The 72089-nt window shown below is 40.3% G+C and overlaps 5 protein-coding genes and 1 pseudogene across 5 annotated transcripts; 5 read left to right on the top strand and 1 right to left on the bottom strand.

Moving 5' to 3' along the window:
- The first annotated feature begins 4343 nt into the window (after window positions 1–4343).
- Window positions 4344–6067, top strand: LOC139442685 (uncharacterized). Its single transcript, XM_071223560.1, has 3 exons — window positions 4344–4593; window positions 4880–5029; window positions 5526–6067. Exons 1-3 carry the CDS (start codon window positions 4347–4349, stop codon window positions 5729–5731), a joined length of 603 nt encoding a protein of 200 aa, XP_071079661.1. The 5' UTR covers window positions 4344–4346; the 3' UTR covers window positions 5732–6067.
- A 3000-nt stretch (window positions 6068–9067) lies between these two features.
- On the top strand, window positions 9068–11450 carry LOC139442686 (uncharacterized). The gene is made up of 3 exons (XM_071223561.1): window positions 9068–9499; window positions 9805–9954; window positions 10553–11450. Exons 1-3 carry the CDS (start codon window positions 9253–9255, stop codon window positions 10750–10752), a joined length of 597 nt encoding a protein of 198 aa, XP_071079662.1. The 5' UTR covers window positions 9068–9252; the 3' UTR covers window positions 10753–11450.
- Window positions 11451–14915: 3465 nt separating this feature from the next.
- On the top strand, window positions 14916–25179 carry LOC139442831 (uncharacterized). The gene is made up of 4 exons (XM_071223725.1): window positions 14916–14937; window positions 22013–22246; window positions 23772–23921; window positions 24977–25179. Exons 2-4 carry the CDS (start codon window positions 22021–22023, stop codon window positions 25177–25179), a joined length of 579 nt encoding a protein of 192 aa, XP_071079826.1. The 5' UTR covers window positions 14916–14937; window positions 22013–22020.
- Window positions 15419–20161, top strand: LOC139442829 (uncharacterized). The gene is made up of 3 exons (XM_071223723.1): window positions 15419–15702; window positions 17828–17977; window positions 19172–20161. The coding sequence occupies exons 1-3, from the start codon at window positions 15456–15458 to the stop codon at window positions 19483–19485; spliced, it is 711 nt and encodes a 236-aa protein (XP_071079824.1). The 5' UTR covers window positions 15419–15455; the 3' UTR covers window positions 19486–20161.
- Window positions 25180–26367: 1188 nt separating the features above from the next.
- On the top strand, window positions 26368–30516 carry LOC139442830 (epithelial membrane protein 1-like). Its single transcript, XM_071223724.1, has 3 exons — window positions 26368–26617; window positions 29313–29462; window positions 30308–30516. The coding sequence occupies exons 1-3, from the start codon at window positions 26368–26370 to the stop codon at window positions 30514–30516; spliced, it is 609 nt and encodes a 202-aa protein (XP_071079825.1).
- Window positions 30517–39301: 8785 nt separating this feature from the next.
- Window positions 39302–50030, bottom strand: LOC139443791 (uncharacterized; annotated as a pseudogene).
- Window positions 50031–72089: the final 22059 nt, after the last annotated feature.

Below are 72089 nucleotides of genomic sequence, written 5' to 3'. Positions count from 1 at the left end.
TTCCAAATAAAATGAAGCTTCAAGAATTTTCGGGGACACTTTATTTTTTCGATGAAATTCCAGCTGTCTGAGTTTAGTATTTATGTAATACTGCGGTATGGTATCTCAATGGGCAAGCTCTATACATCCGTAGTTAGTCTGGAGTACTACAATCAGACACACACACACACACACACACACACACACACACACACACACACACACTCACACTCACTCACTCACTCACTCACTCACTCACTCACTCACTCACACACTCACTCACTCACTCACTCACTCACTCACTCACACACTCACTCACACACTCACTCACTCACTCACTCACACACTCACTCACACACTCACTCACACACTCACTCACACACTCACACACTCACTCACACACTCACACTTGTGTGTGGCTGCTTGTAGTACTCCGGACTAATGACCTTACCTTTATTTGAAATCAATATCAATGCGATCGTAAAGACCATTTTCTAATCTATTTGTTATGTTTATTCATAAATCCATTCACACAGTATGAAAATAAGTTAGCTTGTGACAAGATTTAGAGACATCTCTTTGTGTCCAGTTCAATGCAGCAGGCATGTGAAGGCTCTACAAAGCAGTATTGCAGATGTTTCTTGACGTAATCAATTACACTTCCGTTTTAAACAATCACATATACATTGTACACGATGTTGGTATGTGGAAACATATCAAAATGCTGGAATAGAAACATTCCATTCCACTCGTTATGTGAAACATGTGTTGTCAGTAACATGATGACAAATATACTAGAATAACTTGACGGTTTATGTATGATTCGCTATGTATGAGATCATTCTTTGTTATAATCTTTTCTGCAACCTGAGTTTTATATAACTGTACTCAGAGACAAACGATTTGTTAGAGCAATGTGTAAACTTCGAAACACTCTGAACAACTTTCGACATTATTATGTGAAAAATATACATTAAATATACCTTATAGAAATTCTGAATGTAAAGACAGTAACCTTCGTTTAGTAGAGGATGAATGCGTTGTCCTTTTTGTATGTAAGCGCTATTAATGTTGTAAGTTTTATAGGTCTAAATTTATGTAATATATTTAAAATGAGATGGCGAGAGTGTAACACGCTGGGCATGTGACTTTAATATGATTCTTCTTTCATCTGCACTATGTGCAGTGTGGCCTGTATGCCTGTGTGCTTGTCTCATTACAGAAATATCATAAAGTTAGTATTACGTTTGCAATTGTCTTTTCTTAAGTTCTATTAATGTTCTAAGTTGGATGGGTCTATATTTAGGTAACATATCCAAAATAGGATGGGTATGTGGCACGCTGGGCATGTGACTTTAATATATGATTCATCTTTCATCTGCAGTATGGGCAATGTGGCCTGAACCCTGAAATATAAAGTTCATCGACTAGTACATATGATACATGTTATCCAACAGCTAAAACTGACGAGCAAATGAACGGTTCCCAAACTGACAGCTTGACACGTTGGGTCCAAACCCCGAACAGTGTAAGAAAATGGTTGAGAATCAATCGCCAATCAATGTTTGTTTGTTAAGTCATTAGTGCGCAAACATTCATTTGTATCTATGGCTCATACAATTACCGTATACATGATAACTATAACAAATCACATTATATTATTCAGCACAATATTTGACTGCAAGCTGTGTTTCCGAAATAACATCATTGTCTGTGATGTTGCAGTGTGAATACCATAGGTATTTGGTTGAGAATAGCCATCTTGACAACAAGAAGTATTTATATTTTATATACTTCCACATTGCACATTATTCATGACAGGAACACTAACATGGGAGACAAGACAACAATATGTGTCAATCAAGCGTTCACCAGTTGTGAAGGTATACGAGGTCGCGAGAGAGTGTATTGCGTCTACTATATATGTTATGGTTATTAGGATCTCAGAACATTGAAAGAGCACAACTGGGTTTAATGTCGCGTGTGGTGTTTGTTTGTTTGTTTGTTTGTTTGTTGTTTAACGCCGCACTCACCAATGCCGTTTGTCTCCTTTTTACGACAATCATAGTCGCCTTTTACGGCAAGCATGGGTTGCTGAAGACCAAATGTAACCAGGTGTGGTGTGGTGTGGTTTTGTGTGGCATGGCGTGGTGTGGTGTGGTTTCGCGTGGTGTGGTGTGGTGTGGTGTGGTGTGGTGTGGTGTGGTGTGGTGTGGTGTGGTGTGGTGTGGTGTGGTGTGGTGTGGTGTGGTGTGGTGTGGTTTCGTGTGCTGTGATGTGGTGTGGCGTGGTGTGGTGTCGCGTGGTGTGGTGTGGTGTGGCGCGGTGTGGTGTGGTGTGGTGTGGTGTGGTGTGGTGTGGTGTGGTGTGGTGTGGTGTGTCATGGCGTGGTGTGGTGTGGTGTAGTGTGGTGTAGTGTGGTGTGGTGTTTTTCTGTGGTGTGGTCATTTATCAATTGATCTTGATACTAACGTCAAAGGAATAGAAGCTACTATTTGTAAAACTGTAAAACTATTCTCCCATTCCCCCTGACTGCATACAGTGGTTACTATTTGGCGGCCACAGATCCGCCCCTTAGGCAAGCCAAAAGCAGAACAACGCCGACAAAAAATCCCAAGCAACATGGCGAACACAGCCAAGACGAATGAGTAGCACGACAGTGATACTGAAGGGAGTACGTAGTTTGTCTCCATTACCTTATTCTGCACCGAATATAATGATGCCCACCAAGTAAAAAACACCTGGAAATGATATAGTTTAAACATATCTAATTCAACATTTTACTTGAAAGGGATCGGTAAACAGACCTTACTGGCTTATTCAAATTACGCTCACTGTTACATAAATTCATTTGTGTAGATATAAAAACTTCAAGTTTTTAAATAACTTAGGCTATGGTAAGACACGTGAATATATTAGTGTTGGAGACTAAACTAGAATCAGGCATTATACTCTTTTCAAATAAAGTGATGGATACTCGTGTCGCCTGAATATCAGAAATGTCAAATACCCAATCGTATTGCATTAAAGTTATTATCAACAAAAACACACCTGAAAGTAACAGTGTTCATACGATAGGGTCGAATATATGTTGAAAAACAAACGTAACTTCAGTCTGGATTTCCACATTGTCAACTTTTTAGGGTGCTTAATACAAGTTTTCATAAGGTGTGACAAAAAATGCATTAATGCAACAGCTTGAAACACATAACAAACTGGCAGAACATGAATGTTTTAAGAAAGAGGGAAACACTATTTTATTCATGGAGCTTTTACTCCTTGTTCCGGTCAAACTGATCTGATTCAATTATGTCAGTGTGAGTTCTTTGGATGTCGTTGACTTTATTGATGTCGGAGACAGAGCATCTCAGAGACAATTGGTGGTGTAGCATTGTGGACAATTGTCCAGTGGAAGTATGCGTGGCTCTCCATAAAAAGCATGGAATTGAGTTAGTTTGCTGTCTCCTGGCATGTACGCCCCCCATCCCAGACAATCCAGAGACTGTAGAGAACTTTACAAAAGCTGCAGTCAAAGGTATCTTCCAGGTGAAGAAATATATAGACATTGTGAAGAGACATTATATGTTCTGACATGTGAGTAGGGATAAACTTAACATAAAAATGCCCCTTTTCGTACACTTACAAATACTGTATTTATATGTCTGTAACTCTCTCCCCGCGCTAGGCCCCTGTTTTTAACTTAGGTTACCTACATTATCCATTATCTTTTCCCTTAATAAATTAATACGTTTATTAGTAGTAGTCATACATCAGCTTAACTGATTACTTCTATCACTCTATCTATCCTAGTTATCATACCCCAAATAAACCTGGCTAACGTAGAACTTTTATACCTCTTCGGCTCTCTACGGCCACTAAAACCCCAACCGCTCTTCTCATTACTTTATCCCCCTTCACTTACAGTTTTTTGGGCTAGACGTTTACATTTATTCCCACTATTCCATATTTTATAAGAACCGTCAGCCCCGAGTGCGAAATAGCCAGAGGCTGAAGCGCTCGTAAAATCTCCAAATATCTCTCTCTCTCTCTATTGAGGAATCAAGAATATATGTATATATCAAAGCCTGAACAGCGCCATACTACGCTGAAACCCAAACCATAAACTCTTATTTACTGTTCGTCAACGTGACAGGCGAACAATTTCACCTTTTATCAGCCCAAAGGAGCTAATGGTTGTTGATCATATTGAAGCAGCTATGGGCTTGGTTACACTGTTGTAGCAACAGCCATTCAAATGACAAGGTGAGAAATTGCTTAGGAAACAGAATTAAAACAGTCGAAGAACTGGTCGGTTGTATTTTCATGTCAACTTATAACGACAGAACCATCGTCTAGTTATATATAACATGGCAGGAGTGTTTGAGAGTCTGAAGGGTGCCGGTGCCATTGGCATCGTTGTTCTTGTTCTTGCTCTTTTAGGGAACATGTGTAACTGGATAGCCTTTACTACTGCAGCATGGGCTCGTCAATTTACAAATACAAATAAGGAGACTTTCACTGGCAACGGGCTGTGGAGAATATGTGGAACAGGCACGGATACCGGCTTCGGTAAAGTTGTATCTGTATGCACCCAGATTGACGGGACAAATCTCGGTAAAGTATATTATCCTTTTATTAAACAACATTATATTATAGATATATATTATATATATTATTAGATTAGAGTGTTTTCTATTTATGGGGTGATTTATGGGGGAATATGTTCGGACAATGACAATAGCTATGCTATAATAGTAAAACCCGGGAAACAAAGATGCACCAAGACCATAACTGCTTCAATATATTCAAAAACCATTGGCTCTTTGGACACATTAATGATAACGTCTTTCGCCTCTCATGCCGAAGATCAGTAAGTAAGGGTGTATGGTTTGGGTGTCAGCGTATTATGGCGCTGTTCAGGCTTTGGTATCAATTGGATTTCTGGGACTCAACGCAATGTGCCTCATCATCATCCTCAAGATATTCACAAGCAAGTGTGCCGACGTCTCCGACATCGATAAAGTTAACGGCATTCAAGCTATTGTTACAGGTATGGCGTCAAACAACTCACACTAACATTATTGATTCAGTTTAGTGTGACTTGAACAAGAAGTAAACAATACATGAAGAAATTTGTGCTGTCCTCTTTCCCATATCATTCATGCTTGCAATGTTCATCAATATTTTGCATTAATGCATTTTTTGTGTTACCTTATGATTAAACGTTGGCCTAATTATGTGGAAACATCGTATGAACACTGTAACTTCACAGGTCTGTTTTTGTTGATAATAATTTTAAAACAATACGATTTGATAACTGACAATTGCCGATATTTAAGTGACACGAGTAGACATCACTATATTTGAAATGAGTATAATGCATGTTTCTAGTTAAGCCTCCTACACTAACGTATTTATCTTTCATACCATAGCCTAAATTATTTAAAACCTTGGAGTTTTTATGTCTACACAAATGTAATTATGTAACAACGAGAGAAATTTGAATAAGCCAGTAAGGGCTGTTTACCGATCCATTTCATTTCCAGGTGTTCTTTACTTGATCGGCATCATAATATTCGGTGCGGAATACGGCAATGGAGACAAACTACGTGTTGCCCTCGGTGCCACTATCGTGGACGGCGACCTGGGCTACTCATTCATCTTGGCTGTGTTCGCCATGGTGTTGGAGATCGTTGTCGGCGTTGTTCTGCTTGTGACCGGCCTCAAAGGTGGATCTGTGGCCGCCAAATAGTAACCACTATATAAAGTCAAGGGGAATGGGAGCATGTTATGTTGTGTCGTGGAAGGATGAAGTCGACACAACCAATGTTGTCAAGTCAAGTTCCCCTGCAGGAAGTACTCCCATCCTGTGACGTGGCTTCACTTTGAACTTCTTATCTTGCCTTCTTTACAATACCATTGTGATGGCGATTTCCTTACATCCCCTTGAACAATGCTTGTCATATACAATATCCCTGTCGAATGTCTTGTATGAGATATCAGCTACTATGACTGGAACTATACAAACCAGGCTTAAACTATTTTTCACCAGAAGTCTCACTTCAATGAAGATGGGTATTATGCAAACGGTTTATTTACGGAAAATTAAAGAAATGAATCAAAGTGTTTTTTTACAATTTTACAACAGTTTTGTCGCTTCTATTCCTTAGACGTTAATATTAACAATATCACTAAATGACTATACCACACCACACCACACCACACCACACCACACCACACCACACCACACCAAACCAAACCACACCACACCACACCACACCTACGCTACACCTACGCTACACCATACACACCACACCACACCACACCACACCACACCACACCGCGAAGAGGGTTAGAATTTGTCTCTAGCAAACCATGCTTGCCGTAAAAGGCGATCATGCCATAAAAGGCGACCAACGGCATCGGGTGGACAGGTTCGCACACTTGGTTGATGCATGTCATCGTATCCCAATAGCGTGGATGGATGCTCGTGATGTTAATCACTGGATTGTCTGGTCCAAACTCGATTATTTACAGAACACCGTCATGTTACTGAAATATTGCTGAGTGCGGCGTTACACAATAAACAAACAAACACCACACAAAAGCGATATAAACCCAGTTGTGCTCTTTCAATGCTCTGAGATTGTAATAACCATAACATAGCAGACACAATACACTCTCTCTCTTCGACCTCGAACACCTTCACGACTGGTAACGTATACGTAAACACAGAGTATACTATGTCCCATAGCGTGAACGTTTGATTGAGATGTATTGTTGTCTAGTCTCCCATGTAAGTGTTCCTGTCATGAATAATGTGCAATGTGGAAGTATATAAACTATAAATACTTCTTGTTGTCAAGATGGTTATTCTCAACCAAATACCTAAAGTATCCATACTGCCACATCACAGACAATGATGTAATTTCAAAACACAGCTTGCTGTCAAATATTGTGCTGAATAATGTGATTTGTTTTTGTTATCATGTATACGGTAGTCGTATGAGCCATAGATACAAATGAATGTTTGCGCACTAATAACCTAACAAAACATTGATTGGCGATTGATTCTCAACCATTTTCTTACATTATTCGGGTTTTCACCCAACGTGTCAAGCTTTCAGTTTGGTAGCGTTTTATTGCTCGCCAGTTTTAGCTGTTTGATAATATGTATCATATGTACTAGTCGATCAACCACATTGCCCATACTGCAGATGAAAGATGAATCATATATTAAAGTCACATGCCCAGCATGCCACATACCCATCCTATTTTGGATATGTTACCTAAATATAGACCTATCCAACTTAGAACATTAATAGAACTTAAGAAAAGACAATTGCAAACGTGATACTAACTTTATGATATTTCTGTAATGAGACAAGCAAGCTATTTTTCAACAGAGTCTATTTCTTACGTACAAAAAGTGCATTGCATTCATCCACTACTAAATGAAGGTCACTGTCTTCACATGCAGAGTCTGTACACGGTGTTAAATGTTGGTTTTTCACAAAATAATGTTGACTCGAAAGTTGTTTAGAGACTTTCGAAGTTTACACATTGCTCCAACAAATCGTTTATCTCTGAGTACAGTTATATAAAACTCAGGTTGCAGAAAAGATTATATATTCGCTACAAAGGTAGAAACCTCCAAACTTTGGTACTATGTTTGGAAATAAATATCTGTTAAACGTCATCTTCCTGCAATGGCCTATCCTCTTATAATTTAAGCAGAACGCAACTTTGGAGGGGGTATCGACTTGCATTCAATCGAAGAAGCTTAATCCAGTACTTCTTTGCCCTTATTGGCGTGTTGATAAACATACAATGACCATCAGTTTCACCCAGAACATCTTTTTGCTGAAGATTGCTGAATCATTACCCACTCCCCAAAATAGTTTACATTAGGATACTTGTATCTTTTCAAATGGGGCATGATATTTAATACCCCACACTTCAAAACCATACATCAATATTCGAGAGATTTTAGTACTGTCTACAATTTCCTTTTCCAATAATATGAAGAGTAATTAAACCTTTTCAAGAATTTCGGGGACACTATAATTTATTCGAAAACATCCAAGCTGTCTGAGTGTAGTATTCATGTATAGTATGGTATCTCAATGGGCTAGGACTATAAATGCGTCAGTAGTCGAAACAGCTAGTTTCACGCCTGCATCACCGCGGTAGCCTATATTCATAGAATAGTACTTTTTTCAGTCATTGTCCGTAGGTATATTTAGATACTTATATCTACTATTGCAGGTTGCAAAGTTGTGCTTACTACAATATTCAAAGGATGTTAGGCGATACATTTCGTGCAAAAAACACAATAGAAATCTACAAAGAGAATATGTTTTAAACATTTGGGACTACAGAGAGCATGGAATTTGGCGTTTTTCTATATACGACTGTGACGTCATATCCCTTGCGTCACAGTGAGTGATATGACGTCATACTGGTGACGTGCGGTGTAGAACGAAAGCTTTGCAAAGCTTGCTTAGCTATCTTTATGGGTAGCCTATGTTAGCTGACCAAGTTTGCGTGCTCATATGCTTTCAATGCCTGGTATATGTTCGAGTGAAGTATTACATAATGCATTGGCACGTCGTACTATAGGCAAACTGCTTGCGCATATACAGCGCGATATTTTGTTCACAGGCTGTTGTCGGTAATTCCGTAATTTAACCAACTCAAAACTTTGGACTCAAACCATGCCGCTTCTCTAAATATATTTGCTAACACCAAAGCGTTTTTTTTGGTCATGGTAGCATGGAGATAAACGCCTAAATATCTTGAAGATGTATGTATGCGTTGCTGTGTACGGGATCATTTCATGAATGTTCCTATATAAGTACAATAATAGGGAACGCGACGTTTAATCCCATTTCACTGCACCTTACCTTTTTTTAAATCAATATCAATGCGATCGTAAAGACCATTATTAATCTTTTTGTAATGTTTATTTATAAATCCATTCACATAGTATGAAAACAAGTTGGCAGGTTGAGACAAGATTTAGAGACATCTCCATTTGAAATATGTATTGTCAGTCACATGATGACAAATATGCTCGAATAACTTGAAGGTTTATGTATGCGTCGCTGTGTTCAAGATCATTTTTTGTTTCGTTATCGACCAATCAGGTTACAATGTTGTAGCAACAGACATTTTTGCTTAGACAACAGACTTAAAAACAGTCGAAGAACTGGTCGGTTGTCATTTCATGTAAACTTATAACGGCAGAACCTTCGTCTCCTTACACATAATATGGCCGGAGTGTTTGAGAGTCTGAAGGGTGCCGGTGCCATTGGCATCGTTGTTCTTGTTCTTGCTCTTTTGGGGAACATGTGTAACTGGATAGCCTTTACTACTGCAGCATGGGCTCGTCTATTTACAAATACAAATAAGGAGACTTTCATTGGCTTCGGGCTGTGGAGAATATGTGGAACAGGCTCGGATACCGGCTCCGGTAGAATTGTATCTGTATGCACCCAGATAGACGGAACAAATCTCGGTAAATATTGTCCTTTTATCAAACAACATTCTATTATAGAAATATATTATATTTGATTAGAGGTTTTTTTATTTATGGGGTACTTTATGGGGGGTGGGGGGGGGGGGGGAGATGTTCGGACAATGACAATAGCTATGCTATAATAGTAAAACCCGGGAAAAAAAGATACATGTATCGTGAAACCAAGCCCATAGATGCTTCAATATGTTCAAAAACCATTGTCCCCTTTGGGCAGATTAATGATAAAGTCGTGTCGCCTGTCACGCCGAAGATCAGTAAGTAAGGGTGTATGGTTTGGGTTTCAGTGTATTATGGCGCTGTTCAGGCTTTGGTATCAATCGGATTTCTTGGACTCAACGCAATGTGCCTCATTATCATCCTCAAGATGTTCACAAGCAAGTGTGCCGACGTCTCTGACATCGATAAAGTCAACGGCATCCAAGCTATCGTTACAGGTATGGCGTCAAACAACTCACACTAACATTATTGATTCAGTTCAGTTTAACCTGAACAAGAAGTAAAAGAAACATGAAGAAAATTGTGTTTCCCTCTTTCCCATATCATTTATGTTTTTACCGTTGGTAATATTTATCAATAAATTGCATTGCTGCATTTTTGTCAGCTTATAACAATTTGTATTTAGTACCAAAACATATTGACTTAATTATGTGGAAACTCAGACTGAAGTTACGTTTGTGTTTCAATATATATATATTCGTCCCGGTCGTATGAACACTGTAACAGGTATATTTATGTTAATAATAATTTTAAAACTATAAGAATGGTTAACTGACAATTGCTGATAATTAGGTGGCACGTGTACACATCACTTAATTTGAAATGAGTATAATGTCTGTTTCTAGTTTAGACTCCTAAACTAACGTGTTATTGTTTCATACCATAGCTTAAATTTTTTAAAACCTTGAAGTTTTTATGTCTACACAAATGTATTTATGTAACAGGGAGTGTAATTTGAATAAGACAGTAAGGCCTGTTTACCGATCCCTTTCAGGTAAAATTGAATAAAATATGTTTAAACTATATAATTTCCAGGTGTTCTCTACTTGATCGGCATCATTATATTCGGTGCGGAATACGGCAATGGAGACAAACTTCACAGTGCAGTCATTGCCGTGGATGGCGACCTGGGCTACTCATTCGTCTTTGCTGTGTTCGCCATGGTGTTGGAGATCGTTGTCGGCGTTGTTCTGCTTGTGATCGGCCTCAAAGGTGGATCTGTGGCCGCCAAATAGTAACCTCTGCATAAAGTCACGGTAATGGGAGAATATTCTGTTGTGTCGAGGAAGGATGAAGTCGACACAACCAATGTTGTCAAGTCAAGTTCCCCTGCAGGAAGTACTCCCACCCTGTGACGTGGCTTCACTTTGAACTTCTTATCTTGCCTTCTTTACAATACCATTGTGATGGTGATTTCCTTACATCCCCTTGAACAATGCTTGTCATATACAATATCCCTGTCGAATGTCTTGTATGAGATGTCAGCTACTAGGACTGGAACTATACAAACCAGGCTTAAACTATTTCTCATAACAAATCTCAGCTTAATGTAGATGAATATTATGCAAACTTAACTATTTATCTAAAAATAATTGAAACCATCAAAATATTTAAAAGGGGGTCAATATTTTGAAATGAAAGTCATTTTAATTTATTTTTAATTGTTTAGACCTTTGGCTGTCATTAAATGTGTAATGATATTTGTACTATGTTGTGTTCGTATAGCTGACAAATGATCCTTGCTCTCTTTATCAGCTCATGGCAAAACATACACCTGGTGTCCTCACTATTTGATATTTGGTTCATAAATATATGTTTTGGATATAGTCGGAATCGTATATTGATTCTATATTTCTTATGATTATGGAAATAGTTTTGTCTCTTCTGTTTCTTAGACGTAATATTAATTTGTACCTCCGTGAATATAGTTCATATAAAGAAATTTATTTCACAGACTCTTTTAGTGTTTGTCATAATTTGAAAGTAAATACAAGCTGAAGGTATGAACATGTATTGGTTTTGTGCTGCACTGCACTACATTACACTAAACCTCCACTCCACTACCCGCCACGCCACGCCCCGCCACGCCCCGCCACGCCCCACCCCACTGCACTGCACTGCACTTCACCCCCCTCCATACCGCTCCGCTCCGTCGCGCCCCGCCCCGCCACGCCACGCCACGCCACGCCACGCCACTCCTCTCCAGTTATCTTACGTTGTATTATCTGTCTCGACTCCTTACCCCCATCCCCCCCTCTCTCTCTCTATATATATATATATGTGTGTATATATATATATATATATATATATATATATATATATATATATATATATATATATACACATATATATATATATATATATATCATATTTCATTACACCTTATTACGGAAAGTGTATATGGTCGTTATTTGTATATGTTTTTAACGACATGTGTTATGACAACACAGCAATGCTTAACACATGGCAGCCGAAACAAGCCCCACCTTCAACCTGTGTATTACACCTGGTCTACCTCATACTGGGTCTGTGCGTCTGGCAATGAAACTAGGCAGGGCGTGAAGACTGGGTAGAATTTAATAGCCTCCTCCACTGAGAAAAGCCGTCAGTGATATGCAGTTATATTGTGAATGGCATACGAATGTCTGTGTCAGGATTGTGCGTTCAGTCACCACGGTATGGGTCGTCAAAACACGCCACATAACCTTGTCCTATCTCGCGGGGAGCGGTCTGTCCGATCATATCATATCAAACATCCTCTCGTGGTGGTGGGGGCAGGGGGGGGGGGGGGGGGGGGGGGGCAGTTGATTCTGCACGCGATTGTGCATTTAACTTTCCTTGTCATCGATCGACTTCACGTCCAGTTACATATGTGCAGACCTCAAAAGACTGGAATCTACTGTGGCATGGTGTCAGTGTGATCAAGGACACCCCTCAAACTTATATTAGTACCCTCTTTTTACCAAGATGTCAAAGACCGCCATACGTGAGTGAGTGAGTTGGTTTAACGCCGCTTTTAACAGTATACCAGTTATCTCTCTAAGCGTGTCAGCTTAATGTGGGAGGAAAGCCCGAAATGATGCAGGTCTCAGACCTTTACCACTTCGGTGAAACCCACGAACACGGGTATGGTGCTGACAAACCTAGAAACATAATCGGGGCGAACCGGGATTCGAACCCACAATCATAGGTTTCTGGCGTGCCCAAGGGACGCAACTCTGCACAGCGAATCGCGGCGCCTTAGACGACTGGGCCACCCGTGCCCCCAAGACCGTCATACGACTCGTGCTCAAAAGTTATTTGATCGTGGTTGCAATATCCATGGGCGTTCGATAAGCTTTTTATGGTAGACATGTGGAGGACATTTCCAATTTTGGTACATCAGTTGGGGCGGTGGGCTGACCTAGTGGTTAAAGCGTTCGCTCGTCACGCCGAAGGCTCGGGTTCGATTCCCCTCATAGGTACAAAGTGTGAAGCCCATTTCTAATGTTCCCCACCTTGATATTGCTAGAATATTGCTAAAAGCGGCTTAAAACTCACTCACTCACTCACTGGTACATCAGGTACAAAAATGTCCGATTCAATTCCCTATTTTGACTTGTACCATATGTCCCCCTGGGTTTTTTTTCAGGTGAAAAATTGACTTGCCTTTGAAAGTGTTTGTGTTGGATGCCACCAGTGAGGCAGGATACGCTCACCTTTTGGCGAACACTGGTGTCATCACTATTTGATAGTGGTTCATGCTTATGACACAGTCGGAATCTACAGTTGACTCTGCTTTTTGGGGAAATTTCTTATGTCTATTGAAAAGGTTTTGAAGCCTTTATTATCAGTATAAAATCAAACTTCAACCCGAAGAACTTTTACCTGGTAAAGGTTCTTGTAATGCAATATCTATTGATTCCTTGGACGGTTAACTGTATTTCAACACGGCTTCATTCAAGCTCTGCGAACTCGCTGATAAGCAAGCTCTGGAGAGCAGCATTGAATATTATTATTATTTTTATAATTAAAAACTGAGTTCATTTTTTAGGAACTGGGAAAAACGTTAATCCAGTAACCGACCGCCTAACGGGATTACTCTGGGTACACTTATACCCGTCGACATTTACTCGTCGATTAACGCTTAAACCACCGCGGCAAGCATCGGAGTTTTAAAACATTTGTCAACTCGTGTTGATATTTTTCAAATCAAAATATATTCTTTCAATCCTTCGTTAAAGTCCGCAACGACAGTTTCCCGACGAGCGACTGGTGTTAAATTGCAAAGCTGGCTCTTTCTTATTTACCATAGTCCGTTTGGCTACAAATGAGAACGATGAATTGCAAAATAACTCAAAATAAGGAACAGTCTATAAATGTAAGAAAAAACAAGTCAGACGTGCAGTTGTTAAACTGCATACAGAAAATAGATACATGTCACTAAGACTTAAAGAAATATCTTGAAACTGGACATGATTTAATTGTTACAAAATACAAGCTATGGCAACTTGAAGTTGAAAAGCTAGAAAATGAATTCCTTGGTCGCGAAACTGTCAACGAGATAGGGTCAAGATACTGGTCATGTGATGGACTTCAGCAAGCAACAGCCCCACCTATATATTTGTGACCATCAGCACTCCGACGACCATGGCTGTGACATGAGAGTCAGATTGCGATAAAAAAAATCATGAGACGACCCCTCTTATGCTGTTACCCCTGTGCCGTTGCGTAGCGCGTACAGTACGAGAATCCTCTTACCGTTATTTTCCCCTCCGTTCAAGATGTCAACGTGAACACATACCAACATGATAGTTTCTGAGACAACTTGTTCCAGTGATGGGAATAAAAAGAACAAACAGCAGATATTGTTGTGTACAGAGTATTCATTGCCATGTATGGTATCGACATATTTAAGATTATTCCCGATTTTGAGTTATTTTGCAATTCATCGTTTTCATTCGGAGCCAAATGAGCTGTAATGTTTATGTAGTATTTTGTTGATGCAAAGCATGTTGCTATAGCCATGACCACCTCATTGTCACGTGCGCTTTCCTAAGCACACATGTTATGGTACTTAGGTCATTAAATCCTACGCATCTTTGTTACTAGAATGTCAAGACCATGCCCCAGCCTAGGCTAGGTTAAAACAAGAATTGCAGTTAGATCCGCTATCTGTCATAGATCTCCTAAAGCCAAGAGATGCAATAGCGAAGGCCAAACTGACTCTATTTCTGAGAGATAGACGGCTATATAAACAGAGCAGCCAGGGATAAAAATGAAATCATATCAATATAAGAAAATAGAAATCATATCAATACAAAACCAGAAATTATGTGAACACATAACTCACAATAAATATGTGTACCCTACTCACACACAGGAGTCCCAAAGAGGGACAGGTCAGCCGAAATTGCTTTGGCAGAAGGCGACCTCTTAAACACTTAATGCAACAACAACACACATATTCTCAAGTCAAACACACAGTGTCTGAACGTTCTTTGGACACCTTGCAACCATTGTCATACTGGATCGAAGACGTATGAACCCAAGTACAAGACACGAAACATTCATTTCAATCGATTATATTCCTTCTATAGAAACCCCTTTGCAACCCATAACAGTCACGCATTTGAAGCACAGAACGAGTTTTCGGTTCTTTCATACAAACAGTTACCCGCATAAAAGAATTTGCTCAAAAGACTCGCACTGACATCTTAATATTGCAGTTGTGTACAATTATTATGATATGACAGGTGTTATAGGCTAAAAAAAGCTGCATAGAACCTTTGTGTTGAATTCCTGTCAAGGACAATAAGACATTCAACACATCCTTAATGGATTACCAATAACAATAACTAATGCCCCTATATTTTGGAGACGGACATACAGAGGTGTTCATATTGATATGATACAGTTGGGGTTGGTATGTTATCTGATATAGCTGTCTAAGTGAGCCATGGCAGGTGTAGTGGAGAGTTTGAAGGCGGCTTCCCTTCTGAAACGAATCATCTTTATTCTGGTTCTTGTGACTCAGTTTTTTAACTGGTTGTCTTTTACCACCCCTGCTTGGGCCCGACGCTTCACGACACTGTCCGGGAACGGTGATGACCACATCGGCTACGGCTTGTGGAGAAGCTGTTCAAACGTGGGAACAGCAGTCAATCCGATCCCAAATTGCTTTCCATTAGATGGCGCCAATCTGGGTAAGTGATCCCAGTATGCACATTCACATTTCCAAGTTGTCTCAAAATAATTACTAGGTGCATACTCGTTATATTCAATCCTACAACAAACTTGTACCCAATATAAGTAATTTCCAACAAGTATTATCTTGTACACTCGAAATCAGTTACATGAGTGAGTGAGTTAAGATTACCGTCACATCGGCAATATTTCAGCCATGTCGTGACGAGACAAAATTTGACATTAACAATATATATCTAAACTTTATAAAATTCTGTCGACGAAGGACAGTATAGTAACTAGAATATCACAGATTTACGTACAACTAGTCAGTTACATGATCATTCGGTTGAATCTAAATTTGCACGTTGGAGTAATATCCCTCTCAACTTGTCATAAACCATTTAATACGAATTCGATAACGTTTTAATTTGATCAGAATTTGACCCTAAAATCATCGATCTTAAATAAATTTTCATCATCGATATGCATTATATATGCATGTGCTCATACACATTATTGACATTGAAATGTAATAAAACGGTACCGGTAAGATCTATTTACATGTAAATTGGAGATCATATTGCTTTATTCTGGTATTCTATTCCTAAATCATTAAGCACGCAAATAACAGCTTCAACAATGGCGTCGTTGAAAAGACGGAAGTAAGACGGCGAGGGTGTAACGATGCCATTCACGTAGATGCTGGAATCAACCATATGCATTACGTTCCCTATGGCGACATGCATATTGTCAATGGCTTTTGTTGTTACCGAAGATTTACCTCTTTGTGAATAACCATGACTATGCAGTACTGTGGCATGAGCTCTTTAATGACAACTTGATTAATGTGTGCACAGCCTGCTATAGTGACGTTGGTGGGAGGGTATTCAATTAAAATACATCACGTTGAAAGAGACAGGTGTCGTGTGGAGGCGGAGCTACAGTACTGACAAAACATGGGTCATCCAAATTGAGACTTTTAACCTCTCGGCGTTGTTTGATTTATGATTGGGCATTGGGCCCATGTGTAAAGTATTATTTAAAATGATTTCATAGACTTAAGATGATGAATGAAGACAGCGTTGAATGATGGGTTTCATTTCTTAAATGTAATGTTTGGTAAAGATGGTGGTACCCTTATCAAGCAAGTGACTGAAATAATATTAAACATCTGTACGGAAAAGTCACATTTGAAAAACTGAAACATTGCATTTGAAATTCATGCATTAGGTGTCCATTGACATTACGTCTTAGTACCGCTCAACCATATTGCATGATGCATAAGACTGCCATTTTCTTAAGTTCGTTTGTAAGATTGCATTCATGGGTAGTCGTTCAGGCCATTTTGATTCATATTCGTCATTCATGGCGAAAGATCATATCACTGATCGTTTTTCTTTCTTATACTTGATAGCGTACTTTTGATACAAACGTATGGCTAAGAGAAAATTAATAATTATCAAGTGTTTACCTTCATCTCTTATAAGAACAGGGGGCACGTATGGCCCAGGCGTCTAAGGCGCCGCGATTCGCTATGCAGAGTTGCGTCCCTTGGGCACGCCAGAAACCAATGATTGTGGGTTTGAATCCCGGTTCGCCCCGATTATGTTTCTAGGTTTGTCAGCACCATACCCGTGCTCGTGGGTTTCACCGAAAGTGTTAAACGTCTGAGACCTGCATCAGTTCGGGCTTTCCTCCCACTTTAAGCTGACACGCCGTCATATAACTGGAATAGTGTTACAAGCGGTGTAAAACCCAACTCACTCACTCACACACTCTTATAAGAACAAATACTTGCTCTTGCTCATTAGATTAAACCTTTGAAAACAGTTCTTTCATTACAAAATATAAAAGGTTTCGCTCAGTTAATAATTACGTTATGCGGGGACAAGCATGTACGTCTAAGGCGCCTTATCTTGCGCTGCAGAATTACGTCCCTTAGGCGTGCCAGAAAGCTATGATCATGTGTTGGAATATCAAATTCAAAAATAGTACGTTATATCCGTCAGTCCGTTATAAGAGTGTTCGTTATAAACGTAGTTTACTGTAGTCGAAACACTTATCCACAGTCCACTAATTTGTTTAACATTTACACTCACAACATGAAATGTATGCATATGTATTTAAATATGTATGTTTCAGCCCACTATGGCACAGTTCAGGCGTTTGCTACTATCGGGTTCATGGGGGTCAACATCCTCTTTCTTGTTACTATGCTACAGATGTTCACGTCATCCTGTAAAAAGGTCACTGACATCAACGAGGTGAACGCCGTCCAAGCCATCGTCACAGGTGAGGGTACATCTTCTTCTTTTTTTTAAATGTTGCTTTGTAGTAGTGTATGTTTACAAATGAGATGTTGATCAGTGCTGACTGAATGTTGCACCGATTTGTTGAACCATCGAAACACAAACCTTGAGGTGGGAGGTTAGTGGGTAAAGCGTGTGCTCGTCACGTCGAAGACTTGGATTTGATTTTTCAACATCGCTTACACTCAACGTCAATGGTTCACAGATTTGTATATTACACATGCATTCATCTCCCGTGAATACATACGGACGATTTGATGTACAGTATTGACGCTTGTCTATTTGAAGTTAGCTTATGAAATGTGGCCATTTAGAACTCACGGAAGTGATCTCGGCTATGTGCACGACCTTTTTACGAACCTTACAATTGTTTGTTTGTTTGTTTGTTTGTTTGTTTGCTGTTTGACGCCGCACTAACAATACTCCAGCTATATGACGGCCGTCTGTAAATAATCGAGTCTGGACCAGACAATCCAGTGATTGACATAATGAGCATAGATCCACGCAATTGGGATATGACATGCATGAACCAAGTCAGCGAGACTGACCACCCGATCCCGTTAGTCGTCTGATATTGAAGCAATGTAAGAAGAAGATAGCCTCAAGGCTATTACAAAACTTGCTCTAGAAATATTGACTTTTCGTGTGGTGTAACCTGAGCGCTTATTGGTGTGAGCAGGGGCTGCTTTCTCTCTCGTCATTGGTTAAAAATAGCCACTACACTGCAAATCGGGTGATGGAGGAATGTACAGGTTCATAAAATGAGGGGAGCACGGGTGGCCCAGTCGTCTAAGGCGCCGCGATTCGCTGTACAGAGTTGCGTGCCTTGGGCACGCCAGAAACCAATGATTGTGGGTTCGAATCCCGGTTCGACCCGATTATTTTTCTAGGTTTGTCAGCACCATACCCGTGCTGGTGGGTTTCACCGAAAGTGTTAAACGTCTGAGACCTGCATCATTTCCGGCTTTCCTCCCACATTAAGCTGACACGCCGCGATATAACTGGAATACTGTTAAAAGCGGCGTTAAACCAAACTCACTCCCTCATAAAATGAGTGAAGTATCGACGATGGGGTACAATGCCCAAATGTATGACCTTGGTAATGCAATTAATGAGTTTAGTTCTTTGTCCATTCACTCAATTCACTCTGAGATAAAACTTTTTAATTTTGTTACAGGAATAATATACTTTATCGGTCTCATCATCTATGGTGCTGTGTACGGCAGTGGCGAGAGGCTGACGTATACCATAGGCAACCAGTCCAGAAAAGGAGACCTGAGTTATTCCTACGTCTTCGCCTTTTTCACAATGATCCTGCAGATTGTGTTGGGAGTCTTGATGCTCTTAACAGGAGGCAAACTGTGCAAAGTGCCAGCTCTGCTGATAAATGAGGATGAGAAACCGAAAAAGAAATCAAAGAAGAAAAAAGGAAATAGTACAGCCCCTTTGTCAACTCAAGCCGAGACAAAAGTCGAAGGTTCACCCGCCTGATCTGAATTGAATTCTTGACACTCTGACTCCAACCGCTCAACACTCATGACTCCAACCCTGATCCCTATTACTCTAACCGCCTGAACTCATGTGACTCAAACCTCCTCGACGTTGCTGACTAAAACCTCCTCAACAAAAATGGATTCAGACGCCTAGAGAATAGTGTCCCGTACATCTTCCTCGACGTTTGACTTTTACCGCCCTGTGACGCCAGACTCTTCGCAAAAGTGACTCCAACCACCTCGAATTTATTGAATCCAATGCCCCTGACATAGTTTTGATCCTCCGTCGGGAGTGCATACACGTATTCTGTTACATGTTTTGACTCCCAGAGTAAGGACTAAACTGAAGGTCATACGAGACTGGCATAGAAACGTTATTTCTGTGCTGTGTGATGTGCTTACTGCTGTGCGGCGCCAGGCAACAAAGAAACACCTACTTTTCTGTGCAAATTTGTGAGTGGCGGCAGGGCAGTACCCTTTTCGCAAACACCTGGTGTCATCACTGATTGTCAGTGATCTATTCATATTGTCGCTATTTTGACTTAAGGGATCTGTTTGGACGGATAATCAAGACTGTTTATTCTCTGGAGTTGAAGTTTAATATCCATACTGTTTATGGATGAGATATAGAATACACGTATATAATATGTATGAAATAAATTGTATACACTCGTATATTTTTTTTTATATCTATAAGACTGCATTATCTTCAGGGCCTGTGAATCGTTGTCTGTTTTAAGCCAGAGTCTAACTAGCAGCCTTTGTTTAGTCGAGGAACACCATGGCATGGAATTCAATATTTATGAATCTGTATTGTAACACCCCACGTTTCATCTTGATTCTACATGAGTCACAAACGTAAAAGTGTTGAGGGATCACGGGTGCCTCGGTAGCATGAACGTGCGCCGCAATACGTTGTCCAGATAGTCCGCGCCCTAGCACACCAGTAATACATGATAATAAACAATCATCATAGTTGAGCCCTAACAACAGTCCGGGAAATCCATCACAGGCAGACATAGCTCACTTGTTAAAGATAAAGGGTGCCGTTACAGCAGTTAATAATGTTGGCTAACAAACGGGTAGGATAATCATATCTTCACTGCACAACGACGACAGCCACTCCCGTCGATCATCCGTTTCTCATCGAAGAACAATTATTATACATGGTTTGTTAAACACATTATTTGATGTTGATGTTTTGATCATCTATTATAAAATTATTGTGAATTATTCATTTCATTCATATGTAGGTGTGTCCGACAGATTAATCCCTGGAATCCCATGAAAAGATATGAATAGTTGCATTTAATGCACTCAAATTGCACTATAACTTCAGCCTTTCAGGAAATGTATTGGTATGTAGGCTCTGATCACCGGATCACTTAAATTACATCTCGCTATAGGGTAACACAGAAAACACGCGGTGTGTAAATGTAAACACTTCAATAAAATCGTTTTATTACGATTGGAATGTGAATAGCCCATTCAAGGCTGTCTGGATGATATGAAGCCTCACCGGAGCATAGAATAATAAATATTTAGCCTCTGTTGAACCGATGTTCTTAATGATTATATTGGATACACTTCTCCATGAAGTGGTCATTAGGAAGACGACTAGTTCCACACATGTGGAATCAAGTAAGAATTCAGCAATCTGTCGGCGTGTTGAAGTATTGCCTCGCACTTCACGAATATTTTACCTACAATTCTGTGCACACATATCCACCGTAAAGTGAACATGTTTCAATCAGCTACATTGCACATGCGATAATACCCATTCTACATTAACCCTTAATCTCCCAATGAAACCGAGTAATGGGTCAGTGATAACCTCCCCTGATACAAACAGCGCATTAATTTAGCTTTTCGTTAAAAGGGTCAGCGACCGCTTCCTTAGTCTAGTGATAGAGCGTCCGCCCAGAGACGCCAAAAGACGTTAAAAGTTTTTACTTGTTGTTACCCTGTCTGGCGCTCGGCATTAAGGGGCTAGAACAAGGACTGGTCGTCTGGAGTTAGTATACTGTGTCTGAGTGGGGTATTCATGTTAAACTACGACATGGTATCTCAGTGAGCTAGCACTATAAATCGGCATCAGTCCGGACTAGTACACAGCCACACAAACAAGCACGTCGCTATATAAGTGTAATAATCCCCATTTCACCTCACCTAAAAGGGTCAGTCGTTGAAAAGCTCTGCAATGTTAGGGGGCGGAGAGATTGTGACCAAAGAACATTTATTCAAGGGATAAAGTTTGCAAATATTACAAATTAGAAACTGATACAATATTCTGGCTGACCCTATCTACAGTCACACGCACAGTTCTCGTGATTTACAACCCGGTGATGTTTGATCAACAGTGGAGCACACAGTTATGAAGCTGCCATAAAACAATAAATTACATCCAGACGGTTGTTGTAGCAACGTCTAAACACAAACATTCGCCAACCTACCGCTACAGACCAGTCTGTTCCAGAAGTGACAGAAGAACTGTGTTATCCCAAGTTGCTTAAGTTATCTTATTCCAATCACCATGGGCATCAAGGACAGCTTCATGGGAGCATCTCTGCTGATGAAGGTGTGTTTCCTGGTACTGCTTGTGGCTCAGGTGTGTAATTACATCGCCTTCACCATTCCACAGTGGGGGAAGAGATACACGGCTCCAGTTGGAGACTTTTTTCTTGGGTACGGTTTGTGGAGGATCTGCAGCAACTCCGAAGTGCCCTCGGCGTGTGGTCAGTTGGATGGAACCAGACTAGGTAGGTCTTTCTGCTATGTCGATAGGGGCGATGGGTTAGCCTAGTGGTTAAAGCGTTCGTTCGTTACGCCAAAGGCTCGGGTTCGTTCCCCACATCGGTACAATTCGTGGAGCCCATTTCTGGTGCCGTGATATTGCTAGAATATTGCTAAAAGCGGCGTAAAACCAGAATCACTCATTCACTGGTATGTCGATAGGGATTTTTTAATATGTGTTAAACTAAGGGTCGAAAAAAGTAAATATGTATAAGATATATAATCTGACTGTCAATAGCCTTATGGTTTTGCTAATAGGGATACAGCTTACGTTGTCATTTCAAATGGATATAAAGCTAGAGCATTTTTCAAAATCAGCATGTTTTTTAGGGTCGAAGGGTTCGCATTGAGGTCAGCGGTAACAGTTTTTTAGCAGTAACAATACATTTGATCGATGATAAGGAATAGAAATCAAAGCCGTAATTGAAAAAGGCAACTTTTTTATAACCTATTGAAAACATCATTATATGAACATCACCATATATCCATCCCGATCCACCCAGTAGATATAAATATATGTGACATGGCACGGTTATGCGAAATGTGGATTGTTTCCATGTTAGGGGGCGGGGAGATTGTGACCGAAGGCTTCATTCATCTTAGACCCGGATTTAATTCCAAACAGAAGTCTATTCTTGGACGATGGTGCACAACGCCGCTCCCTCGGTTAGCCTGTTATGCAAGAGGATGCAATACATGTATATGAAACCCATTCTCACGACATTTAGATTTAGTGAGTGAGTGAGTGATTAGTGTTTAACGCTGCATCAGCATTCTTACAGCTATTCACGGCGACCAAGGCATTTGGAACATCGCTAATTATGAAGCGACGTCAAATCACCCACTCTCATACTTCACTGTCCTCTTTTACCCACAGGGGCACGGATATCGGTGCAATTATCTGCCATGATGATTGGGTACTTCACGTCAATTGTTCCGTTATTTGGGGTTTTAGAGACGTGACCCGTTTCATGGAGTAGTCATGTCAACGCACTGTCCAAAACAATTGCAGATGACGTCATATATTGTTCATGACGTCATAAACGGTTTTATGTGACGTCCCTCCAACAATAGATTGACTGCGCTTACGTCACCCTTGTGATCAGGAAACCATTGTTCAATATTTTCTGAACTTATGGGCAATATATAAAACAACGTACTTGCAACTCGGTACTACGGAATTATCTTTCCCGAGAAGATTACTTTTATGAACCCATATTCAGTATGTAAAGCCCCTTTCTTGAAACATTTTTGGTATCGACAATTATAACCTAGCGTCATGTTATGCTCACTGTCCCGTCTTCGAGGTCTTCTGTCCCAAAAGCATTTTGGCAGAAAACCATTACTTTACTCACTGCAATTTGAGAATACAATTCACCAAATGCTAACCTCATTGTATGTTTTCATTTGTAAACCACATACATTTGCTAATATTTTCGACAGGTTTGTCCAAGCACTAAACTAAATACAGGATGTATTTCTCTATTTCAGACTGGTACGCCACTGTGCAAGCCCTTTCTGTGTTCGGCTTTGTAGGAATTAACGTGGCGTTCCTTGTTGTGACTCTCCAGATATTCTCCTCTGTATGCAAGGGTGTCAGTGACCTCGGCTTCTGGAACGCCCTCTGCTGCTTTGTGACTGGTAAATACGTCCACACTGACACTGGTTACTTCAATAGCGTTTACCGTTATGTTTAATTTATACCATATGTCGTCTACAATTATACCGTTATGCCTACTGAAGGATGCACGTGTGGATCAGCGGTCAAATGTGTTGCAATTCGCTTTGAGGAATGAAGTTCCTGGGCATTTCCAAGGATCTCCTGGTTTTAATTTCGAATCCCAGATTCGTACTAAGTATGATTCCTGGTCTCTCAACGCCATTCCCGTGCTTGAGGGCTTCAGGGAAAACGCTATTCAAATACATACTTTTCTTGAAACAAATATCCTTCCATCATCACTTTAATACCACAACAGTATGGAATTTTACATTATAAAGATAGTTCAATAAAGACAGGACGGTTCGGCTTCGGAATGGCTAGCACGTGCATTTTAGGACATAAACAAACACAATCAAACTTAATCAAGATCTATGATCTAATGATATAAAGATTATTATTGCTCCATTCCTTCTGTGTGTATAGTCAAGTTTGGACAAGCGCGTTACATGTAAAATTAATTGATAGATGTTTTTAAACAATTCGATTGCATTATTCCTATTTTGAAATAAAAATTAAACATTGTTATAAAAATGCGGACAACCAAAGAATAAATGTTGAAGCCATTTCATTTTCAAGACCCCCAAATTATTTTCCTTCGACGTTAAATGTTCATTTTACCTAGCGTCAGAGCGGATTTAACCTCTCCCCAAACAAGCAGGACGAATTTGTTATTAACATGTATGGGCTTTTTTTATTCTGTATACTTCTAATAATGAATTATGTTACATTTCCGGATATACTGATGTTTGGGTGACAGTATCGAATATTGCTTAAAAACATCTATCATTTTGATAAAAGTCGAACAGGTTATCGGGCAAAATTTATCGGATTCTTTTATCACTTAGGACTTTCTGATTGGTCGGTCATGTTGTTTGAGTGACAGGTGGCGAGAGCTTAATTATGAGTCGCACCGTCAGCAAGCAAACCGTTATGTTCAAATCCTTTATCCATTTCTTTATTCTGTTTCATCCAACAGCTGCTTGTTACCTGGTGGCCGTTATAATCTTCGGAACGAACTTTGACGATGGCTTCTTCAACTACATCAGCGGAGTGATCATTCGCGAGGGAGAGTTCGGCTTCAGTTTCGGGTTCGCCATTGTCGCTCTTGTCTTGGAGATTGTGGCGGGAGTTCTGATGTTGCTGGATGGAAAGGGCGTCACTGTGACGTCACCGTCGTAACGATGGCACACTCATGATGGTATCCCACCATGGACACTGTAGATATATTTAACTTTCTCACCTCAGTATGTTATTGGTTTGTTAAACGTTATTTCCATTAAATGAGTTTGTTTGTTCGGATTTATGTTGTTCTTTTTGTAAGTATTGTAGTGTGGTGTTTGATGAACATTATATTGTTTCCTTTAAGGCGGTTGGGGGCAGATTTATATTGTAATCAAACGGGTCTTAGGCAGCGAAGTGTGAGTGTGTTTGGTTTAACGCCGCTTTTAACAGTATTCCAGTTATATGAGGGCGTGTCAGCCTAATGTGGGACGAAAGCCCGAAGTGATGCAGGTCTCAGACCTTTACCACTTCGGTGAAACCCACGAGCACGGGTATGGTGCTGACAAACCTAGAAACATAATCAGGGCGAACCGGGATTCGAACCCACAATCATTCCCTCGTGTGTGCAATGAGAACTTTGCAGTGACAGGAACGATTTTGACCATGGGATAGCGAAGTGCGTAGTGCGGGGTATCCCAGCACCACTATAAAGATAATACCAAGATGCAATGCTTCGCTAATCAGGACGACTTCACTCGGAAGACTACCATCCGGATTATCGAGGTTACTCTGTATAAAGTAGAAGTATCTTTCACACATGAAGCGAAAAACATGCAGAGATTGTATTAAGGTAATACGTCGTGTTATGCCTTGGTCTTTCTGTTTATGCTGCCGACGTGACTATAAGTTTAAACTCACTAAACCTATCTGGTCATTTAGTACTTTCATTACCATACTATTAGTCTGTTTTGTGTGGCGTGGTCAACTGCGATAAACTTGGTAGATTTCGTCGTCGTTAATAACAGGCTGTCAGTTATCAGAGTCGGACTTCGGTCATCAGAAATTCGTATCGGCAGATATCTCAGTCAGTTGTGTAAAAACACTATCACCCGCAAATTTATGTTGGGGCGATATCAGAGCCATGTTAACGTTAGAGCTGGAGATATCTAAAGACACCACACCCCTCCAGAACCTGAACAACGGGTTCCTTGTGAAGAGGGTAAATTTGGGACTTATCTACGAGCGTAACCTCGATGTAAACTTTGGTACATTTGTTGTGGTAACCAGATACACATATAAAGGCAAAACACATTAAGATGCATCAACACATTCGGCTTGTTCCACTGCATCTGTACGTGTATCAACATGGGTTTGAAGGACAGTTTCATGAAGAGTCCGACTCTGACTAAAGTCTGCCTGATTCTACTGTTGCTGGCCCAGATCTGCAGTTGGATTGCTTTTACTGTTCCTGAGTGGGGGAGGACGTACACTGATCCATTGTTGGGCACTGATGGTGGATACACGGGACTTGGTCTGTGGAGGAGGTGTTCCAACGGTGCCTCCACGTCGTACACAGGCCCTTCGAACTGTATTACTTTGGATGGCGCAGTGTTAGGTCAGTGCTATGTTATGTCATTATTATGTGATAATGAGTTTTACCAGTACCAGTACCAGTACCATAGGATAGACACAATGTTTTGGATAAAATGCTTGAAAACGGTATAAGGATCTATACCGAAACGTCGCTTTTCACAGTATTAAAGAAGTTGTTATCCATAAAATTGTGTCTATCTTGTCATCCGTCAACTTCTAAGTAATGCCTATCAAACAATTCAGTACCACAGAATGTCAGATGTGAGTGAGTGAGTGAGTTTGGTGCAACGATTACTGTTGTCGAATCAGGTGTGTACCTGCCTTTTGTGTGCCAGAATGGCGGAAGCGATAACAAAGTACCACTTTCTACAAGTTACACGGGACTATGGGCGAATCGGGAGCACATTGACACATACTTTACGCTGGTAATGTATTTTGGGGGATAGATATATGGTAAAAGTATGATAACGTATCGATATAATGATGTTATGTTTGATGATTATAAAGTTATATGTGTGTGTTTATTTACATACTAGTATACATGTCTTAAATATTTGGTGTCACAAATTAAGGGTAGCTTTACATGGGCAGGAATATGGCGATTAATAAATAGCTTTGTTCCACTTGTACCAGTAGTATTGTGAACGTAGGAAATATACAATTGCAATGTCAATGCAGAGGATCGAACTTAGAGTCTACGAATTGTAGTTTGAATGGTTGAATGGTCCAGTTTGTAATCCGCTAATGTTTTCTTCACACACAATATGATATAACTGAAATACTGTTCAAAGCGGTGTTAACCAAACTCACTACCTCTCTCACCTAAAATCACCCAGTCATCTTAAATCACCTGCTATTGTGATTGTGATCTGGCGCAGATGGCGTTTATAGCGTAGAAACTGGGGGATTCGCCGATGATCGCATGCAATGTTTTCAGATGAGTCCTGATTCAGTCTGAACTTACTGGATAGGCGTAGATGTGTCTGGAGTGTCCTAACGAACGTCATGCGAAGGTCAACGTAACGTGACAAATGTGGGGGTGGGAATGTAATGATATGGCGCGTGATCGCCATGACTGTGGGAACCCCTCTGCATATTATCCATGGACGGTCACTGGACAGTACTACCGAGACAACATGCTGATCCCAATAGTTTGCGCGCCATGGTGGTCCACGTTTTGTCTTTCCAGACGTTAAGGCTCGTGCACTGTGCACGTATGTAACTGAATACCTCCAGCAGCAAAACATCACATGCAATAGTCATTAGGCCTGACCTTTCAAACCTTAAAACACGTAAGGGAAATGATCAGGAAGCACGCACGCCGACGTCAAAGACCACCAGCTACCTTAGCCGAACTGAGCAAGGCGCTGCAAAAGGAGTGGACAAGACTCGCTTAAATTTGGAGATTGATTCGGACCATGCTACGCCGTAACGAATGTTTTACCAATCGTGGGGGCATGGTCCATTATTGATCAAATCATCAGAAACGATCACCTTTTTACTACACACCCCTGTGTTTTTTTTGACTGTTTGCACCTTACAAACCACCACCAACATGTTCTGCTGATTGTATAGTTCCACCAAATCCTTCCTTTTTTGATATCCATACATTATCATCACTCGAGACCTCTTTGTATTTCTGTAATCCTGAGTGTGGAATAGCCGGAACCGTTACCATTAGCCCATTGGTATGTTGTGAGTATGGTTTTATGCCGCTGTTAACAATATTCCAGCAATATCACGGCGGGGGACACCGGAAAATGGGCTTCACACATTGTATCCATGTGGGAAATCGTACCCGGGTCTTCGGCGTAACGAGACAACGCTTTAACCTTTATGCTACCCGACCGACCCCCTTGGTATGGGATGCTGACAAGGATAGGTGATGGGGCTGGACTGGGCATGTGATCGGTGTCTTTCTGCTGGGTTTCCTGAGTTTCCGAATGTTTACTTCACTGGATGTTTGGAATGTATTTATTGGCAATACACCAAAATTCTCCATATTTACTTTAAACGCTGGAAAAAGAGGAAACTACGAGAAACTACAGAATGAAACAGACCGGCCATTAACAGAGACCAAGGCATCTACCTACCAGCGGGTATTCTACTGTGCTACAAGCACATGGACACGTGATTGTCTTATTTTTATATCGTTACACCAGTCAGTTTTTCGGAATAACACCAAAATCCACTTTTATTGAACTGAATTCGCTTCCCTCCCGTTAGCCCCATTCCTCTTTTTATCTTTGTACATTGTACCCGTGAAGATCCGGGGTACAATAGGTCTTCAGCAACCCATGCGTGCCGTAAAAGACGATTACGCTTGTCGTATGAGGAGACTAACGGGATCGGGTGGTCAGGTTCGCTGACTTGGTTGATGCATTATTTCATCGTATCTCAATTGCGCGGATCGATGCTCATGATGTCAATCAGTGGATAGTCTGGTCCCAACGATTATATACAGACCGCGTCCTCGAGCTGAAATATTGCTGAGTGCGGCGTTAAACAACAAACAAACAGACTTTGTACATTAATCGTTCATTGTGTAAACATATCAGCATGTATATGTTATATATATTATTATATATGATATTAAATCAATACGCTTACTCAGTACAAGCAATTAAGACGTCGTCATCAATAAACGTTTCATGTTCTCAAATTAATACATTCGATGTACATATGCCTTGATACTATTTTTATCGTCTTCTCCACAGACTGGTTCGTAGCTGTTCAGGCTTTCTCTATTTTTGGCTTCGTCGGTATCAACATCGCCTTCATCATCGTGATGCTGCAGGTTTTCACGTCCAAGTGTGACGACGTCACCGACATCGGGTTTTGGAATGCCGTACAGAGTATTGTCACAGGTGACGTACCTGATTCAATGACGTTTTTGTCCTTGTTATCATAAATTCACCGATGCTATATCTTTTGCTTTCATTTGAAAGTCTCAAATCAGTTAGGATCAGATATTATTAATGAATATTCACACGTTAACATTTATGCCTTTTCATCGCATCAATGGTAAAGATTTATCAAAATTAATTTCGATATGTAAATCAACCACTGTGACGTGCTTAAGACATTTTTGGGCCGGTGATTGCCACGTAAATAAAATAATCTGTTTTTAGAATTCCGCATGTTGATCATTCACAGAATTACACATGAGAATCGTGCTCTTCAGAAGATAATCTCTTACGAACATATGTTTTCTTCACGATTTATCAACGATAATCTCATTAAATTTGGATATATAAAACATTTCGTCTACTAACGTGTATATTTTTTTTCTTCTGTCAATTTGCATGTAAATAGTATATGATCAGATTTCAAATAGCTGTATTATCTTTCATAGAGATTAAGGGGGGCACGGGTGACCTAGTCGTCTAAGGCGCCGCGATTCGCTGTGCAGAGTTGCGTCCCTTGGGCACACCAGAAACCTATGAAAATTGGTTCGCCCCGATTATGATTCTAGGTTTGTCAGAGTGCTCGTGGGTTTCACCGAAGTGGTAAACGTCTGAGACCTGCATCACTTCGGGCTTTCCTCCCACATTAAGCTGACACGCCGCGATATAACTGGAATAGTGTTAAAAGCGGCGTTAAACCCAACTCACTCACTCACTCACTCATAGAGATTAAGCATACAAATTGCGAATTTCATACAATAAGCGCATACCTACATTTACATATTTTTCTTCTTTACATTTTGCAGCAATATGTTACCTTATAGCGGTGATCGTGTTTGGAGCGGAGTTTAACGACGGAGATTACGGTAGACCGATACCAAAAGGTGTTAATTACAAGGCCGGAGAGCTCGCGTTCAGCTTCGGCCTGGCCATCGTGGCTCTGTTACTGGAGGGTGTGGCCGGGGTGCTGATGCTGGTGGACAACAAGAAGGGGAAAGGAACATCGCCGGCGTAGTGCTGAAGTAGTGGATGTCATTGTATTTATGTTGCACATAATGCTGTTTGTCTGGGGGATAGGAATTGTTCACAAGATGTTAAGGTTACATATATGCTGTACAAACAATGAAGGATGTATTTCATTCAATGCCAAAGCGTTTCAAGTCTTCGACGATTTCATTATAGCTAATGTTTAATAACAAGACATATTGTGAAATGTTTTATCAGATTGGCATTGTCACCTCTAAAATGTTTTTTGGGTGGATTTGTTTAAGGCATTGACATCTGAATAACGTGTTAGCCTATGGGCATGATGTAGATTTTGTGTCACGGAGCGACCATATTGCTTCGTTCTGCATAAAGCGTGCATTATATATTTGGAACTTCAGAGGATTTACATTATCTTGGTAGCCTAACGACGATTATACGAACGTACATTGCTGTACAGAACTGAGGACTGAATGCCTATACCAAGGCATTATGAGCAATAAAGATAAAACTGCTATTCAATTGACTTATGTTATTAACTTATGTGTTCTTATTACAATAAGTCTATAATATTAATATACTATGCACAGCACTAAGTCTAGCAGTAACACGCACAGTGCGTGTACACAACATCCGTTACTCATATTTGGACAGCCGACGACAATTATATAACAGCCATTGTATACAAAGTTTAACAAACAGTGAAAGTTGTTTTACGCCGCTGTCAACTGAGAGTCTGGACCAGGCAAACCAGTGATTGAAAATGCATGAGCAACAACCCATGACATCGCAATTCGCAGAGCTTGACCACACGATGACCTTTAGTCGGCTCTTATGACAAACATTGGTTATTCCACCTATTCCTCCCCCCATACTAATAAGACAAACATGGCAATGTGTTCCATCGCTGGTTTATTACTTGTGAGACTAACATGGCAATGTGTTCCATAGCTGGCTTATTACTAGTGAGACAAACATGGCAATGGGTTTCATCGCTGGCTTATTACTAGTGAGACAAACATGGCAATGTGTTCCATCGCTGGCTTATTACTAGTGAGACAAACATGGCAATGTGTTCGATCGCTGGCGTTTTACTAGTGAGACAAACATGGCAATGTGTTCCATCGCTGGCTTATTACTAGTGAGACTAACATGGCAATGTGTCTGATCGCTGGCGTTTTACTAGTGAGACAAACATGGCAATGTGTTCCATCGATGGCTTATTATTAGTGAGACAAACATGGCAATGGGTTCGATCGCTGGCTTATTACTAGTGAGACAAACATGGCAATGTGTTCCATCGCTGGCTTATTACTAGTGAGACAAACATGGCAATGTGTTTGATCGCTGGCGTTTTACTAGTGAGACAAACATGGCAATGTGTTCCATCGCTGGCTTATTACTAGTGAGACTAACATGGCAATGTGTCTGATCGCTGGCGTTTTACTAGTGAGACAAACATGGCAATGTGTTCCATCGATGGCTTATTATTAGTGAGACAAACATGGCAATGGGTTCGATCGCTGGCTTATTACTAGTGAGACAAACATGGCAATGGGTTTCATCGCTGGCTTATTACTAGTGAGACAAACATGGCAATGTGTTCCATCGCTGGCTTATTACTTGTGAGACTAACATGGCAATGTGTTCGATCGCTGGCTTATTACTAGTGAGACAAACATGGCAATGGGTTTCATCGCTGGCTTATTACTTGTGAGACTAACATGGCAATGTGTTCGATCGCTGGCTTATTACTAGTGAGACAAACATGGCAATGGGTTTCATCGCTGGCTTATTACTAGTGAGACAAACATGGCAATGTGTTCCATCGCTGGCTTATTACTAGTGAGACAAACATGGCAATGTGTTCGATCGCTGGCTTATTACTAGTGAGACAAACATGGCAATGTGTTCCATCGCTGGCTTATTACTAGTGAGACTAACATGGCAATGTGTCTGATCGCTGGCGTTTTACTAGTGAGACAAACATGGCAATGTGTTTCATCGCTGGCTTATTACTTGTGAGACAAACATGGCAATGTGTTCCATCGCTGGCTTATTACTAGTGAGACAAACATGGCAATGTGTTCGATCGCTGGCTTATTACTAGTGAGACAAACATGGCAATGTGTTTCATCGCTGGCTTATTACTAGTGAGACAAACATGGCAATGTGTTCCATCGCTGGCTTATTACTCGTGAGACAAACATGGCAATGTGTTCCATCGCTGGCTTATTACTAGTGAGACAAACATGACAATGTGTTCGATCGCTGGCTTATTACTAGTGAGACTAACATGGCAATGTGTTCGATCGCTGGCTTATTACTAGTGAGACAAACATGGCAATGTGTTCGATCGCTGGTTTATTACTAGTGAGACTAACATGGCAATGTGTTTCGCTGTTTGCGCATCATTACGGAGATCAACAAAGCAATGTGTTCCATCGCTGGCTTATTACTAGTGAGACAAACATGGCAATGTGTTCCATCGTCGGCTTATAACTAATAAGACACATGGTAATGTGTCTGATCGCTAGCTTATTACTAGTGAGACTAACATGGCAATGTGTTTGGTCGCTGGCTTATTACTAGTGAGACAAACATGGCAATGTGTTCGATCGCTGGCGTTTTACTAGTGAGACAAACATGGCAATGTGTTCGATCGATGGCTTATTACTAGTGAGACTAACATGGCAATGTGTTTGATCGATGGCTTATTATTAGTGAGACAAACATAGCAATGTGTTCGATCGCTGCCTTTTCACATGTGAGACAAACATGGCAATGTGTTCGATCGCTGGCGTTTTACTAGTGAGACAAACATGGCAATGTGTTTCGCTGTTGGCTTATCACTACGGAGATCAACAAAGCAATGTGTTCGATCGATGGCTTATTATTAGTGAGACAAACATGGCAATGTGTTCGATCGCTGGCTTATTACTAGTGAGACTAACATGGCAATGTGTTTCGCTGTTGGCTTATCACTACGGAGATCAACAAAGCAATGTGTTCCATCGCTGGCTTATCACCAATAAGACAAATATGGCAATGTGTTCCATCGTCGGCTTATCACTAGTGAGACTAACATGGCAATGTGTTTGGCTGTTTGCTTATCACTACGGAGATCAACAAAGCAATGTGTTCCATCGCCGACTTATCACCAATAAGACTAACATGGCAATGTGTTCCATCGTTGGTTTATTACTAGTTAGACTAACATGGCAATGTGTTCCATCGTCGGCTTTTCTCTAAGGATACGGACATGGCTTTTTGTAATTCCATCGGTGGCTGACTACATTGCATTATTGTACTGCGGAGATAAAGACAATGACGCAGTGGACATGGCCAAACGCAACACTGCTTTAATGCTCAACAACTTCCCGTGATATCCCTCGTCAAAATAAGACTTTGCAAATATTCCTTGATCAATATTCAGACACAATTTACTCTTCAACTTGCCCTGAAGACTGTTAGAAAAAATACAACTGTGAAGGCACTTTAAGCATTACAAGTACATGTAGCTGAACGCGACCACCGCGACCTGATTACCACCCGACAACTATCCCGGCAACAGTGTAAGCCATACAGTCTAAACACAAACATGAAAAGGTTACCGAGTTTGTTAGAAGAAAGATAAGAAATTGTCGATAACATTCTGTATTTAAATACGAATTCTTGCTCTTCAAAGGTACAAAGAGTCAAAACAAGATGCCCCCTCACTTTCACTCCCCTTTTCTCTTATAAAGGTAGACTGTTATAAAGTCTACAAGAAGGTTATAAAGGTAGACTGTATTAAGATATGTTTGCCGAGCAGTGAATCTTGATCTGCTGTCTCATAAAATCCTCAACGAGCTGACTGCTTCATACTACACCCGTGCTGATATTTATCCATAGCTACAGTGTCTGTGTGTGACGCCTACACAATAGCAGGGATTTGAACCAACAGGTGTGGAAGCCCCTTGTTCTGAATAAAGGGCATATCAGCGGCGTTACGCCTTCCTTTATCCTATTAATAAAGTTGGGTGGGTCCACATAGTTGTATTCAGTCGTTAGGCTATCTGTCACTGTAACCAACAACACCATACCTTGGATACTCCACCGGAGTAGCGTCACCGTGCACTCACGGATTAGGCCGCCTTCATATACCACAGGGGTGCGTGAGTCAGTTTAGTTTTACGCCGCTTTCAGCAAAATCACGGCGGGCGAGAAATGAAATGGGCTCCATACATTGTACCCATGTGGGGAATTGAACCTGGGTCTTTGGTATAACAAGCAAACGGTTAAACCACCAGACTACCAACGGCCTATAAACCACATGAGATTAAACCTTTACATACATACCTATGTAGTTCATTGTTCTTAGAATTATACCTCAGTGAGTATTTTTTTAATCTGTATATTTTAGACTGAGCAAGTAAGTGAACTAGATTATAAACTAAAGTTATGTCCGTGGCCTTGGGGATTATTGCGGAGCTGTATGCAGTTTTAACTGCTGATAAAGGTTAAAACATCTCAATTATTACTAGACCCGTGAAGATCCGGGTTAGAATAGGTCTTCAGCAACCCATGCTTGCCGTAAAAGGCGACTACGCTTGTCGTAAGAGGCGACTAACGGGATCGGGTGGTCAGACTCGCTGATTTGGTTGATGCGTGGATCGATGCTCATGACGTCAATCACTGGATTATCTGGCTCAGACTCGATTATTTACAGACCGCCGTCATATAGCTGAAATATTGTTGAGTGCAGCATTAAACAACTAAAAGTTGTCCTTCGCCTTTTCAGAAGACACCCAACAGGGCTACTGCTTCAAAAAGACAATGTCAGGCCCCACACCCTCTTCATAAGGGGCGGTCGGGTAGCCTAGTGGTTTAAGTGTTCGCTCGTCACGCCGAACACCCGGGTTCGATTCCGGACATGGGTACAATGTGCGAAGCCCATTTCTGGTGTCCACCGATATTGAAAAAGCGGCGTAAAACCATGCTCACTCACTCGTTTTATAATCCATGACTTTCTCAACATCGGAAATGTACCCGTCACATTCACCCGACCCCTCACCGACAGAATATCGCTCGGGTCATTTTGGGCGACAGATAACACAACGTCCAAACCTGACGAAGTACAAACAGCAGTAGGAGGCCACACTAGATATATTGATGCTATTACCGAGGTGTTATAGAAACATTCAAAAGCGACAATCCGAAAAGCGACTCGTACCCGTCTCGTGGCCATTTTTGCGACTGGGTTCCGTCTAAGCGCAAACGGGCATAGCTAAAAGAATTGTCGCCTCATTGCGTCATGATTGACGTATATTTTCCCCGTATATCATACACGTTCCATATGCTATTGGGGACACATCGGGACTTACTTAGTATTACACAGTATGATTGAACACGTGTAACTGTTTCTTGGGTATATTTGTAAATGCAAGACGTATGTAAAATAGAAAAATATTCCCGAGGGATTCTTTGTTCTTTCATACGCGTATTCTGATTGGTTTGTCGTATTTAACTTCAAAATACTATTTTATCGTTTTCATTTTAAAAGCAGACCAAATAATTGTATACTTTCTTTTGATCAGTAGGTAATGTTTGACACCTGTATTGTAGCTTAGTGTTATGACTGAGAACACATTTACACCAGAAAACGATGTGGTATACTCACAAACAAACAAACAGTAATGGTAAACAAACAGCCATTTGGGGCTGGATTTCTTTATTGCTTAACATAAAAATGTTATAGATATAACATTCCACACATGGCGAGATTAAAGTTTGACATTTGTTATTTCTTCACGACAGACGATCGTTCGGCCTCACGTGTTCAGAGTCCGAAATGCGCAAATAGATCGCAGGCCAGATTTTACTGTCACTTCGGTGATTTTGCAAAACACTTTGTTGATATTATGGGTTTTGTTGGACATTCTTATCAGTTACGTTTTGGAAAGGACACATACAGCATATGTATTCTTCCATGTACTTTAATTTACGGTTTTATCTCACAATAGCAATTTGTTCAGGCGGCTGTTTATGTGTCGCTAATACTCTTTTGACATTGGGTTAAATACACACCTCTAAAAGAGTATTTACAGACTGGCGTCAAATGGCCATCTTCCCGAGGTGAGGGAGTTAACTGACTATAACAATCTTGTTTTCACCCTTGCCGAACTAGACTGTGATTCCGGAGTTACATTGTGGCTGGATTAACGAGTTCATGCATAGTCTAATCAAAATTGCGTAAAGAACTGAAATCCGTGTTGTAAACATCATGGATTTCAACGAGCAGATTTCAGTCGACCACAGGATTTGCAAAGCATTTGTGCCGTCAACTTGGCGTCGACAGATATATTGCAAATCTTTTCCTGTTTTTAATCAAGAAGCTCAAGTGCTTTGATACACTTCGCGGGGTAAGACCCTCTTTATTAAAATAGAGACCTTGATTATCGATCAGATCGTTTTGACTGGCCGCCATTTTGTTGGAAGCAAGTGATATGAGAGATGGAATTTGATCGACATTTTTTTGTTAATCATGCGAATACATGAAAAATAAGGGTTCTGAATAAAACAACTGAAATGGCATCCATTTTTCGAGATAACGAACAGTCATAACACTAAAGACCTGGTTTGATGACATACGTTTTATTCTACTGTTTTCCATATCCACTGTTTCTAGGTTTGTCAGCACCATACCCGTGCTCGTGGGTTTCACCGAAGTGGTAAACGTCTGAGGCCTGCATCACTTCGGGCTTTCCTCCCACATTAAGCTGACACGCCGCGATATGACTGGAATACTGTTAAAAGCGGCGTTAAACCCAACTCACTCACTCACTCACAATTCCATATCCACCTTTGGTCATTGAACACAATTATTCTGAAGTAAATGCAATTTTGGAATGAGCAATGCCATACATGCAACGTTGTTTCTGAGACTCAGTTTAAACACAAAAACTGTTCATAAAATTGACCATGTCCTTGCAAAATATATATTCAGCATCTCCGAGGTAGGTTGGTCACTGTTTCATCGGATTATAAAGATTGCCAAATATACAAGAACGTCACTATCGATCGGACACAACGATGGTTACACTCAGCAGTTTGTTCCTCGCTCGAGGATGAGCGATTGTACAGCTCTCTTGTGTGTCAGCATCCGTACATTCACAGGTCACCCTGTTAGTCGCCTCACTTGATCTAGGAATGACATCAATAATAAAATGACACCCGTTACATTGAGATTCTACAGATCCTAAAGATCTATTCATTTATTTGTTATCTGAAAATAATCCTGGGCGCATCAAAAAATAAGAATGCTTCTACCACAAGAAACATGCTTTATAGACAACAATTCTTTATATGATACTTGCATTTATTGTTCTATATATATTTGTTATAACGATCATATCATTGTGAATAGTATTTTACCGTACATAATGTAATAAATACGTAGTGTCTCGTAAGCCAAAATATGGCTTGATGTCAAACATCTATTATTGTGCTATGAAATGTTTAAGCTATGTCTGTTTAACTTGTGACACTTTAATAAACTATATCTGTCTGTCTGTCTGTCATTCAAATAAATAGTTCAAGAATGAATAAGCGTGTTATGTGAAAATTCAAAAAGAGCAATTACGTATATGTCTGCCAAGAGGACATCCACACCAAAACCAGCAACAACGTTGTTTGTATATCTGATGCAATTCCCTATTTTGACTCTTTGATTCAGGTGAATATTTCGGGGTATGTGATCGCTTATACTAGTCTGGCCTTAGTCATCCCCTTAATGCCGAATGCAAGACAGGGTAATAACAAGCGCCATCTTTTAGCATCTTTTGGTATGATGCTCCGGGAATCGAACCTATGTCCTTCCGCTCTGTCAACTGGACCACGGTCACTATGTGATAGTGATATATTGATAAACACATGCTTATGATATAGTCGGAATTGTACAATGTTTTTAGCAGATACCTCTTCTTGAACGTCTAAGAAGAGCCTTAATAAATTTCTAAAACTATATCTGCCATCTTTATGTCAGAAGTCATTGGAATATAATCCATCAAAAAAATGTCATTAATGCGAACAAAGACCACCCGCATTTGTCGCATTTAATTCACGCTCGCGTTAATTTCAACATCTACAGTAACTGCTCAAAGATGAAGGGAATGGGTAGGGACGCAGGCATACTGAGAACCAAAACTTCCAAAATCCATTTTGAACACTTTCACATCACATGTATACCCGGAGATAAGGCTTTACGAATACTTGTTCTGCAGTAAGGGAGTTAGGTTTTGCTTGTTATCACATGGCGTGATCAGTTTGAGTTCGAAGGATAGTCACCCGCGAAGCTGGTCCTGACTAGGATTGCTTTTGTGGACACGACGAAAACAAGCATGGTTGTGAACCAAGAATTCTAATTTGGACGAAAATCGGATGCCAACAAACGATACATGCACAACAGAATCGCATACTTTGAATGATTGGATAGTCTGTAAACGTATTGTTTGCCTACTCCAAAAAATGAAAAAAAAATGTATTACAAATTGTATACAACTATTACTTGAATATGAAATATTCTAACTAGATTTTCGCTTGAGTGGCAAACAGTTCATCAAATATTTACAGAAATTTTATTCATGTTGTATACATTTCATTGTATTAAATAAATAATTTTATGACACTCACTGTTTGAAACGAGAAAATATTGCACACAACATCCATGTCTAAATATTCGTATCAGTGTAATGACCCACTGATGCTACATTAGTCTTATAAGATAGGTCACGACTTACCTATGGCGGTACAACGGTTATACACAGAGTGACTCCTTATGCCAGCCAAATGACAGCAGCTGGTTTAATCATCTGCAACAGAAACCACGCGAAAACAAATCCGGTACACAGAAAACCTCATTGAGATCATAGTACACTTGGCACCAAACCGTTACTTCACTTACAATTCTAACTAATAACTCGATAAATTTGGTAGACATTGGTTTTAAGGTATTAACAAAACATTACATTGACAGAGACCAGGCTGGATCATATTCAACGTAAAGTTTCTGCGAGCGAGCGAGTAATTTCATATGATCACTATTAATGCGAAACAAAACATCAGTGATTAGGGACCCTGGGACTATATCGAGATTGCAATTCGTTTCAACTTCCACAACAAATCATAAATTATTTTTAATTAAAACTGTTTGCCTAAATTTTTTTTTAAGAAAGACACCGTGCAACGATGTATTTTGGGGGGTAGGCAATTTTTCAACGGTCTGAAGCATAATTAATTTGTTTTCTTTTAATTATCGGGAACAATTTATATTTTTCGATGTAATGCCTGTACTCCCTCGCCGACCCCCGACCCCCGACCCCCACCCCCACCCCCACCCCCACCCCAGAATATAAAATGGTCGGTCCCCAAATGTATTATGCGGACCATCCCACTATGTGAATAGGAGCTATCACATGGTAACGTTGTATCCTGTAACGTTGCAAAATTAAACAAATTTATGATAGATTCTAAAGCATGCATGTCTAAGTTATCCAGGTTGTGATCATCACCTGAAAAATATAAAAGGTAAATATAAGTATACAACATATATCATATCACAGTTACCTGTTAATAGAGTAACACATATTCAATCAAATACATTTCAGTGTTATTGGCAATTGAAAGCAAAATGCATACATGTAGATAATATATTCAAAGAAAAGTGACATGAGTTAATGATTATGAATATGAATGATGTTGATGAAAGTTAAAAAATGTACAAGAGAAATATGTAAAACAAGCATATGCAAAACAACAACTCCACAAATCAGGTGTTATGTGTTATGACCTGAAAACTTCAAGAAGCATTGAAATTCATAGCATAATTTGTGTTTGTTGTTTCACGCCGCACTCAGCAATATTCCAGCTATATGACGGCGGTCTGTAAATAATCGAGTCTGGAACAGACAATCTAGTGATTGACATCATGAGCATTGATCCACGCATTTCGGATACGATGACATGTATCAACCAAGTCTGGGAGCCTGACCACCCGATCCCGTTAGTCGCCTCTTACGAAAAGCATAGTCCCTTTTCTATATGCATAATAAAAATATCAGCCGTTAAAAAGATATTATTTTTGGTGGGTTTGGTGTCCATCTAATTGTCTCTTTTATCAACATTTCTTTCAGTATTTATATTTTTTATTTTTTCACAGTTTTTTTACAGGCATAACATGTATGCAAAGTTTACTGAACCCCTGTTTTCTTTGATGAAATAATAATTAAGGGTACAATCAATTTAATCCTTCACGCAGAGATAAAATGATATTTTTCTTGTAACTGCAACTAGTTTTAACTTGTTTGTTTGTCTGGTCAAAACGCTTAACATGGTGCTTTAAAACACATCATTTCGCAATGTTGGCCAGAATGTCCCCTGGAGCACGGTCCCTTAACGTCATTCACCAGCTTAATGCATACACCAGCTCCAGACTGAGTGAGTGAGCGAGTATGGTTCTACGCCGCTTTCATAAATGTTCCAGCAACATTACGGCGGGGGGCACCAGAAATGGGCTTCACACATTGTACACATGTCGGAATTCGAAACTGGGTCTTCGGCGTGACGAGCGAACGCTTTTAACCACTTGGCTACCTTACTCAGGAAAAACATGGCAAATATGCGGAGTTCGCTTTCGAAATGTCACGCTTGCATCCCAAGTACCAAGGTGTCCGACTCATTGTTTGGTAATGCAGAAGACTGCAGTGTTGTGGAGTCTTCACATTCTCCGAACAGTTATCGGTGGATTCGACGAGGAAGCACTTCCTGGGAGAAGTCCCATTCACTGTCTAGGTTACGTGTAGAGGGGGCAAGGGCCCTGAGCTGAAGATGAGCCTAACCAGCCTGACTGTGCCAGGATTACCCAAATCCTCTTTGCTGCATTTATAATAATAATAATAATAATAATAATAATAATAATAATTTCAGGGAGAGGCTTTCTGAACGACCACTGCATCGAGTGTATGGGCAGTGTGTTGAGAAAATCTGCAACCCTGCAGAGTCCTTCGCCTGGATGAAGTCGTCTTGTCCTTTTTGATAAATCCAATGAAATCATTTATATCATTGAATTTTCTGTCCACTTTGACACTAATGTGATTGACAAGACTGAGGAAAAAACATGCAAATATGCGGACCTCGCTTTCGAAATGTCACGCTTGCATCCCAAGTACCAATTTGTCCGACTCCCCATTGTTCTCGGTGCCTTGGTACATGTACCTCCCAATCTGTTGACTGGCATTGGGAGAGTACCCGGGTTTGCTACCAGGAATACAGCCCTTCTGACAATCTGGGTAATGCAGAAGGCTGCAGTGTTGAGTAGTCTTCACATTCTCCGAAAATTTCTGGGTGGGTTTGACTTGGCAGCGCTTCCTGGGAGAAGTCCCATTCGCTGTCTGGGCTGCTTGTAGGGGGGACAAGGACCCTGAGTTGATGTTGAACCGAACCAGCCTGACTGTGCCAGGATCACCCAAACCCTCTTTGCTGTATTTTATTTTAATTTATTTTAATCTGTAAATAATGATAATAATAATAAAAATAAAATAATAATAATAATAATGTAATGCACATTCATGCATGGTTGCTAAAGGGCCGTCCTAAATGAATTTTCAATCAAACACGTGTATTCATAGAAATTTATAGAATTAATGTGATGACGTATGATTTACTGTATGTATTGTTGCAAAGTATTTCTCTCGATATAAACCTTCGAATGGTTATACTTACTTATTTCACAGTTCGTTCCAGTGAATCCTGTAACGCAAGCACAGAAGTAGAAACCTGTGAAGAGGTTGCTGGTGAAACAGGTTGCGCCGTTTTGGCATGGATTGCTCAGGCATTCGTCCACATCTGATGAATAATGATACGTCAATTAAAACACAAGGGATAGTGTAGATCTTCAATATACATTAATTATGGCTATTCACCACGACCTTAATATAAGTGCACACAACTACATATTATATACCTGGGATAAGCACTCAAAGAAAACGTCATCTTGGAAACTTGTACGAAATATAAGGATTTTTTATTGTTTGAGAGCAAAAAGATTTAAAAACATACATTCATATCTTACCATCTCAATGACGGAATAATGGTGATATCTGAAATTCCATTGCTAAGTGGAAACTAATTGTTACAAGTTAATGACAAATACCTAATTCACAAAGGCGACCAGTATATCCGTGAAAACAAATACATTCGAAGGTAGAGCCGTTGCTTTTACATGAGCCGGACGAGCATGGAGTTGATTTGCAGGGATCTACAAAAAGGTAAGTTAATTAAACCTCCCATAGATGATATATGAATGTTAACATTCGATGCAGCTCAAATGACAAAGCGTTTTATACCCTTCTTTTTTGTTAAACAATTGAACATGATGAAAAATTGCTTCATGCAACTAGTGTCAATTATTTTTGAACATATGATATAAACGTCATTCTCCTTTTTGTTTTCACAACCCTGTTGGTGGCACGGGTGGCCCAGTCGTCTAAGGCGCGTTTCGTCTACCGCACGATGGGTTTCACCGAAGTGGTAAACGTCTGAGACCTGCATCACTTCGGGCTTTCCTCCCACATTAAGCTGACATACTGGTAAAAGCGATGTTAAACTCACTCACTCACTCACTCACTCACTCATAATCCTGTCGTCAAACTGCTGCTGATGCAAATAAGATATGTTTTAAAAACATTAAATGAAAACTATGTTTTGTAAACCCCTTCCTTAACACATGCATGTATCAGTATCGAAAGAGTGTCAACATATTTAACTGACCTTCAACTTCCATAGAGATCCCAAGGCATTTCTCCTCCGACCCTGTCCTGTAAAGGTATGTACATTCTGTTTACGTATAATGGAATCAAGGGAAATCTTGTATTCTCAAATATAACATAAACGTGAAGTACATTGGTAGATACCAATCACCTACGATTAACAATAAAATGTTGTCAAAAAACTATTTAAAACATTTATATCTCTCCTTACCCTTGGTCGTCATACGCCAGGAAACATATTCTTTGTCCCCCGTCCTGATCAGATGTAATTCTTACATCAGTCTCAAACATTTCTTGTGCATCCTTGGTCACTTTGACTGGCACCGAAATTTGGGTATTCTTGAAAGTCGAAGTTCTGTAGTTCATAGAAGTTATTCGTCCTCTGCACAGTTTAATGCGATGAATTAAGATGAGTACATATTTATGACTATATTTGATATTTGAGTAAATGTGTTGTTAGTAACACACAACTGACAGAGAAATCCTTTGAATTCTGTGAAAATCTGCATTATGTGTATATAATACCACAAGGGTAACCCGTGAAGATCCGGATAGAATTGGTCTTCAGCAACCCATGCTTGCTGTAAAAAGGCGACTATGACTGTCGTAAGAGGCGGCTGACGGGATTGGTTGGTAAATTAATTCGACCTTGGCATTCGATTGCGCCAATATGGGAGGCACACAATTGTGTGAGCTAATCCAATGTCATTTTGCTGGACTTATAACTGACAGTTCAATGATTGACAGTGCAATGATTAATTTATTGGTATTTGCAAGGGATGTCAGAGTATCAGAACACTGCCAAATCGTCGCACTTCGCCGTTGTGTTGGCGTCACCGTCTATCTGCAGGTATTTCCTCATCTAAACCGTTGTTTTCTTCTAAAAAGATGCACAGGACATATAGACCTATATAAACATCACTCGTAAGGCACTTACTCAATCACGCGATTCAGTCAGACGCCATGTTTGTTTACTTTAGTGTGCAAAATAACTATGACAACGTGACTGATAATGGCCCGTGGTTGGGCAAAATGAGCGCATTATCAAGTTACAATGACCCGCACTTTGTCTGATAACTCGAGGGTCTTTTAATGATAATTCTATCCATTTTAGCTAATACAATAAACTACGGGCATAACGAACTCAATTTTAGTTCGTAATAACCGTAGTTCGTTATAAACACATAGACAGCATACATACAACAAATGGCCTAGACTAAAAATAGTTCGTTATATCGGTCACTTCGTTATAAACGTAGTTTACTTTACATATTAAAGAAACAGTAGCATAGTATCTCGGGATGCTTATCCTAGTGAATTAAGTCGTATGCCAGACTTCCATTGAATTATTGGGTCCGTAGTTATCATTATCAATTTCTTGTTAGTAAATTACTTATTGTGGAGTACAAGGTAATTTCTGCTATGTTTCGTTTCGGGACCTCGCAAATTAATATTTAACTTGAAATATAGGATTTTTCAGTGAATATAGTATTACGTTCAACGTTACTAAAAAATGTAGAGCTGAGAATTTATTTCTGGCACCCGAAATCATTTTGCGTTATATCAGCCACACGCTTGTTACCTTTACAAATACAATATGCTTACCCAGGGCGGTTGGTTGTGGAGTAAATGGGGAAGGAACATGTTGAATTCTGTCGGCACCGTATTACAATATCAGTGGGGAATAATGTGAAGAAGGGTCGAGTCTGAAAAGAAAGAAACAACGTTTATACCATCACAGGACACGTGTCTACAACGCGACGTTCCTAAGGATCACAGCTACATGAATTCTACCACACATCTAGCACATCCAGCAAGAGGCGCCTCAGAGCACAGAAGCTAATCTGAAATGTAGTAGGTCTCTGCATAGCACCAACTTGCGTCTTCGTCCAATGTTAGTGAATGAGTATGGTTTTACGTCGCTTTTAGCAATATTAAATCGTAACTAAGACAAAATTGTTATGGATGAGCAACTTCTTTATTACAGCTGGGCATCCATAACAATTTTGTCTTAGTTACCATTCCAACTTCTAAATGCCGCTCAAAGAAATATTAAATTGGCTTCACACATTGTACACATGTCGGAATCGAACCTGGGTCTTCGGCGTGACGAACGAACGCTTAACCACTAGGCCACCCGACCGCCCCAAATGTTAGTCATTGGTATTCTGAATAAATATAGTTCAGATTACAGATTTCAGAGTATAATGAATCATATGTTTTGATGGAGCTGCAGGTGGCCGGAATTTGTTATGCAGGGTTGCGTCCCTTGGAAACCCCCGACCTCATCCTGAATAACGTATTGTCCGGCACTTAGGCACAGAGTATGAACTAAACAAATGTTATAGCGCTCTTTACTTACCGACGAAACAGCATCAGGTGTTGCGAAGTGTATGTCTATACGAAATGGAGAAATATTACATTAACGTGTGCACTGATATTCGACAGATAATATTTGATATATATATATTTATTATTGAGATTATATTGGCCATCTCATTCATTCACTGTTTCAGGTTTGGAAACCTACTATAGCTACAGACTATATTTTACCTTTGACAATGATCTTGTAATTCCTATCAAGTCCATCATTTCTGAAAATATATCAATAATGCGGTTGCTGAATATATACATGACTTTTTTATTAGAAAACATATATAGATTCCATCTGTACTTGACATCGTCAGTTATATGTACACATGTCTTTCGATGCAATACCCCCTTTGACCATATGTTCCCATGTTTTTTCAGGTAAACAACTGACTTGCCTTTGCATGTGTTTGTGACGGGTGCCATCGGTGGAGCGGGCTACGCTCACCTTTTCGCGAACACCTGGTATCATAACTATGTGGTAGTGATTAATAAACACATGCTCATAATATAGTCGGAATTGTACAATCGACTCTGGTTTATGCAGATATTTCTTTTGGATATGGAAAGGGTTTTGTCGCTATATTTCAATCAATGGCGGATGTTCAATCAATGTCAAATCGAAGGTGCACCAGAAGAAGATGGCAGACTTGCAATGTGAGGTTCGGCTTATACCATTTTTGAAGCTATTTGTTTTGGCTACCATAAATTGACTAAGTCAACTAACTTTCCTTGTTTCTTTAGTGATGTGTAATCCGCAACATTCTAGCTATATGACTGTTGCAAAAATAGTTTAAGCTTGATCACTTTTTTGTTTTTCTATTTGACAATCCACCATCCTTATCAACTGTTCATTTCCAAAATGATTATCGAAACAGTTTGTGGCTCATCGAACAGCACATCTATGAGTTATGAAAGGTTTCCGAGTAAATTGATGAATCGTTGCTAAAACACTGCTCATTGTATGAATAAATCTGTTACGATTACCAAAGGCTACCATTTGTAAACTCAAGTTCAAATGTTTAGTATTACATATATACACACTGAAAAGTGAGTTTATCGCCTACTCGCATAATACTGTATGATAGCAATGCTTACCCCAAGTTATCCGTTATCAATGCGCCTAAGAGGTAGGTTCCAACATCTGCTTTCAATGGCCGCCATTTCACTATTGCGTACTTGACACCATCACTTCGGCGACTGGTGTCATATTTCAGTGGTGGGAACGAAAAAAATTCTCCATGGAATTGATCTCACATGGAGGTTAGAAATCTCACTGGAATATGAAACAAATCTCTTTGTTAAGAAGCGAATGTATGATGACGTTAAATAATCTGATGACAGGCGGAGATCCGGAAACTTTGTTTCCAAAAGAACACGGAATCACATAACGTACCTTTTGGCCGAATCATATGGCTTAGCATAGAGAGGTATTTCCAGTGTTGAACCAGCATAAATGTAGAACACATGTTGACTACTCTTTGTGGGGTCCACAAATTCGGGCGCCTCTATGACTTTCAGGGTCTGTATCATGAACTGAAATCATGAATCAGAACAAAATATGATGTCGTCCACGGTCAACTGCCTGAAAAGTTAAACTAACGATTATTTGCTTACCTGAACCGTTATAAGACTGAGAGGCTGGGGTCCAACTGGTATAACTGGACGACTGTCCCCCTTGAGGCTTATAGGTTTGGAGTTAAAGTCCATCATCATAACAGGTAGTGTCCCCCATCCTTTATCAAAGAAGTGATCAGATTCATGGGCCTTTATTTCTATGCTGCAGTCCTGAAGAAAAAGAACTGCCTTAGTCTCCCAAACGTCAAAGGGGTTATTGCATCAGTGAACTACTGAAAAAAATAGTATAGACAGGCAGACAGATTTATTCAGTAATCACGCCTCCAGCCCACAAAACATGTTGACATAATGTAGATCATACATGCTTATATACTATGGCGGTGAGACGTTAATAAAATATTTTTCTTCTTCTTCTTCTTCTTCTTCTTCTACCAATCAATCTGTGACGTTCAAACAGACTGACGATGGTGGCACGTGTACAGTATTTGTTTTACAGCTTCTTACAATCTGGGTGTGCTCGGAAACATTTGCCTCATTCCTACATCTGTGTTGTTATAAATGCCCAGACACTTGTGAAGCATGTTTGAAAGGTTTTCGTTCATTCAGCTACAATGAACTTCAGCATGCAACTTCATCATGAGGTTCCAATTTCTAGTGGTCCGTGCCGTGATATTGCTGAAATACTGCTAAAAACGTCGTAAAGCCATATTCAGTCATTCATCATGACGTCCGTTATCTTTGTGCATTTACTTCATGGATTAACTGATAATACTGATAACATGGCGGATGATAATGCTAACACAGTAGTCTGGCGTCATCCATTATATAATTGTTCATATGGACATGAACGTGCACCTTCTCCTTGCAATTTATGTTAATGAACAAAAACTCTCCAAAGCTTCATTGTTACCTTATGTATGGTCGTGTTACGTGGTGTAGGTAGACCACCAGCTGTTATGTACTCTGCTGGCTGACATTGAACAAAATCCCCATCCTCGTCCATGGTGGAGAGTGTGATGACTGTTACGCTGTTCAAGAGAATTCTGGAAGACATAAATTTATAATCAGTCATGTATGCGTTTCAAAACTTGAAATCAATAAATACTTAATGATATGCCTTCAATAAACATCCCTATATTTGGAATACTTTAATGATATACTTTCAATAAACATCACTATATTTAGAATACCTGAATGATATACTTTCAATAAACATCACTACATTTAGCATGGCTTGTATACTCCCCAAGGAGCTGAGAATGAAATTCGAGTGCACACTGATCCATTGACCGGACTAATAATGCATGATATTCATCACGGGAAAAGCTCCAAACAAATGGACTATTATTAATAGTATTATCACTTCATCTTAATGGGACCACACTATATTATTATCAACCTACTTGTACGTAGGCTTAAACATCGCAACAGGGCTGTTGTTTGGTTTCCCTGTGTCACTACGTTCATGTGTAGATATCTTGACTTGGAGGTGAAATCTTGAGTCGCCATTGTAACCATAGTCAAAGTCTTTCCAGAAGCTACCATCCACCCTGTTGATGTAAGTTGCAACGAGCTATTCATTTTCGTTTCTTTGACCATAAAAACCATCATATAACGTACAGATCAATCATTTTAATAACAAAAACACCTGGTGATAAAGAATCATCATATTGTGAAATTTCATTTTGTGATACATTACATGTACAATGTACGTACATGCAAAACGTCAAAGCTCGAGAATAACCAGTCTCGATTATCCGACTACACAGATTCCATTTGGCGGAAGAGGCAAAATTGAGGTGAAACTTATATGAATAGATCATTGAAAATCTCTGATGACACCAGGGGTTCGCTGAAAGGTTAAGCATGTCTGTCTGTTTGTAAATGCATCGAATCAACACTGGTATCCCCTTATCCCATGCCCTTGACATGTTACCACTGTCAAAAGCTCCAAGACACTTTGATTATTGTATCATTAATGCAATATCATCACAACAGGCCGGCCTACAATTGCGTGTCCCAATGTCGGTCACCGAACCCAAGTCACCAGACCAAGCTACTGGATTAGAATAGGTCTTCAGCAACCCATGTTTGCCGTGAAAGGCGACTATGCTTGTCGTATACGTAAGAGGCGACTAACGGGATCGTGCATTATGTAGTGTTTGTTTGGTTGTTGTTTAACGCCGCAATATCCCAGCCATAATACGGTGGTCTGTAAGTAATCCAACTTGACCAGACAATTCAGTGACTGACATTGCAGCAGGGCGTTGAGTCATACCACAGATAACATCCTTACCATGTCAACTTGCAACATTTTGAGCATCTGTGCAATTGGAAAAGAACGACATCCATGAACCAGTGAGCCTGACCACCTGATTTCGTTAGTCGCCTCTTACGACAAGCGTGGGTTGCTGACATAGAATATTCACGGAACGGCCATATAATGATCCAGAAAGATCTGTGGTCAAACAACAGATCGAACAGCAAGCCACTTTATATTGCCTCCGTACATTCACCTTATGAACTTTAAGAAAAAATGATCTAATATGTAATAATTTCACATTAAAGAACAAGCTGGTTACACTTACACAATATCTGTCTGGCGTGATAATGGATCGACTTCAAGAATGACCCCGGCTACTTCCTGTTCCCACCCGAGGGGACCATTTACGGCTGCTACTTTGCCAGTGAGATTCTTGGATACTTTGTCAGTCATCATACTGTTAATGAAGTTACTTCTGACCTCCGACCTCCAGTTTCCAAAATATGCATAGCCATTCATGTCCAACATATGGTTTCGAGTCGTAGCTGTGCTCCTTCCGACGTCATTGATCGAGCAGTGTTCGCCACAGGGTCCTTCACCTAACACCCACCCGGTAACAGTCGTTAATTGTACCTGAAAAAAAACCTGAGTTTCAGTTTGTAATTGTTGCAAGAGGGGTATTTTTAGAATCCTGGTGGTTGGATTCTATTGTTCAGTTTAACAAAAAGGTCGATCATTGTACATTACCAACAGTTAAGATAACCATTGACATGAAAGTCACTCATTTCTTTTAATAATTATGATTATCGATACTTCTTTTGTGAAAGTACAAATAAAACACATTCACATATCAGTCTGGTATAGTCCCCTTTAAGTAATTATACGAAAACATGCAAATTATATGTTTTCATTAATTTCCCACAATATTCAGATCCGTTACAGTATAATGGCATACCTTACTTCGTAAAATGTCGACTCAGTATTACAGCAGTTCCTTTAATGTGAAAAACAATTTAGTTACTCTCTCTCTCTTAGCGTCAGCAGTATGATTGAATATCGTCGTCAGATTGAATTGCAATCTGTCGTTAGTTTGCGCAGCAGTTTGGGAAAGTGTAGTGATAATAAAACTATCATGACTATCAGACAATCATGCATCCTTTTGTGCAATTATGTGAATGCGACCTTGAGCAGTACATGTATATCTTTTCTATAACAATTTAAACATGATTACAAAGCCAAACTGAAGACGGCTTTTCATACCTTAAACGCTTTAGGGTTGGATGTGTCGACGAACTTGAAGCTCATTGATCCTCCCATGAAGTGTTTAGTCTGAGCATCCACACCCAACAGAGGCATCAGAATGAGGAGGAGATACACCAAACACGCCGCCATGACTCCTCTCATGATAGTTGGTGAGCACTGCGTGTGGACGACATTATATCACATTTCAAACTTTATATGTACCAGAGCATCTGAAATTCCCCCTTGGGGATTTGAAGTTAGAATTGGTCTCCTGCGACCTTTGTTTGTGAGAAGCGATTTAAGGCCAAGAAGAAGTACTATCTTTCTGGTCATTGGGTTTAGCCTAAAAAGACGCGACAACACGGCTCTTTTTTGGCTTTTTTTCATATTTACAAACAAATCAAATAATGTTGTACATGTAAGATGTTATATGCATAATATTTCGATGCTTGAATATATTTCCTCTGTTTTGTTTTAGCATGTTAGCATCGTGTATCGCGAAGTAAGAATATATTAATCTTGTTTTACTGTGTAACTGAAGTTCAACATTTTTAAAGGATAAAACAGGCATAAAAGTAAGTGTATAAACTGCATAATATCGAAACAAAGTATTATTAAATATTTTTGACATGATGTAGTTACCTTGTTCCTGATCATACGCTTGTCCACAATGAAGTGTGAAGACGTCCCTCTCGCCGACGGTAAATGTATGGCCCAGTTGATCATGAACAATATAAAGTCATAGATAACACTGCATGACAACACAGGAATTAATGTTATTAGATTACTGTGCCTTATCTCTATAGGTAGCAACTATAAACGCACATCGTCTAGTTGTTTAAATTTATTCCACTCACAAGGCATCCTTCACGTATGTTGCAGATTAATAATCTCACATTATAATTAGTGACGGTCTTGCTTCCAACATGGTGACAATACTTGGTACACTAGAAATGTAAATACAGATCCGACTGAACTAAATGAAGACGAAGTGATCACAGTGGCAGAACATTAAAGACTTTGATAATATAAATTGCACCCGAGGAACAACGATCTATCAGGTGTTTGCATCCATAATCGCCTCTTCACTAAGTACAGAAGTTGCTGGATTACATAGAGGATTAATACTTTCACACCATGGAAATTGTTATTGTAAATTACAGGAGGGACTACTGTGAACACGAGTGCAGCTTGGCCACGTGTTAACACAACCTAAATGGTAAGATTATAAACGCCTTCGATGGTACAGACAGACAGTTAAATGACATTGACTACCGAGTGTGCGTTAATATCCTTTATATAATACACTATTTATAGTGTGAGAGGTGCCAGAGTAAAATCCCCAATAGACGCAACGCTTATACAGCCAAAGAGGGTTTCAATGCAGCGCCAGACCTATGTCATCAATGTTCTTGTTCTCGTGCACTGTGGCACGTCTATCGTTTTCAGGTTTGTGACGTGAAGAAATATGTGTAATTGTCAGTTTTGTCATTACCTTCTTTCTCTGTTCAAATAATAAAATCATAACAACTCGTCAAAATTCATTTTTCGATATCCGTGCATGGAACAAAGCACTTGAAATAGGAATAAAAAAGTTGACACACACACAAACATAAACAAACAATCAAACACACACACATTATTTAAATATATTTTGATTCGTATCGTCAGAGAGAATGCAGTTACACTGGTTATGACATCAGCCATAGCAAGTACACACAAAGATCAATGTTATGGCAAGAGGAATATGTTGTATTGTGTCAGATACAGAAACACGTGATTCACGACTGGCGGAACTAACGTCCCACCTCAAACAACAAGGATCCCCATCAGAATTAATAAAAAATGCCATTTTAAAATCTAAAGGAATACCAAGACTTTTATACCAAGACAAGAGTTGTTGAAAACCAAACTTCAGGACTATTCAATTTGTGACTACCTCTGACCCTAAAAAATGCAATCTAACGCCAGTTGTGCGCTCTTATATTCTATTAATAGAGCAAAGTGAAAATATGAAAAAAACAAAAACATTTATTCACAGCAAAAGACGGATTTAGAATCTTAAATGATGTCCATAGACTTATAATTCTGTTCAATTAGAAAAAGAAAAAAATTTACGAGATTCAAATGTACGACACTTAAAACTGAGTGGACACAATGATCGGTGTGGAAATGGGAAGTGTAAGATTTTTCCATTTGACAAACAATTTACAGATAACAAATCAGTTCGCCAAGAAAAAGAGTCACTGTTTATGAAGATATTTCAACCAATACACTGGTAAACAACTGTCACATGATGATGTATATAATAAATGTATAAAAATAGGAGCTTATTATAGACCGACGTACATAGTATAATATGCCGCATGGTCATGGTTCAGAACTTACAGGGGCGGTCGGGTAGCCTAGTGGTTAAAGCGTTCGCTCGTCACGCCGAAGACCCGGGTTCGATTCCCGACATGGGTACAATGTGTGAAGCCCATTCCTGGAATATTGCTAAAAGCGGCGTAAAACTATACTCACTCACGCACTCACTCAAAATCGACATACATCATTGTCATTTAACCAGGTTCAATATGGCACACATTGAACAGTAGATTTTCGAGGGTGATGTCATCTGTCCTCAATCTTCGTCCTATGGTAGCAATCAGATCCCGAATCTTCACCAACTCTGCCTGCAGTGCTTGTGCCAACCATGGCAGGTTCTGTAGTTGTTGCTGACTTGGTTACCGTCGTTGATCCAGTGCATCCAAGTGAAAAATGTGGAGACCTGGAGGACCATGCAAGGATCTGGATGTTTCATTTCCTGAAGAAGACTGTTGTTAGTCCACTTTCTTTATACCGTTTTGTGCATAACGTTCCCCGCGACGCATGTAAACACGACGCCTGCAATCCGCACGACGAAGCATAAAATGTGACTCGTCACGAAACCAAACTTGTCTCTCTCGCAGTTGTGGGCATACACCACTGACGTCGAAGCCGACGATTGAAGATCCGTCAAAATGACACCTCGAACTGGTTGTCTAGCGCAAATACATTCAGCTCGTACACGGTTCCTCACGGTCTGGGCCGATATCCTGCACAATCCTGGTATTGACGTAGTTAAAGAGGAGGACGACGTGGTTCTCTCACGTCAGTGACGTAGCCGTATGAATCTGTCCTGTGCTTCAGCAGCGATACGTAGTCGACGGGATCTGGGAAGCTCACGTGGTGTCGCGTTGGGCTTCCGTCAGGCATGGCCTGTTTTCGCTGTTCACTTGCTGTAAGATTGTGATGGCATTCAAATGAAAACCCAACGTTTTATAGCCAAACGTGTAATGTTGCACGTGCATGTTATGTTGGTGTGTTTCAGCGACAGGCTCTCACGTTGTTGTGTTTTTGCGGGTTTTCCATCTTTTCACCGAACCTCTGCAGTACTTCATTCTTCCCACAAATCAATCCCAATCCATGCAGAAAGGACCAATTCATTCTTGGTATTACTTTTGTATGGATGGAGACAACACGCATTAGTTGTATCAAAAGCATTATTTAAAGTTGATCAGTGGTTGTGATTCGTGAGTGAGTGAGGTTGGTTAACGCCGGTTTTAATCAGTATATCACGGTGTGTTGTGCGATTAAATACCAGCTCAAAGTGTAAATGAAATAACATACGTGTCTGAAAACACATAGCTATTATCACACCTAGATAAGGGTGACAGCAAAGCATGGATGGGTATTATGCGACCGATATCTCAGTCACCTTCAAGCGGTGACATTCAATACATACATTTAGACACTGTTGATTGAAAATTCTATATACTGTAAAGACGTTGACCAGTCAATGTTTTGAACACACCCAGTAGGTGCGTATGATCGTTGCTTTATACAATATCTCAGTTACCGTATTCCCGGTCTTTCATACACGAGTGCGTATTATACGCGAATAAATAAGTCTTGTGTACATCAATCGGAAGCGGCGCTAATTGGGATTGTTCACTAGCCAATATCTGAGCCTAATGTCGCCGTGGGCGCTTATTATAGCGGGGCGCTTGTTACGTCGAATACGGTATACAACGTCATGACGTTAACATTAACCACATTCTACATGTGGGTTTGGTGCTGGCAGACCAATAAAAGAGCATAACTGGGTCTTATATTGGAATCGAACCAACCGATACACGGCGCATTTGCAACACAATTGTTGGAGTTCAGGCCACCGGGCCATCCATGCTGTTTATTGAATCAGTAGGCCTGAACCGGTTTCACAAAACACCCTTAGCTAAGGGTAATCTTACGAGTAATGGAAGAATTAAGTTATCTTAGTCTGGAACAACCTTAGCTCGATCTTAGGTGAGCATGAGAATATAAACCTTTGGAAGTATCGCCATTTCTGTTGAAGGAGAATGTCAAGAATGATTTTGAAAATGTCAGGCGTATCAGGCGTGACTGCCGTACGACGGACGTGTGTGTTATCTGCCTCTATCGGAGACAAAGCATGCGTAGCAGGACGTGGAGTCATCCCACAGATGACATCCTTACTTGTCAGCTTGCTGAAATATTATGGCCGCTACATTGGCGCCCAACGTGGGGCTAAGCACGTTCATATTAAATTTGAGCAAGATAAGCCTTAGTACCCTACGATGCGGCCCGGGACGTGCCTTCTGTTGACGGGGAAGTATGTAGCAGGACGTGGAGTCATCCCACAGATGACATCCTTACCTTGTCAGCTTGCTGACGGGGTTAACCTCTTTGGTCATGTGGACAAGGCGACGGTGCTCTGTTCAAATAAATGTATTACATCATGTTTAATTACTCCACAGTATTTAAAATCGTAACAGTGTTCAAATTTGCATCAATATTTTAGCAGGAGATCCACCGCAATGAATTATAGATCATTTTTGTGTTACAGTCGTCTACGGCACCACAATTCGCTGAACAGAGTTGCGTCCCGTAAGCGTATCAGAATTCTATGATAGTTGGTTGGAATCCCGGTTCGCCCTGAGTATGTTTCTCTAGGTTTGTCATTCCACGAAAGGGACGGTAGCCTCGAATACTTGCGACATGGAGGCGTCGTAGCACAGCGTGTCTACTGAAGCGGTGCCCTAACGCTGTTGCTGCGTCTGATGTGCGGCCTGTGCGCTGTGCACAGGACCACCTGCCACCAAAGTATGGAATGTTATTGTTCACTTTGATTCACGAAATTTTCCGTTCGAGGGGTCTGGTGTTCAATCGTAAATCTATTCGTAAATACAGCCACAAAATAAAGATTCGAAGGGGACAATGACGACACAGCCACGACAACCAAAGTAAGTCTAAATATCCTGCCGAAGACCCTAACTGCCTTCATTTCGCAACGCCCAAAATATGTTTCACATCACGCTTGTGTCCTCGATCGCAAGAGCTGGATCTGTACGTTGACTAGTTCGTGTTAAATAGACAAAGCTCGATTGTAAAATTCATGTAGTTGGTCTATGTTAAGGTGTTACGAATATAGAATGCATGAAGCGAATTTGAAGTGTTTGAGGTGCTAGTATTGTTTAATATAAGATAGCTACGCGATAAATTGCAAAGAAAAATAATGAACGAAGCGTGGTTTATTTCACGATAAAACATTGTTCTATTATGACGTCATTTCTGGATATTCGATCATGCGCACGCAACGTGATGACGTCGTAAATAGGACGACGTTATATTTGAGAGGGGAGTGTCTGGTGATTTGTTCACCAAAAAGGTGCAGATAATCGACGTGAAAATTGTGAGATTACCAAACTTAAACCCCCTGTACATGAAATGTTTTATGAATAAGAAACAAGTTCCACCATGACTTTTCGGTAGGAAGGTCACTTCTATCCAATCAAAATGAATAAAACTAGGTCAACTTTCTTGACACACGTGTGACGTAATTATTCATTTTCAGTGTTTCGCCACTTGTCTCGTTAGCTTGTATGTAAAACAAGTCTGACTGTACTCTTCTCAGCCGGGATCCGAGTACTTTGTTTCAGATAGGTGCCAACATAATAAAACGGAAGCCTGTGAATGTTGAAAAGTCTTCGAAGGATCACTGTTGATTAAATCAGTCATTCTAGGTCAACAAGGCAATGTTGCCAAGAAATCCAAGGTAACTGTAGACTCGAAAATTATATCTTCAAAGACAGTTTTCCACATAAATAGGGAAGTGGACCTAGGGCCTAGTGGTTTAAGCGCTTGCTCGTCACACAAGACCCGGGTCCGATTTCCCACATGAGTACAATGTGTGAAGCCCATTTCTGGTGTCTCCGCCGTGATATTGCTGGAATATTGCCTAAAGCGGCGTAAAACCATACTCACTCTCTCGACATAAATATACATATATTTCAGTACATTTCACAACAGGAACTAATTTCATGCTTTGGGTACATCACACGTACGTTTCAGTCGGGAATATACACTTTCTAGAATTAGCACCAAACAGCTCACTCCAAGTCCAGAGCCAGCAATGTACAGGGGAAGGTAAAAGTCAAACATAGAAAACGTCTTTCTTCTCACTGGTATCTGACATTGCTTCAGCGAATCAAGTCCCCAGAGCGTCTTCAAACGACTGAGAAGACCCCCAGAGGTCATCTCACTGAGACTGAAAAAAGATTAATTTAGACATGAATTTCAAACAACCTATCTTTTGCTTCCCAGAATATATCAGATTTCTCTTGAAATTAAAGCGTAAGATGTGCCATGAAAATCTTGGATAACTTCCTGCTTTACGCTGCTATGATGAACCAATAGAAGAGGAAAAAGGCAAGTTCATTTCTTAGTATGTTTGTTTTCTTTGTGTTTTTAAGCCGCACACAGCAATATTCCAGCTATGCAGCCTGTATATTATCGGGTCTTGATAAGACAAACCAGTGATTGATATTGTGAGCGACGTTCCACGATGTCTAGGTACCTTGACATCACGACATCGAGCCTGACCACAAGACCAGTTGAGTCGTCTCGTACGACAAGCATAAATGGTTGGGGCCAGTTATAACCCTGAATCTCCACATGGTTTTATTATTATAATGCTATGAAATAAATACTAGTATTATTATGGAGAAATATTAGCTGAAGAAACTATATTTTGTTATGAATAATTAATGTTATCCTCCTTGGCTCTTTACCTTACCTGGGGCGGTCGGGTAGCGTAGTGGTTAAAGCGTTCGCTCGTCACGCCGAAGACCCGACATGGGCACAATGTGTGAAGCCCATTTCTGGTGTCCCCGCCGTGATATTGCTGGAATATTGCTGAAAAGCGGCGTAAAACCATACTCACTCACTTACTTTACCTTACCTATAATCTACTAGTGGTTTCAGGTTGGATCCTTCCACAAAGCCAATGTGATAGGTGATGGGGTATATTTCCTTTCCTAAAAAAGTCAGATTACATCCAGCCTCAGGAGGGCGATCAGATCGACCGGCGAGAAATGCATACTTCTCCCTCATGACTTTGGAAATGTGGACATCATTCTTTGAACTCAAGACATCCGGATCAGAATGGTTAAACATCTTAACCTTGCTCCAAAACGATTGAAGGATGGGATCGGACGTCGTCTGTCAAAGAGAACTTTTCATATAATAAACGTATGAAAATGCATGACATGTCTAAAAACGAAAAGATAATTATACTCAGTTCCAAAAGAAACGCACATCCTAAACTATGAAATGTCGGCATCTGAGATATGCAACACAATCCTAAAACAATGTATTTGCCGACACTAGTCTGTGGTGGGTTCCAAACGTCCGACTGGCAGTAGATAGGTGGCGTTGGCACAAGTGAAAACGGTCGATAACTCGGAGTGACGTTATACGACGCTTCTTGAGCAATCCTGCGCACATGTCTGTGCATATTGTGTATCACAGCAACTCATCTCGAAAGGGTGCACGGGAATCACACACGTTGAGACGCCCAACGCTAACACCGTTTTTGTGCCTGCGGGATTCCCGTGCACCCTTTCGAGTTACGTTGATTGGTTCAACTGTGTCATATGGCCCTGTGACGCAGGGGTAGCATTATGCAGATGGCTGTTTCAACGAATGCTCGTTCCACCCGTGACGAACAGGTCTGGTTGTTGATGAAATATAGTGATAGCTTAAAGACAGATTTTTTTATTCATACACCGATTGTCTTTAAATGTAATATCCAGTTATGTATGACTGTTTAATAATCTCATACCAACTTACCTTAAATTACCTTCCAGACTACACATGCAGTTAAAATAGACTGATGCGTAGATAAGTATTAACTTTCAAAGATTGACACATTACATGTCATACTTACATTGAGTTGCATAACGGTAGTTGAGCCCCCAAGGACTCCATAAGTATATTCCGTATTCTGTAGTAGTTCTGCCAGTGTGCTAAAGGGCCGGGTCGCCTTGTTCGACGCGAGCATGGCCACAATGTTACCACAGTAGACGGCCATGACGACAATGGAGAACATCCACCAACTGGATGTCAAAATACGCCCTGAGGTAGTCTGTGGAAGCGTAGTTCCTCCTAGCAATACAAATGGGAAATCAATAAGCACTACAGAAAGGCATTGCATCACAACTCAATATGTCCAACATGTTTTCAAAAGTAAATCTGCTTTTAAGGATGAGATTCTTATTGCATCTTATGGCAATCATGCCCAACATTTTCGTAGACTTTCGTTGGATTAACTACCACCCGTGGGTACTCCGGGTAAGTATATAGATCCCCCAGTAACCTATACTTGTCTCCCCGTGGGGATTCTGGGGAAGCATATAGGTCCCCAGCAACCTATGTTTGTCGCAAAAGGCGTGATCAGGATGATCAGGATGCGGACTTGGTGCATGCCATCGTATCCCAATTGCGTGGACAGATGTTCATGGTGTCAATCACTTGATTGTCTTGTCCAGACTCGATTATATACAGACCACTGTCATATAGATGAAATTTTGCTCAGTGCAATGGTAAACTACAAACAAATACAACATCTAAACAGACGGCTGTGTGTGGCTGCGTCACTATTACGACTTGATATGTAAACTATAATTTCGAAATTTCAGATCAGAAACTAAAAGCCGTCTTCATGTAATGTAGAGCAAGAAAGTAATGATGACTTAATTGTCCCAGAAACTGTATTAGACATTATGATAATAGTGATCAGGCGACCAGGGCAGTTTATTAAACGAATCAGTAAAATGGCCTTTCATACATTCACGTTTTTATGATTGTTATTATATTTCTCTTCTTACTATAGATCTAAAAGATCGAACAATAAATCTGTCCCAGCTTGATGATCATATCGTGTTGGAACTAATAAATATTGACATCATTGGCACAACTTTTAAAAAGTTATTATTTCTAGTGGGAGATATTCCACCAAGTGTTATATGTAAGTGCAGCCGCTTCTAACCTTGTCTCAGTATCGCCCCACCGATGAAAATAACACACATGACAACGGACGAAAGTGGAGCATCTGTTTTGATGAATGTAAGCAAAGATCTTTCCATTAGCAGGAGCAACATCGTGACGACGACAACCGACGCCAACAAACACAGGACGACAAGAGGTCGCAGCGGAAAGGAGATTGATGTTTCGGAGGGAGACTGTTCATAGAAGTACAGGATGTCTGTGTACTCGTAGTAGATCGCCGGTTGGCCAAAGTCAGCTACTTTTTCCCGGAAATGGTCAGAAATTATAGGAGCTACCACCATATCTACTTCCTGGAAAGGTAAAACGAACAATTAACAAATTGAAACATTCAAAACATACACATTGATATACTCGTCGTATGGCCTTTCGCTTCATCTTCAAACAACTATTTCCTGGAGTTTTTTTATCATAGAATGTGTACAGGGTCAACTTCATTGTGATACCCTATGGGTGAGATAGGACATGCTCATCTGTTTTGCAAACAGCTGCTATCAAAATTGCCATATCACTGTTATTTGTAAATGATTCGAATCTAGTTTCTGATTGTATCTACGGTACTGGTAGTCACTGACATACATGGACGGACAATACCTTCCTCTGAAGTTGACCAACAAGTCCGGTCCATGAATCGCCGACATCATTGCCCCACTTTCCATCAGCAGGTTCGATGAAAGTGAACCTGCAACAGTGATGTATATGGCTAAAGGAAAATATAAAATACATACATGTACTGATCTGTTAAATATTACCACGGAGATGGTCTTGGCATGCTTGAAACTGGTAGAAGTCGGCGAGATGTAACCAATATGTTCAATGTGTCTCAGGACCTTGGAACAGGTTTCTGTAGGCACAGAGTCTAATGATAGGCCATGCACTATCATCAAGACCACGGAGGCGGCCTGTATGAATATCCCGCGGGTGATATAATGGTATATTGGCCACTTACGTGAAGTTGAGAAGACTTGACAGCTCCTTCAATACATCGACACAGTAGCCAACATAGGTCCCATCAGGCACTCTCTCCACGAACGTGTACCACTGCTACCCAAAATGTAACAGTGAACATAACTGCATCCTAATATGTTATTTTTTTAAAAGCATGGCTGTAGGCTCCTTTTAGCAATATTTCTGCAACATCCCAAAATGGCCACACCGAAAATGTAACGGTGAACGTAACCGCAATATCTTATTATGTCGTTATTTTCAATAGTGTGGTTTGAAGCTTCTTTAGAAATATTCCAGTAACATTCACTGTACTTATGTGTACTTATGTGCGAAATCGAACCCGGGTATCTACGTGAAGAGAGAATGCTTTAACCTTAAATCTAATGAATATGAACCATTACCAATGGATAAATGGTTTTGCTGATGAAAATATCCTTTGACTGCAAACAGCTTAATGATTTAGTTATGATAATGATAATGGATACTCACTGGCATTGTTCCTAAAAGAAGCTTTCTTCCATTCAAACCATTTTTTGTGTTTGGAAACAAAACCTGTTCTTGTGACAGAACCGACACCTCACTTAAATTCACAGTCTTCCATCTGCGTCCTATGGCGCTGTACATCAGGGTATAAGTAGCGTTCTGTAACAGAATACGTCGATTGGATTCGCGGCGTGGTGGATGAGTTGAACCTTTAGTTGGAAGTTGCCACGATATAAAGGGCAACCTTTGTGAGACCGCCTCATAGTTTTGTCAGCACCATACCCGTGCTCGTGGGTTTCACCGAAGCGTCTCAGACCTGCATCACTTCGAGCTTTCCTCCCACATTAAGCTGACACGCCGCGATATAACTGGAATACTGTTTAAAGCGGCGTTAAACCCAACTCACGCATGGTGGTCTTGTGAGGTTATTTTTCAGGTGAACAGTTGACTTGCCTTTGCAAGTGTTTGTGATGGATGCCACATGTTAGGCATGATAGTATTGCGCTCACCTTTTAGCGTAAACCTGGTATGATCACTCTTTGTTTGAGAATCATAATAAAAACACGTTATATATCCAGTTATATCGTTGCGTGTCAGCTTACCACTTAGTTGAACCCCGCGAGCAGATAGAAGCAGACAAGAAGGAAGAAACGTAAAATCTACTGAAACCATAATTCCTAAGTTGTCTCATATGGATGCCAGAGTGTGTCAGCTCACTTCAATTAGCATACGTTTCCAGAAGCTACAGGGTCTGGATCGATGGAAAATAGGCCGCCGAGAACTGCCAAGAGTTTGCTAATGGTAGGTCACATTCATTGTTCTGTGTACGATGTTGGAGTTTATGATCCAGGGATTTGACAGCATCATACCCGTGCTCTTCGTGAAAACAAAAATTGTGCACTTTTGCACACAATTATTTGTCTGATGATGCTCTAGTGAAGCATGTCAAGACTCATGATAAATACAAGGCATTCCACAGTTTAGTTAAACCAGCCAAGGGTGTGGGACATAATCTCAATGTCAGTTGTGATTTTGTTGCTGGTTCTGTACTGCTGGATTGTACAGAAATGAGTGTCAGCCAAGCGAAGTGCCATATCAAATCGGCCCAGACTCAGTTTTTCAAGGAGAGGCTATCTGAACGACCACTGCATCGAGTGTTGTGCAGTGTGTTGAGAAGGTCAGCAGCCCTGCAGAGTCCTTCGCTTGGATGAGGTCGGCTGGCCCGAAAAGTGAAACAGGAGGCTTTCTGTTTGCTGCTCAGGGCCAGTCACTCCCCACTCGAAACCGCCAATGTGTGATTTTGCATCAAAATGTGAATATGAAATGTAGATTAAGTAATGAATTGAATGAGATTGTCAAACACATTGTCAGTGGATGTCCAGCTTTGGCTCAAACACAGTATCTTGAGCGACACGATGGCGTGGCTCGATCACTTTATTACCGTCTTCGTGATGCTTGTGGTTTTGACACAGAGTTACGTGAGTAAATGTTGTGCACTAGAACGGGGTATTTAAGACCGACATATCCAGTTATATTTATACACAGTGAACACATGAAGTACCTGTGACTCTTCTGAACATGACGTCTCTACCAGGAACACATTGTCCAGCTTCTCGGCATCTAGTCTGTGTCGGCCAGATATACTTGCTACCATCACCCACATGGAGAAGTGCTGGATGTAGCTGGGTCGACTCTCAGATGAAGAGAGGGACGTCACCTGGTATTGTATTGTCCATGTTCATCGTTATGTACAGAGAACTGACACCATTAACGATTGCCCTACTACTAGCATTTAAAATGCGATTAGGAGTTGTAAATAAGCGACAAAACCCTTTTTATCTTAAACATGCATAATCATACCCATAAATGATCATATCAAAAATAAACATACGAGGCCAAAGGCTGCAATGACCAAACTTTGAAAAACATCTAACGTGAATTAGTGCAATAAGACCGACGACTTAAGGTGTTAGCGAAATGGTTGAATACATCTATTTGCAGTCGCCAACTCACATGTGTATTACCTATACATGGAAATATAATAAGTACCTAATTATACTCTATTAGAGCGTCAGTAATGTAAAGACTGAATTTGAGATGCAATCATTGATTTTACTCTGAATACGTTTTAAAATAACATACTGAAAGTATTTATTAACTTGTATATAAAATGTATTTGAGCTAATAGACGATAACTTCGAGTGCGTTAATACACGTAAAAATGGTGTTTTATTCGTCGTTCATCCGACCTTCATTCGGTCTTCTTCGATTTGAACCTTAACTTTATGAGTGAGTGAGTATGGGTTTACGCCGATGTTAGCAATATTCCAGCAATGTCACGTCAGGGGACACCATAAATGGACTTCACACAATGTACCCGTGTTGGGATTCAAACCCGGGTCTTCGTCGTGACGAGCGAACGCCTTAACCACCAGATTACCTCACCGCCCCTTGAACTTTATATTTTTGTTGATTGAGTATGGTTGTGCGCTGCTTTTAGCAATATTCCACCAATATCACACGCGTTCGATTCCCAAAATGGGTACAATGTGTGAAGCCCATTTCTGGTGTCCCCCGTGATATATCCCGAATATTGCTAAAACCATACTCACTCGCGCAATCTCTCACTGAAAATAACCAATGTAAGAAGTTTGGACGCATGTTTGGCCATTGTTGGCAATGTTGCGAATATAATTTAGATTTCATTTTAGAAAATAGTTTCTTTTCAAGTATGTGTGTAGCTATAACTAGAACTTTAACAGGCAACATTGCATAACCTGTTGCAGTGGGGAAGCACTAAAACCCTTGTAAGAACACTGTTTCTTCTTCACATATGCGTTATTACATTAAACATTCAGCTAAGCACAGTAATGCTTTGGCGGTTTGTTTTGTGCGGCTGGTGTGAATAAGTGCGAAGATACCATTACTCCTTTGTTGAAAGAAGATTGTATAAAGCACATAGCAAGTAATTAATGGGTTACAGGCCGGCAAAGCCACATTTCGAAAATAGATAGCCCAAATTGATGTGGCTCTCGCGGCAATGGTTATGGTTGCGTGATTGTATAATGTGGCTCTCGCGGCTATGCTGTCAAAACATGCACAGTAGTTCTTTAAAAGGAAGTAAATATTGGTGTTACCAAAGGGTAATACGTGAATTTAATTAGATGATATTAGTTAATGTACAACGGTATAAAGGATAATAGCTATTTGCCATATTTAAACTTCGACCAGTGATGAAGATAGAGATCTCCAGTGTTGAAAATAGTCAATATATGTGTGTTGTAGGACTTTGATTGCTTGGGTAATGTTCTCTTTTGTATATCTCTGTTCAATAGGTAGTGGTTACTGCTGTAGATTTGAACAGTGTGTATTGATTTTTACACACCACAATACAGCGCTATTACCTCAAATTATCTTTCTACGTGATGGTTGAATTGATTACCTTAGCCAATACACGTACAATACATGTTTCCCCACAGAACAGGATTATTCTCCTCATTGGATCCTGGTGCGAGGAATCCGTGGGGAGGATCTGTGTGAGGTTCCAGGACAAGCCTGAGATGTCCAGGAGTTGGTAGGCTATGGATGGTGTTTCAATAGAGAGCTGGTCAATCAAACTGTCCAAACCATGCTCTGGTAGAAGTCAAGAGGATTACAATAATCAAAATATATTCGACTCAGTTTTGATTCCATATTCAGATAATAAATTGATGGATGAAAAAGCTTATTTTTTTTATCGAATTTGCATTTAATCATTCTGGATATTTGGCTTAGTTAGCGTTGCCCCTAAAACTCATAAGCCATGTCAGTTTGATAGTGTATGAAGCTTATTTGCCGATATTTCCAACGTGTACCTTGTCTACCCACCTCTTGTAGTGTCATACAGTATGAGCAGTCTCCTCCAACGTAACACAGATAGTACCTTGACAAGAGCATTGACCTGACAGTCTACTGTGGTGTCATTCTGGATGATGTCAGTGGCATTACAGCTCGGGCATGTTGGTGCCGAGCACCTGTTGATGGTAACGGGATATCCTTCTTGCGAAATTCCTAAATGACATAAAGCGAGTGTAAACGTTGGTTATACAGTGTGAAACGTGATGTTTTCATTACTTTTCATTATTTCTTTTACTTGTAAGGGCCATTAGTCATGTGTAGCATTCTTTACACATGTGTAGATTGATATTGATCATCAGATAATCTAAGAATCAAAGCACACAGTTCATTTACATGTATAACCATTTGAAATAAGAGACATCAGGAGATGACGTATTCCCAACATTCGGTTATTATTTTGTTGGCAGAACCATATTGAGGTATATTTTGGACAATAGCCCATCATTCTTCCAAAGTAACAAGTTGAGGAATATAATTTATATGTAAACTCAAGAACTATGTCCTAGGGCTGATAACTAGAAATAGTTATGAAAGTACAAATAGTAAACGGAAAATAACAAGAGATATATAGAGCAAAAATGCACTTGAATTTATATTCAAACTTAATATTTTCTATTTTAATTCAGCATTTATTTAATCAAACCAATCAAAATACGTTAAGTAAACAGTTTGTTACATTTCTCACCTATATCATATAAACATTTTTAAATTAGTTATCGAATCAAATTAACATCCTTCCGTTCCATGGTTTAGTCCTGCTCCGGAAATGAACCCCGGCCATTCAGATTGAAAAAGAAATTTGCAAAAAAGAACAAATATGATAACATAACGTATTGCTGATACATATGCGTTCAATGTTTCATATAGAAATAGTAAACAGATTGAAACAAGTGCTGCCCCTCGACTGTCGTAGTGTAAAGAAAATCAACGTATATCAGATGAGGTATATAAACGCGACATATTCATTTCATAATCATAAGAAATATATGCTAAAAGCTGTGTCCATTGTACGATTCCGACTATACCATGTGTTGGTGAATACTATCAATGCGTTTCTTCCGCATGTGTTCATGAATGCTATCAATACGTTTCTTCCGTTCTATACCACGTGTCCGTGAAAAGGTGAACGTATCCTGTCGCACTCCACTTCAATTTGAAATATGGAAAATAGATGCCTTAAGTTTAAGTAACATTCTAAGACAAAAATCAGTTTCTCAAAATGTCCCATAATACTTGAAATTTCAGGCACCACCAACAATTTTCTTTTTTTATATACGAAGACCATTTCATCCAAGTTATAGAAACATGTTGCAGAATTTGTGGTTTTGACAGCTCATGTTGTAAATTCAACTACTTCTGGCTGCATATACTCATCATAATGCTTCCAACCTGAAAGTCATATAAACACAGGTACCTTCTCTACTGTTCGCAATATTTAACAACCTTAGTCAGTCATTCAAACATGGACCAAAATATCGTTACCAGCCTCCTGCCAAAATATAAAATCATTATGGATGCTGTAGAAGCCGTCGCCAAAATGGGCCAAAAAGATGAACCTGTTGAATGTCATCTGCCCTACATGAATAGTTTGTAGTTATTCCCACTCACAAGGCCTCAAATAGCATATATTCAGCAAAGAAAGTGAGTGAGTGAGTGAGTTCGGTTTAACGCCGCTTTTAACAGTATTCCAGTTATATCACGGCGTGTCCGCTTAATGTTGAAGGAAAGCCCGAAGTGATGCAAGTCTTAGACGTTTACCACTTCGGTGAAACCCACGAGCACGGATATGGTGCTGACAAACCTAGAAACATAATCGGGGCGAACCGGGATTCGAACCCACAATCATAGGTTTCTGGCGTGCCCAAGGGACGCAACTCTGCACAGCGAATCGCGGCGCCTTAGACGACTGGGCCACCCGCGCCCCCCAGCAAAGAAAGAAAGCAAAAGTAGTTATATCATAAATAGCTGACAGAATGTTGGCGACATTACTACAACATTAATACCAAAAAAGAATTAGTCCTTTAAGCATGGATTGGGATTCATTTGTGGAAAGAATGAAGTACTGTAGAAATTCGGTGAAAAGATGGCAAAATCGTAAAAACACAACCACGTGAGAGCCTGACGCCGAAACACACCAACATGACATGCACGTCCCAAATCACTTGTTGGGCTATAAACACGTTGGGTTTTCCTTTGCATGCCATCACAATCTTACAGGAAGTGAACAGCGAAAACATGCCACGACTGACAGAAGCCCAACGCAACAACGTGCTTTTTCCACGTATCACCATGCACCATTACAAGAACGTGAAAATGTGTGATTGGGTAGGATATCAGCCCAGACAGTGAGGAACCGTTTACGCGCTGAAGGCATTCGCGCTAAACGACAAGTACGATTTGTCATTTTGACGGACCTGTATCGTCGGCTGCGACATCAATGGTGTCAAGGTCACAGAATGTGGTTTAGTGACGAGTCACATTTTATGCTTCGCCGTGCGGATGCGGACAGGCGTCGCGGGGAACGTTATGTACGACACTGCATACAGGAATTGGACAGATTTGGTGGCGGTAGTGTGATGATGTGGGCATCTACACAGTCTCCTACACTGTAGAAAAGACTTCGGGAACTTAATGGCACAATGTTCTTCGGCCACACGTCCTTCACATTATGCAACAAGCGAACGTCATTTTTCATCAAGATAACGCCCGACCTCACACAGCAAATCTGACAACAGCCTTTTTTAGGAATCACAACATCCAGATCCTGCCATGGCCCTCCAGGCCGTCAGATTTAAACCAAATCGAACATTTATTAAATGCACTGGATCAACGACAGCGAGCCGTCAGCAACAATCACTTAACCTACTATAATTGGCACAAGCACTGCAGACAGAGTGGGTGAACATTCCCCAGGCCACAATTCGGGATCTGATTGCTTCCATAGGACGACGATGCCAGTCAGTTTTGGAATCTAATGGTGGTCATACAAAATAGTTAGAACAGATTACCTGCACCTTGGAAATCTATAGTTCCATGTGTGGCATATGGAACCTGGTTCAATGACAATGATATGTACCAATTTTGAACAATCGATTACCACTTTTACATTTCTTTTCTTCTTTTTTTTGCAGAGTATATTATTCATTATATGTAAGCACCACTCCATAAATTGTCTAGTCCTCGTTTGTACTGGATTCCATAGCGCCATAAAACTCGAACCAAAGAATAACCATATTCCTTAGTACACTCAAGGAAGGACCTTCTGTATATTCACAGAATGTATCCGAGTCCAGTGGAATAATACCATATGGATTCTCCAAAACTCAAAGGATAGGGTAGACTTCTCAGAAAAGACCCAAGTTCAGTTCTTTCAAAACATTTCAAACAAAATAATACATGTTAGGCTATATAATACTGTCACTGTTCACTGTTAATCAAATATTTGAAATATTTGAATATATTTCTGACAGATCGATTCAGATTTCAGATTTTTACAGCACTTATCAATTCATTGCCACTCTGGGACCAGGGTTAGGAAAGGTGCCTGTACGTCATTGCTTTTCATAAGAGATGAGTAGGTTTGATCTGGTTGTTATTCATCGTACCCCAACGGCTTGGGGCTTTGCTCATCATATCAATCCTTCGTTAGTGTTGCAGAGACTACATTTTATGCAGCACCATAAATTTCCTAAAATAGTGTTGCCTTGGACATTTCACCAACATTCGCCCACTTATTGACATGTCACATTACTTTGACGTCATTTTACACGACTGGCCATTGAATTTATTTAAAACTTCTGTTATAGTGTTCACAATGGATTTGACATTTGTATGTTTTAATCAATACATCATACAATAGGACGCGTGTGTTCAACGGATGTGTTTCTACTGGATTACTTTGAAGTAAATGTTTAATCAGCCGAACAAGATTGGATTCTGTTTACGCAATTAACTAACTTGCTCTTTAGCACACGTTCGTATGTGTGCCAACATTATCTTGAACCAATATTCAAATGGTTGGTCGCTTAGAATTGACAGAACTTTTATTGTTCTAAAACTCAAGTGAATGTTTTCATTTTTTGCTAGATAAAAGCATGACGCAGTGAGTCCAGATTCCGCATCGCATGATTTAAGGACGTGTACTAAAGGTAGAATAGTGTGAACTGTACTATTGAATATCTTCAAATATGTGCATAATCCTTCCAGGCTAAGAAGCTAATATGCATAATGTTATGTTGGATTATTTTATAACGATGTTGACCATTCCTTGTTTTAGCCCCTTAATGCCGAGCGCCAGACAGGGTAACAACAAGTACCATCTTTTAACGGCGGTCCCGTCAGCATGGTCTCAAAACGTGAAGCGATTGACAAAATGCTCGTCTGGGGTCCCACGAGACTTTAAAGAGTCCAGTATCATGCATTATTAAGGTAGATTCATCACGGGCCCTGTACCTGGCTTTAACAACGTGGTATGACGCGGCCAGGGGATTGAACCACCGACAGTCCACTCTCCAGGTAGATGTTTTATCCACTGGACCATGTAGGCGGTCTGCTACATCATAGATGACACAATCTTAGCAACAACTGTGCATCGTGGCTTTCCTGCATCACGTCTCTTTGGGAATATAGAACGTCAACTCCAGAGAATAACCGTCTCGATTAGCTGCCAAAACAGATTCCGTATTGCGTAAAATTAAAAAAAGCAGTGTAAAGTATATGAATAGATCACTGAAAATCAGTGATGACACCAGGTGAATGAAAGGAAAAGCATGTCCTGTCCTACCAATCAAGTGAAAGACAAGAAATCCAGTGTCACCATAGGTCATTTACTGATGTTGTTGAAACTGAACACGATATGGTAATTTTGGACCACATCTGCTGTGTACAAGTGCAGAGATTCTGACGTCTAAGAGCTGATGTCTAAGAAATATATTTGTTTTGCAACACAGCGGATGAAGTTTTAATGTCTCGTCCAAAACATTTCTTTTGATTGTTGAGTTTCGGCCCACACACATTTTTGTTGTTGAGTCTGCATAACTGATGAATGCTAATGACCTTATGATGAAACTCGGGGACCAGCGAAAACATCGACACAGTCCAAGTAAATACAAAACACGTCAACGCCAGAGAATACAAAGTCTTGATTACCAACCGAAACAGATTCCATTGGGCGTAAAAGGTAAACTAGTGGTAAAATCTAGATGAATGGATCACTGAACATAAGTGATGACACCAGGTGCTCGTGAAAAGGGTAAGCACGGCCTGCCCCACCGGACGAACCCGCCACACACACACTCTGCATCAAAAGTAAGTGTATGTTTGTTGACGCTGCACATCTGTACTCCTGAAATGCGACGGCGGGCTGTAAACAAACCGGACACTCAAACGTTGGACAAGAAAATCGAGTCTCACAATCGGAAGTTGAAGCTTAGTAAAGTGACGCCATTGCAAATATTTATTGCGTGAATATTTCATATCGATGGATAGCGGTATTGAAGATACTGGATATCGACAACCATTTACAACCCTTTTCTCTTCCAATTCGGCTTTGTGTGTATCCATGCCATCCTTCGATCGTATGACACTGAGACATTCTATGCGATGTTTAATTATCAAAGACTATTCCCCTGCTAAATGTAATTAAAGGGTCATTCATTTGGTCTCTTCTTTGACGCCATGTACTGAAATTCAATGTCAATAATACCACACGTGTTAGTTGTGTAGCTCTCACAAACACTTGTCATAGATTTATAGCCGTCTTTAAATACTGCCTTATCTCGTACCTAGCTACACATTGTGTGTTTTATTAGAAGGCTGTTGTGAGCATATATCTGCGAAACTGCTGCTTTGCACGAATTATATATATATATACTCTGCAAACACAGAAACGCAAGAGTGATGTTAGATGTATATTCTATATATCATAGAAAAAATCAACAGCTGGTTCAACTTGGCATACATTGTCATTGTCATTGACCGTGGGTCCATATGGCACACATGGAACAGTAGATTTTCAAAATTAAGGTCATCTGTTCTCATTATCTTACATGACCACCATTAGAGTCCAAAACTGACTGGCATCATAGAGGCAATCAGATCCCTAGTTGTAGCCAGGGGACAGTTCACCCACTCTGCTTGCAGTGCTTGTGCCAACTGTCGGAGGTGCTCGCTATCGTTAACCCAGTTCATCTCATAAATGTTCGATTGGTGTTTTTAATCTGGAGACCTGGTGGGCCATGGCAGGATCTGGATGTTGTGATTCCTGAAAAAGGTTGTTGTCAGTCTCGCCGTCTGAGGTCGGGCGTTGACTTGAGAAATGACGTTCGTTGTTGCATAATAGGAAGGACGTGTGGCTAAAGATCTCAACCGTGTAACGTTGTGCTGTTAAATGTCAAGAACTTGCAACAGGTCTGTTCTACAGTGTAGGAGATGGCTGCCCACATCACCACACTACCACCACCAAATCTGTTCACTTCCTGTCTGCAGTTTCGTGCATAACTGTCCCCGCGACGTCTACCATCCGCACGACGAAACATAAAATGTGACTCGTCACGAAACCACACTTGTCTCCATCACAGTTGTGGTCATACTTTGGGCCTTGACACCATTGACGTCGCAGCCGACGATGAA

The sequence above is a fragment of the Haliotis cracherodii genome, unplaced genomic scaffold, assembly GCF_022045235.1.
Source record: "Haliotis cracherodii isolate W230 unplaced genomic scaffold, xgHalCrac1.p SCAF_5, whole genome shotgun sequence".
NCBI classification, from domain to species: Eukaryota; Metazoa; Mollusca; class Gastropoda; order Lepetellida; family Haliotidae; genus Haliotis; species Haliotis cracherodii.
The sequence above is the reverse complement of the archived record's forward strand: the minus strand, read 5'-3'. Positions and strand labels throughout refer to the sequence as shown.

Bases quoted from the DNA above. Each gene is read 5' to 3' on its own strand.
- LOC139442685 (XM_071223560.1), top strand. From the start codon at position 4,347: ATGGCAGGAGTGTTTGAGAGTCTGAAGGGTGCCGGTGCCATTGGCATC. The intron at 4,594-4,879 runs GTAAAGTATATT...TTTGGGTGTCAG, and splicing joins GATTGACGGGACAAATCTCG to CGTATTATGGCGCTGTTCAG. The intron at 5,030-5,525 runs GTATGGCGTCAA...TTTCATTTCCAG, and splicing joins CATTCAAGCTATTGTTACAG to GTGTTCTTTACTTGATCGGC.
- LOC139442686 (XM_071223561.1), top strand. From the start codon at position 9,253: ATGGCCGGAGTGTTTGAGAGTCTGAAGGGTGCCGGTGCCATTGGCATC. The intron at 9,500-9,804 runs GTAAATATTGTC...TTTGGGTTTCAG, and splicing joins GATAGACGGAACAAATCTCG to TGTATTATGGCGCTGTTCAG. The intron at 9,955-10,552 runs GTATGGCGTCAA...TATAATTTCCAG, and splicing joins CATCCAAGCTATCGTTACAG to GTGTTCTCTACTTGATCGGC.
- LOC139442829 (XM_071223723.1), top strand. From the start codon at position 15,456: ATGGCAGGTGTAGTGGAGAGTTTGAAGGCGGCTTCCCTTCTGAAACGA. The intron at 15,703-17,827 runs GTAAGTGATCCC...TGTATGTTTCAG, and splicing joins ATTAGATGGCGCCAATCTGG to CCCACTATGGCACAGTTCAG. The intron at 17,978-19,171 runs GTGAGGGTACAT...ATTTTGTTACAG, and splicing joins CGTCCAAGCCATCGTCACAG to GAATAATATACTTTATCGGT.
- LOC139442831 (XM_071223725.1), top strand. From the start codon at position 22,021: ATGGGCATCAAGGACAGCTTCATGGGAGCATCTCTGCTGATGAAGGTG. The intron at 22,247-23,771 runs GTAGGTCTTTCT...TCTCTATTTCAG, and splicing joins GTTGGATGGAACCAGACTAG to ACTGGTACGCCACTGTGCAA. The intron at 23,922-24,976 runs GTAAATACGTCC...TTCATCCAACAG, and splicing joins CCTCTGCTGCTTTGTGACTG to CTGCTTGTTACCTGGTGGCC.
- LOC139442830 (XM_071223724.1), top strand. From the start codon at position 26,368: ATGGGTTTGAAGGACAGTTTCATGAAGAGTCCGACTCTGACTAAAGTC. The intron at 26,618-29,312 runs GTCAGTGCTATG...TCTTCTCCACAG, and splicing joins TTTGGATGGCGCAGTGTTAG to ACTGGTTCGTAGCTGTTCAG. The intron at 29,463-30,307 runs GTGACGTACCTG...TACATTTTGCAG, and splicing joins CGTACAGAGTATTGTCACAG to CAATATGTTACCTTATAGCG.